Source organism: Pistacia vera, unplaced genomic scaffold (genome assembly GCF_008641045.1).
Source record: "Pistacia vera cultivar Batoury unplaced genomic scaffold, PisVer_v2 Contig1133, whole genome shotgun sequence".
NCBI lineage: Eukaryota > Viridiplantae > Streptophyta > Magnoliopsida > Sapindales > Anacardiaceae > Pistacia > Pistacia vera.
Genome location: NW_022195175.1, coordinates 398,525 through 470,613, shown reverse-complemented (window position 1 = coordinate 470,613; position 72,089 = coordinate 398,525). Strand labels below are relative to the sequence as shown.

The 72,089-nt window shown below is 35.7% G+C and overlaps 3 protein-coding genes and 1 pseudogene across 5 annotated transcripts; 2 read left to right on the top strand and 2 right to left on the bottom strand.

Annotated features, from left to right (window-relative positions):
• Positions 1-21,158: 21,158 nt before the first annotated feature.
• Positions 21,159-22,682, top strand: LOC116143677 (annotated as a pseudogene).
• Positions 22,683-24,129: 1,447 nt separating this feature from the next.
• Positions 24,130-26,177, bottom strand: LOC116144047 (lysM domain receptor-like kinase 4). Its single transcript, XM_031429507.1, has one exon. The coding sequence runs from the start codon at positions 26,109-26,111 to the stop codon at positions 24,243-24,245; it is 1,869 nt and encodes a 622-aa protein (XP_031285367.1). The 5' UTR covers positions 26,112-26,177; the 3' UTR covers positions 24,130-24,242.
• A 17,919-nt stretch (positions 26,178-44,096) lies between these two features.
• Positions 44,097-67,651, top strand: LOC116143876 (helicase protein MOM1). Of its 3 annotated transcripts, none has more exons than XM_031429329.1 (23): positions 44,097-44,236; positions 44,425-44,470; positions 44,727-44,810; positions 44,943-45,494; positions 45,763-46,471; positions 48,774-48,870; positions 49,744-49,889; positions 51,626-51,816; positions 51,979-52,109; positions 52,232-52,519; positions 53,963-54,103; positions 54,843-55,097; positions 55,314-55,454; positions 55,530-55,847; positions 57,435-57,608; positions 59,295-60,228; positions 60,349-60,524; positions 61,470-61,574; positions 62,243-64,087; positions 64,517-64,984; positions 65,415-65,936; positions 66,019-66,241; positions 66,622-67,651. In XM_031429329.1, the coding sequence occupies exons 4-23, from the start codon at positions 45,434-45,436 to the stop codon at positions 67,362-67,364; spliced, it is 7,668 nt and encodes a 2,555-aa protein (XP_031285189.1). In that variant the 5' UTR covers positions 44,097-44,236; positions 44,425-44,470; positions 44,727-44,810; positions 44,943-45,433; the 3' UTR covers positions 67,365-67,651. The 3 variants fall into 3 exon arrangements, with proteins under 3 accessions (XP_031285189.1, XP_031285187.1, XP_031285196.1); XM_031429327.1 differs by having other exon boundaries at positions 44,710-44,810; XM_031429336.1 differs by lacking the exon at positions 44,425-44,470 and having other exon boundaries at positions 44,105-44,236.
• A 168-nt stretch (positions 67,652-67,819) lies between these two features.
• LOC116143896 (phenylalanine ammonia-lyase-like) lies at positions 67,820-70,937 on the bottom strand. The gene is made up of 2 exons (XM_031429347.1): positions 70,333-70,937; positions 67,820-69,827 (listed from the first exon to the last, which is right to left on the bottom strand). Exons 1-2 carry the CDS (start codon positions 70,731-70,733, stop codon positions 68,078-68,080), a joined length of 2,151 nt encoding a protein of 716 aa, XP_031285207.1. The 5' UTR covers positions 70,734-70,937; the 3' UTR covers positions 67,820-68,077.
• Between the last annotated feature and the right edge of the window lie 1,152 nt (positions 70,938-72,089).

The following is a 72,089-nucleotide window of genomic DNA, read 5'->3' as shown; positions in this document are numbered from 1 at the left end:
GTATTTCTAAAATCCAATGAGCTGTCAATATTCTCTTATGAGATATTTGTGTGGTCCATAACACTTGTCAAATTCATATTCGATATGTTGGAAAGTTTTATCCTTTTTTATAGGTGGCATCTTGATAAAGGAATATAACTTTAATAAAGTTGAAATGCATAAAGTTATTGTTTGCCTGTCCCTTGCATTGGCTGATTTTGACTTATATAAACTCTTCTCCAGTGCACTTGTTTTTTTAAGCCTGATATTATCCCTGAAAAGTACACTGAAGTTCTCTAAATTTTTCCTTTGTTTTTGTCAGGTTTCTATGCTTAGGTAAAGCTTAAAAATACCTTCATTCAAGTACCTAGAATGCACCATTGCTCTCTACGTTTTGTTCATAGCTGATAAGTGAAGCTTGTTGAGCTTCTTCAACCGAAGTGCGTCTTCGTTTCTGTACCTTGAGAGGAGCTCAAGGCTAACCAGTTGGTTGGGTGTTTTTGTAGCTAGCTATGGTTGTACGTTGTTTAACCAAAGGGTAGAGATTGAAGTGTTGCAAAACAAGGGTGTTCTTACAACTGAGGCTTAATCTCTAACTTTGTAATTAAACTATAAAGTAAACCTAGTGGATTAGCTTCATTCTGGACTTGGTCCCATGGATGTAGGCATTTTACTTAACCATGTAAAAATCTGGTATTGTTTTACTTTGGCTTATTTTTATTGCTTTATGTTTATGTTCAAAGAACACTTAAAATTAACATAGCAACCATTTCCGCTTGGGATTAATTCACTTGGTAAAGGAATTAAATCTTTCATGAATGATATTAGTTAGTTTTAGTTTCTTATGGTTAGCTATAAACTAAACAGTTCTTCTTTAATTTGGTTTTTTTTTTAGACTGTTCCAGGGCATGATATTGTCGGTGTGGTGGTAAAGGTTGGCAATCAAGTGAAGGAATTTAAGGAGGAAGATGAGGTGTGTAGGTACATAAATGAGAAAGCATTGGAAGAGCCAAACAATTCATTGGATGAGTACACTGCAGTTGAAGAAAATTTATTGGCTTTGAAACCAAAAAATTTGGATTTTGCTCAGGCTGCTGGCATTCCCCTTGCTAATGAGACAGCCTACGAGGGTCTACAAAGAATAGGTTCTCTGCTGGTGATTTTTAACATTTAGTTTATTTTTTTCTTGCTTTTTGCCAAGGTCCCTATGATCCACTTTTGATCGAAGCCTGGGAACGTTGGGATGATCAACATGTTTATGAAAATGATCATCCGAAAGCATTTCCAGACAATCAGGTTGCTTTTGATATCATTCATCAAAAGAAAAGATTATGTTTCCTGTGCAGTTTACATTTTAAGCCCTTTATTATTATTATTAATATTGTTTTATTAACTCTATTTCATCACTTTGCATTCAGTGTCATGTTGTGTTTGTTTTACAACATGGGGGTAAGGATCTTGAAAGCTTTGTGCTCCTGAATTTTGACGAAGTATGGAGTCTATTAGTTCAGGTAAATAGAGATTCATTTTATTGGTATTTTTTGTTCATCTGTGAATCTTCAATCTGCTTCTTAACAGAGAGTCTATTATGTTTTAGAAAATGATACAGTCACTGAAAAATGATATTGAATTCATGCACCGATAGACGTGACACCATCATGACCGTTGATTAATTATGAATTTTGTTTTAAAAAAAAAACGGATGATGCCACGTCTGTTCAGTGCATGAATTTGGTATACTTTTTCGATAACTGTAGCATTGCTCTTATGTTTTATAGGTTACGGCAGCCCCAGCAATGGCTGAATCTGCATATGAGTTCATTTACTATTAAAATTTGATTAAAGTTCTGAGTAAAGTGTGATTAATTTTGTAAAACAGGATTTCAAATTCTTGACTGCAAAACCATAATGTACGGTTTAGGCATAATTCATCCGAATTAAGCTATAATGTAATGTTTTTCAACATTTTGTTCTTATTGTTATTATTCGTTTATTCCTGAGATAATAAAAGACGTTAATTAGTTTGTGGTAGAATTATATTTATGGGAATTTTTTTAACAACAATAATTAAAATAAAATTCTATAAACATAGCTGCGTAACGCACGGGCTTTAAACCAAGTTAATTAATATCCATGGTAGCAAGTCACCTGACATCATATTGAAATCTATTATGCTAAATGATGAATGAAGGATTTGCTACCATTTTCTAATACTTGCTTTTAATCTTTTTCAACTTTAAAAGAAATTTAAGAGCAATCTTGCATTGTACGCTGATATATAAGGGAGAGAAACACTAATGAGTCTAATGACATGAAATAGAGTTTTGGTTGTAATTAAGACAAAATGATATCCAAATTCATCAGTCAATATAAACGTAAGTGAGAAGAGCACCATGTCTAAGAATTCCCTTTATAGAATTTTACAAATTCACAAAGAAGCTCTAATCTAGCCTTCACGAGATTCAAAAGTTAATTAGAGTTGCATGTTCGAATGATTTGAAGAAAATTCAAACGGATAAGCAAATTAAACCCTAGAGATTCACCTATTACTTGTTATTATGTCCGTTCTTATCACTCTATCGTAGTGTTTGGTTCGGGATTATAAAAAATAACACCTGTAATCTATCTTTTGATCCGACAATTATCATGTTTGGGTGTCAAGTAATTATTCCAGTAATCAACCAATATCAATAGTGATTATTGTAGGTAATATAGGGATAATTCGATTACCATATAAAAGGGTGTTATTTTTTTATTATCGGGGTAATCCACTATTTATACCAATTTTATCCTTAATTAATAAACATTTTGGACACAAATGCTCTCATATGTCTACTGCCCAAATATGCAAAATGACTTCTATAACCTCATATATTAATTTTTTTGACAGAAATATCCTCACTATTTACATGAATAATACCTCTAACCACCCAAGACGATTGTCAGTCGTCAGCCACCACCGTCAACAATCGCTAGAACGGTGCATGACCGATTGGATTTGGCTGATCATGCATCGATCTGGCTATTTCCAGCCTAATCGAAGGTTGTAAATGGTCAAATGGCCGTGGATCTAACCGGAAATGATCAGAATTGATCTAGCCGTTTCCGACCAGATCGACGCACGGACGACTAGATCCGACCGGTTGTGCACATTTTTGGTGACTACCAGTGGCGGCTGGTGGTAGTGGCTAGCGGCCGGCAGTTGTCTTGGGTGGTTGGGGATATTATGTTAAATTTTAAACTTTTGTTGTTAAAGAGTTTTAGCTAAATTCTCAAGTATAGGATTAAAAGTAATACTCCAAATAATAATAATATTAAAAAGGGAGGGCAATTCAGTAAAAACCCTCCGATAATATTTTATTCCTCCCAGCCAAACATATTAATTACTTATACTCAACAATCTAACCAAACATCTTAATATAACATACCTCATTAATCTTCAAGGTAATCTATCTTAGTGATAATCTAATTTTTCAGTAATAAAAAATTCTTCGAACCAAACACTACGTATAAGTAATAAAATATTATTTCAAACAAAATTTTAGGATAAAACATTACAACCAAAGTTTTTAGTACGGTAAATCTATTGATATAATAGATGTAGCTACATATAAGTATGATTTCCCTTAATGGATTCAATATGTATGGTATGGTTTCTGATGATTATTAATTATGAACATTTGATATATATTCTATCAAAGGTAATACTACATTGACAAATATTCCCAAGGGAAATTATATTCAACTCCCACATTTGTCTATTCAAAATTGGTAAATCAGGCTGTTGGGCCAGCCAACTGTTCCCCTTTTCCAGGTTGATTTTGAGCCGAAACTTGGTTCCAAGATCTTCCTATAATATACATTGAACAAGTTTCTGTTAAATGTTGTTTATGAAATTTGTGTCCTGCCCTAAGAATGATATTATCCCTTTATTCAATATTCAACTCCAAATTGGTAAATCGTAGCCCTGTTCTTTTTCAGGTTGATCATGATCCGAACTTCGTTCCAAGCCCATGCTATAAAATATAAGTGGGGCCTGATAGAATATATTTCCATGCCAATATGACCAAAGATCGAATTGGTTTCTGGGCCCAAGAACTATAGTAATTTATGCATCTGCATGCATGTCAATATATATATATTGTATATTAGTCATATTATCTGGTAAAATTATAATTAAAATAACTTCAAGTTTCTAAATGAATTAAACTATATATGAAATAAACTTATTGATTGATAGATGATAATAATAAGTTAATAAAGATATTGCTTTCATAATTTAAGATCATGAGGTTATATTGCAATTACAATGATATTCGTAGATATGCAAGAGATAATGTATAGTTATTTATATAGCTTCTAATAGGTTAATTGGAATGGGTTAATGAAATTCACAAGACCACTTTACACAAATTATCAACTTAATGTTTCTTTTAAAAACCGACTTTAATTCTAAACTTTGTATATCATTGCAATTCGAATTCACTCTTTTTGTTATTCTTTTAATGAGAACATACTGCATCAAGGATCCAAGATCACACTATAGATATTTAGGAGCGTAAAATGGAATTAGTTCAAATCTTAGCTTTACTTTTCATTAGTTCTTAATTATAGTTCATGCTTCTGATATCATGCAGCCATGCATTAATTCATGCGTGATAGTCGTTGGTTTTTAATTGTAAAACAATACATAACATTGCATTATTAAATAACACTCACTAATATTATCATACAATAAGATATCTACAAGCTAATACATATGGTCTTGATTCTACATCCAAAAACACCTATTAAACATAAAGTAATATCATACCAGGCATGGTTATTCAAACCTCACAAACATATATTTAACGTACATAAAACTATATTATAACATAATATTTATAGGTTTTAGCCACTACCTCCCTATCCAGTGCTATTGCAATTTTCACCTCCACGTTGATTAAAAACCGGCCTAGGGCATTCGTGGTGGTTATTCACATCGTTGGGCGGATACTCAACTTTCACATTATTCTCATCCTCAATCAATCCTTGGTCGCCCTGTACTGCTTGTCGGTCAGCGTCATCCAATAAAACCCTTCTGTTTGCAGCCAAACAAGAGTTCACTGTCATCAGGATTAGAGCAACCACTAGAACCCTCATTCTTGCACTGATTTGATTATCTTTTCACACTGTGTTATTTCAAAACATACAAAATTCAAGTTTAATACAAATGAAATATAAAAGACTACAGAATATGTGTACTTTACATAATCAAAAGAACTAATATTTACTTACCCAAATAGAGATTAGAGTTTCTGTATAATTCGTGGGAGAGGATGGAGAAGAGTGTGGCATTTATATAGGAATGTTCTAGGGTTAGTGTTACAATTATATAAATCAATTTATATTTGGTGATGGGGTGTCCACCAAATGAGGCAACATGAAGTGGGAGGGCCCTATAATCCAATTATATTTGTTTTTAAAACAATTAAAATGATTGAGTTGAGAAAAAACTTTTTGTCCGTATTAGCACTATATTTAAATAGGACATGTCCACATTAGCTGATAAACCAAAAGTCAATGAAGCTCAATAGAGAAGTTGTTCTGTTGCATTGTGATGTCAAAGCATGGTTACCAGAAGATTTATCTAAAAATTAAGTTCTTAACAACACAACACTTGTGAATTGGTTTAATTTAATTTAAACATTTGGATATATATCCTTTTGGATTATTGATTAAACACTTGTTTCTAATCAAATGTTTAACTTCTGATCAAACACTAACAAATGCGAAACATCATCCCATCTATAATTCGATATATATAAGTATCTGCACCATGAAATTAATTAAATTCTGATAAATACATTTAGCTAATCAATTGCCTTAACATCTCCCCGACATATGGGTGACTTTTATATTGTTTTTATTTTTTTTTCTCCTCTAAACAGTAAGCGTAACTAAGAAGCGAAAGATCTTACTATTTCGTTATACAACTACCACTTTATGTATTGCGTCTCTCACATAAAATAATAGCCACTTGCTATTTATGTCATTCTCTTTGTAATCCGAAAACTTTGTGGGATAACTCAGAAGCCAAAAGCAGCCATAAGTCAAGCAACAGCAGTGTTCAAAGATATGAATCATGTCACTGAAAATTAAATATATGAAAGTCTGAAATGTAACAGGGAACTCAAAGTTGTAGATATGCTTTGTTTAAGGGGTATTTGATATATAAGATGTTAGGGGTCTAAATGTAAAGATCCAAATTTTTGAAGAAACGGTGCGTTTTAGTATAACTGGATACTATAAAACAGCCCCTCTGTAACAGTTTTCTGTTAAGTGAAAATTCTAGATTTCTTTACTCATATATTCGTCTCTCTTCTTTGTACCTTTATTTGTGTACTTTGCTGAGTTTATCTCATATACATAGAAAATCTTTTATGGTATCAAAGCTAAAGACAAACGTCAATGGCAAATCCAAATCCCGAGATCATGAATTTAAAGATTGGAATTGAGCAAACTGGGAGTGAAAATGCAGAAAGTTCAGCTCTTCAATCTTCTCTATCAAATATTTTTAAATAAAAATATTTTGTCAAACTCAAATCCTGTGGCATACAAAAATGTTTAATCATTTAATAATACTTTTTAGAATATCATACCTGAAATGGACACTAATTATTGTTTTGTTCCTACTCATGGGACACTTTCAATTGATAAAATGAAGCATGAGCAATTGAAAGCCGCAAATAAACTTTCATCAATCTTTCACATGCTTCTTTTCTTTTTATTAGAAACACAAAAATAAATATTAATTTATTGTTGTCTTACAAAACTTAATTAATTGATGAAGAGAAATTTTCTGTTTTTGCATTGAGAACAATTGTCCCACTGCTGTATTGTTAATGAATAAAATTTAATTAATTCAATCTCTAGTAATTGAAAGAGGAAAGCTTGACAAAATGATTGGTTCTAATTATACATCTAGGTCGTTGGTTTCATCACTTAAATGCTTAAACCAGTGGAGGGAAAATGCATGCCAACTAACTTCCAAATGACTTATTTTATGGTTCATTAATTCACCTAGGTAATTATGAATATTGATTATTTGTTGGTCTCTATCGCAATTATTATAGAAGCACTCACCAATAGAAAAAGAAGTAAATGGTTTACATTACATGATCGGAGTTTAGTCTATGAATCGATTGATGCCGAATAAAATGTTTTCTCTATACACATGTTTCTCACTTCTACTTCTAATCGCATCTCTATATATAATATGCAAAACGAAATCATAGCGAAAGCTTAAATCCTGATAGAATTTGAGGTGGGTCTGACTCCTCACCCAATAAGGTCTTGTTGAATGGGAGGATTACCCCCTCTTATAACCCAATAGGCTTGAGCGTGCCTAATCGATGTGGGACTCCAACACTCCCCCTCACGATCAAGCCCATATGTTGGGTCATGCCTATTGATGGAGGTAGTTGTTGGCTCTAACTCCTCACCCGTTAGTCAAGCGATCAGCTCAACTGAACCTAGGCTCTGATACCATGATAGAATTTGAGGTGGGTCTGACTCCTCACCCAATAAGGTCTTGTTGAATGGGAGGATTACCCCCTCTTATAACCCAATAGGCTTGAGCGTGCCTAATCGATGTGGGACTCCAACACTCCCCCTCACGATCAAGCCCATATGTTGGGTCATGCCTATTGATGGAGGTAGTTGTTGGCTCTAACTCCTCACCCGTTAGTCAAGCGATCAGCTCAACTGAACCTAGGCTCTGATACCATGATAGAATTTGAGGTGGGTCTGACTCCTCACCCAATAAGACCTTGTTGAATGGGAGGATTACCCCCTCTTATAACCCAATAGGCTTGAGCGTGCCTAGTCAGTGTGGGACTCCAACAAATCTCACCTCGCATTAACAGCCAACACAATTTTGCAACTATTAATTTCTTTTATATTTACCTAAAATAGAAAACGACTTTTTCCTACCCAAGGTTTGTCATAATGACACTTTCCCACACAAAAAGTTTCAAAATACATACCACTTTCCCACCCAACGTTTATATTCCATTAATACCAAAAATAAACTTCACTTTCTTAGCCGACATTAGACGAGTGACCAAAAGCCAGGGTAAGAGGATTTTGTAGAGTGGAAGCCAGTGGATCAAATGGTGGTGACCGATTAAATATCCGCTGCCAAAATCAGTCGAAAATCATCTAAGAGCAGAAAACCCTAACAATTGACAAGAAATTAGGTGCCGAAGTAAGAGGATTTTTGTAGAGAGAAGATCAAAGGTTGAAATGATGGTGACGAAGAGAATTTTTACAACCGGAATCGGCTTTGGGTAGTAACAAAATATTAAGTTTGGGTGAAATAGTGGCATTTTGAAACTTTTTGAGTGAAAAAGTGTCATTTAGGAAAACCTTGGGTGGGAAAAAGTCGTCTACTCATCTTATTAATATTATTATATCCTTTATGCCATATAGGGATTTTGCGGTTGTGGAATGTGGACTATCTTTGATCTTATTTATTCTCATTATGGTTTTTCAAGATCCTAAGATGGGCCACTTAAAGGATTAGATGATTAATTAGTATCATTTCACTTGTTATTTTGTATTCCTTCTTGTAATTATAGAGCCATTTTGCTACTTCTCGTGCTCATTAGAATCGGGTAGGATAACAACTTTCGGATCGATAAATTCCAGCACATAAAATTGAACTTAAAAAAATTAAGACAACAAAATCAAAGTATACAACTCAATAGCCCAAGCTATGAATTGATCTAAATCTGTTCAAAAGTCGAGCTCAAAAGGCAAATCCTCCAAATGCTGAGAAATTAGTATGTAAAATTAAGTTTAATTGTGGGGTTGGTGACACAATCGATCTACTTTTGCTTCAAAAAAAACTGAAAGCATGACTTTGTCATCATAATTATTACAATTACATTAGTAATTTGAAGACCTGGGCATGTGAACCATTTCTGCCAATGAATTCCTTTTTCTTTTTTTTTTAAATCATTGGGTGTTTGAACCTTCTCACACGTACCTCAATTAATTCTTTAGAATCCAAAAATTATTGGCTAAATAAGAGCCCCAATGACTCCCTTTTACTACTAATGTAAACGTTTTACTTCTACAAATCAGATTTATAAAAGAAAATAAAAAAGAAAACAACAAGAAACTCTTTAATATATATATATATATATAATCATAATAAATATTATTATTACACCTGATTTATGGGTACATACGTGCAATTATTCATAAATCACACATGATAATAATATTAAAAAAATTTACATTCATCTTTGTATCCTAACTATTTGAATATATAGTTTGTTCTGTACTTTACTATTTTTTTTTTTTTTTTTTTTATCATGTGGGTTGATCAGAAAAGTTTCAAAACATTTATTAAGTATAATTCAAAAGGTGGTCTTAATTTATGCCTAGTGTCACGACCCAACTATTTCCCTTTGGACTCGCGCAGCCTTAGGTGTCAATCTCCCGACGATTACCCTAAGTCAGCCTTGCTCACTCACACTTATGGCCTTGCAAATAAGAGAACACTCACACAAACTCACTCACAAGAGATGCTAGAAGAGAACTCTTTACTAATGAGAGAAAGCTTTACGATTCTTGGATGGTTTGGCCAAATGAAGCCCCCCCACCCCTTCACCCCTTCCCCCCTTTTTATAGTAGATGGAGCTTACAATGGACGATCTAGATCTTCCACAATCAACGGTGGAGATTAGCTAACTCCAAACTACCACCTACCAACTACAGTATTAATTACAAGATTCTAGCAAATACAAGAGTATTCTAAAAGGTTCTAGAGTGTCGGGGTGACGCACACCAAGTGTTTGATGAAATGCTTGAGAGGCATCACATTCTCCCCCACCAAATCCAGAGATGTCCTCGTCGACTCTTCGTGGAATTCTTGGACCTTTCTTTGAATTGCCACAATGCATATTCGGGTTCCCAACTAGCTTCACTCTTCGGTAGCCCTTTCCATTTGACAAAGTATTCCTGATTTGGAGGATGGCCCTTTCGTCGAATGACACGATCGGCTAACACACACTCCACCTTTTTGTCATAGAACTTGGTATTGCCAAATGGTGCCTGTTTTGATTCTTCTCTTCCCAGATCTTCTGCATCTTCATAGTACAGCTTCAAACAACTCACATGGAAGACCGGATGGAGTCTAAACCAAGAGGGCAATTCAAGCTTGTAGGATACATTACCGACCTTCTTAATTATGGGAAATGGCCCCTCATATCTTTGGACAAGGGCTTTGTGTAGTGGCCGGGTAGACTTGTGTTGTGATGGGAGGATTTTGACAATACTAGATCTCCCACGTTGTACTCCACATGCCTCCGCTTCATGTTTGCCCACTTCTTCATCTTCTTGGTTGCTTTGTCAAGATACGCTCATGTGATGTCGGCTTGTTCATGCCATGACTTAGCAACTTTGAATGATGCGGGGCTACTACCCTTATAACTTGTACCCAAGATGTACGGCATGAATGGTTGTTGACCCATCACCATCTCGAATAGGGTCTTGTTAGTGGCTTCACTCCTCTACAAATTGTATGAGAATTGGGCTACATCAATCAACTTTGCCTAATCAAGTTGGTTGGCGCTCACAAAGTGTTGTAGATATATCTCCAACAAGGCATTCACTCTCTCGGTTTGCCCATCGATTTGAGGGTGAAAGCTTGTGGAAAAGTGCAACACCGACCCCATAAGCTTGAACAACTCGGTCCAAAATCTCTTTGTGAACCAACTATCCCGATCACTGATGATAAACTTCGAAAAACCCCAATACTTTACCACATGCTTGAAGAAGAGCTTAGCCGTGTCTTCTGCTATACACTCCTTTAGTGCGGGGATGAAAATGGCATACTTCGACAACTTGTCCACCACAACAATAATGGTACTAAACCCCTCGGATTTCGGTAAGCATACTATGAAATCCATTGAGATGCTCTCCCATGGTCTACTTGGTGTGGGCAACTGACACGACCCGTCCCGAATTTCCTCATCTCGTAAGATCCGGGCGCTCCCATGAGACTCGGATATCCGAGACGTGCCATGTAAAAAAACTGAGAAAACTGTTAAAAGACCTACTTTTCCTGAATTGCATCATAGTATTTCCATTTCCAACATCTCAAAAAAAAAGACATGCATTATTCTTCATTTTACAAAAGAAAAGAGTTAGGGAAAATTGTGGTATCAGGTTTTCCACTTATACTATACATTCCAAAACATGAAACAAAAGGAAATACATGATGAGAAACATGAGTTCTTGAAACGAAAGTCCAAAATACAATGCGACATAAATATAAAACCCACATGAAAAGATGTCGACGCGTGGCACAGCCCTGAGTGGAGGCTCATTGCTCGGCACGATCTCCGAAAGGTCCTGGTGAGGGGGGGAAAACATTTAAAAAGGGGTGAGCTGAAATACTCAGTGAGTAGGGGAAAGGGAAGTTTGCAAAACATTCGTCAAATAAAAGTTATAGCGTGCAATGTTCCTTATGAAATACTGAAAACAACATGATTCTACGAACATGATATGGTGGTAGCTAATCATCCTGTATGCATGCATAACTCATTTCCAATCGTTCTAAGTAATATAATATGATCAATTAAACTGACAACAATTTCTGAATCCTAGCTCATCACTAAATATTGAAAACTCTATGAGAACTTAAAGAATAGTTGTAAATGCTCATGCTTCTAAAGACAGTGTTTTCTATAAATCATGCTACAAACATCAAATGTTTCATATAACTAATGCAAACTATCCATCATATACTGAAAACTGAAACTATTAACTGATACTGAAAACTGCAGGCTAGTATCTGAAAACTTTAAACGGATATCCTGTTTTGAAACAGTAAACTGATACTAAAGGTTCTCATGCATGTGATTCTGAAAATAACAACTCTACTAGTCATGATGTAAACATCCAAACCATCATTCAATGAACACTCATATTCACAAGACAAAATCTGGTAACTAAATTTATAACTATTGTGATGATATAAAATTGAAAACTGATTTTTTTTCTGAAACTATGCACTGATAACTGATTTTGGAATACTGTAAACTTTATGCTGATGACTGAACTTTAAATTGGATACTATAGCTTTTACTGTTACTGAAAACTATAAGCTAATATCTTATTTCGAAACTGGGGCTAATACTGAAGGCTCTATTAATATTCTGAAAACTCATATTGAGACTATCACTCATAACTGATACTCAAAACTGAATGTGATTTTGAACATTCTAAAACTGATTATGATATTAATAACAAAAAACCCTCACCGCAACTAGTATCCTGGGGGAAAAATCTCGATACCTGGTGGGCATCCCACACACAGGCAGAGCTGGGAAAAACATCTCAATACCCGGCAAGATCTATCATCGCGCGGGCAGAGCCTGAAGAAAACAATCTCAATACCTGGCAGACAAGCTCAACGCCCAGGCAGAGCACTAAATATCTCAATACCCAGCGGAATCCTGCATCGCGTGGGCAGAGCCTGAAAAAAAAACCATCTCAATACCTGGCGGACAAGTTCAACGCCCAGGCAGAGCACTAAATATCTCAATACGCATGCGCAGAGCCTGAAGACCAAATATCTCAATACCCAGCGGAATACTGCATCCCGTGGGCAGAGCCTGAAACTGGGGGATGGGTACTTCGTAGGGTGGTTTTAGCACCATAACAATCTCATGCATAATCTCAAGTAACATGTAAGTCAAGAGCATATTTCAACAATCTCATGCATAATCTCAAGTAACATGTATGTCAAGAGCATATTTCGTAAGTGCTTATAAATGATACATATATGACATAATATTCAAAATCACATATAGGGGTGAAACAGCAATTTTCTAAACATGTTTCAGAATCTGATGGTTTAACCCAGATTGAAAATTATTTCAACATCACAGGAGCTTAGCATATATCCAATACAAATCATAAGCAAAAATCAGTTTTAAAAGTCAAAACTCATATAACACATTATAATTATAATTAAACCCAAGAGCAATAATAATAATAATAATAATAATAATATTTTATATAAGGATAAATCATGTCAACGTATGAGATTTCCTAGAAAATAGGGGGTAAAATGCAAGTTTTTAAAATACACTTTCAAAACTGACGAAAAGCACCCCATTTCCCCTTTTTACCGATAAAATTATTACCAACCTCACAAATCTCAGTCCTTTCTTTAACGTTTTAACAGGCAAAATACCTTAACACCCAGCATTTAAAACACCATGGAAATCAATTTTCTCAAAGACAGTCCAACTAGAAGCATGCAAGTGTATTCAACTAACCAACTTTTAGTCCAAATACATAACTCAAGCACCTCTCAAAATGCAGTCCAGCCGAGTGCATGCAACCAAAATATGCAGCCACCATCACAGTTTATTGAAACAACCAAATGCATGCAAGTTCAATTAGCAAGCAAGTTCATTTCATTTTAAAAACTCAAAACAACCACTCTAGAATCTGTCCGAAAACATGCAAAGGAAAATAAACCAAGCAAGCTTCACATTTAGCTCAAACCTCATCAAAATACAAAAATGGCATACTAGAAATTAACATGCAAGCATAGATTTGAAATTTTAAGGAAAGTTTTCATTAAAACCACTCACCCTTCTAATCCTATAATTGACTGCCTATTACAGTGCTTGGATTTCGATCTCCACCGTTTAGAATGTAGAGTTGTGTTTCATGAACAACATATCCAAAAATCAGAACGATCAGACGGCAAACGAGTTCCAGATCACGATCTGATGATGCACTGTTCACAGACTCAAAAGCTAATATATCCTCTCCCTTTCTCTTTGTTCTTCCTTTTTCTTCTCTTCCTCTCTCACTCTAACTCTCGGCCGAACCCACTCTTTCTTCTCTCCTTCTTTCTTTTTTTTTTTTTTTTCTTTTTTTTCCTCATTTCTCTCCTCTCTTCTTTCTTTCTTCTGCTCTCGTTTTCTTCTTCTTCCTTTGGGCGAACTGCCCAGTTTTCTTCTTCTTTTAAACAAGACATTTTTCTGAAATTATAATATGCCCCTCAAAATTTCTAAATTTCAATCTAACCCCGCCACCTAAGCTTTTCTTTGCAAAAAAGTCCAAATTTTTTCCTCTTGATACATGCAAACCCATCATGATTTATTTCTTCGTTTTCACCCCTTAACGCAACTTTAAAAACTGATAAAAATACCCCTTCTTACAATAATACCATAAAATCAAATAGAAAGGGAATTAAATAACAAATTAAAATTCATGCTATTACTAAATTAGAAATGGGGTTTTATAGCAACAGTTCCAACAATCCTACGGGGCTTCAGTGTTCCACCTTATCTTGTTGGCACACAAGACAAGTTCTCACAAATTGCTTCACATCGTCCCACATTTGTGGCCAGTAATAAGTTGCCTCCAATAGTGCTCGAGTGCGCATTTGTTCATGATGTCCGACCCATTTGGTGTCATGACACTCCTTGATCAAGTTTCTCTACAAATTTCCCCACTTTGGAACATACACCCTCTCCCTTTAGTGTAAATGAGGTCATCTTCTACCCAAAAGCGCTTGGTCTTGCCATCTTGAGCTAAGGAGATGAGTTGCTTGGCCAATGTGTCATGCTCGAGACCTTCCCTTACGAGCTTGAGGAGATCTCCTTGTATGTTGCTTATGGCTACAAACTCGGCCTTCCGACTCAATGCATCTGCTACCAAATTGGCTTTTTCGGGCTTGTACTCCGACACATAGTCAAACTCGGCCAAGAAATCTTGCCATCTAGCTTGCTTGGGGCTGAGTTTCTTTTTACTCTGTAAGTAACTTGTTGTCACATTTTCGTCTTCACCAAGAACTTGGACCCAAGCAAATAGTGTCGTCAAGTGCGTAGACAATGCACCACGGCTGTCATCTCTTTTTCTTGCACCGTGTATCGCTGCTCCATATCATTAAGCTTTCGGCTTTCAAATGCTATGGGATGTTCATCCTGCATTAACACACCTCTAATAGCAAAGTCAGATGCATCAGTATGTACCTCAAATGGTTGAGCATGGTTGGGTAATGCTAACACCGGCTCCTCTATGATGGCCCTCTTCAAAGAGTCAAAGGCATGTTGGCGATCAACCGTCCACTCCCATTTTGTGGCCTTCTTGAGCAAATCCGTGAGTGGTGCAGCAATGGTGGAATAGCCTTTGATGAATCTTCGGTAATAGTTGACGAAGCCCAAAAAATAGTGTAACTCGATAACCTTTATTGGGGCTTTCCACTCCGCAATAGCCTTCACCTTGGCTTTATCCGTGATAAGCTTCCCGTTTGTGATCTTGTGGTCGAGAAACTCTACCTCCGACTTGGCAAATAAGCACTTCTCTCGTTTGACATATAACTCATTTTCTTGCAACACTCAAAAAACCGTCTGCAAGTGCTCAGCATGCTCTTCAAGAGTATTGTTGTACACCACAATGTCATCGAGATAGATCACCACGAACTGATCAAGGTACGGATGGAAAATGTGGTTCATGAGGGTGCAAAATGTGGCAGGGGCATTGGTGAGGTTGAATGGCATGACTTTGAACTCAAAGGCTCCATAACGCTTCACACATGCGGTCTTCGACTCATCCCGCTCTGCAATCCACACTTGGTAATACCCCAATCTCAAATCAAGCTTAGAGAATTACTTGGCCTGTCCAAGTTAATCAAACAAATCAACAATTAGTGGAATAGAATACTTGTTTTTTATGGTTACCTTGTTCAGTGCTCGGTAGTCGATGCAAAGATGAAGCAACCCATCATACTTCTTTTGAAAGAGAACCGGAGCTTTGTATGGTGCTTTCAAAGGCTTGATAAATTCGGCTTCTAAGAGTTCCTTGAGTTGTCTCCGCAACTCATCCAATTTCGGTGACGACATTTGGTATGGGGCTTTGGCGGGTGGTTTAGCTCCCGGCTCTAGCTCAATCTTGTGGTCCACCTCTCTCTTAGGTGGTAGGCATTTCGGCAACTCGGGTGGCATGACATCCTTGTACTCTTCAAGGACTCGGGATATTTCCTTCGGTACTGGCTCCATGGTATCCACACCTCCCTCATCTTCCAACTCATGTACCATGGCGAGAAAGGTTTCTTCTTTCTGCTTAAGTCCTTTCTCAATTTGCATTGCAGAAAGTTGGTTGTTTGGTGCGGCCTTGCTTACCGTTGGAACCATGCATGGAACTCTCTCAAGGATACACATAGAGTTGTATCGCGGTAGGGGCAGCGCATTGAATTGCCTGAGATACTCCATGCCAAAAACAAGGTTAAAGTCATCTAAGGTTGCAACTGAAAATGTTACCTTGCCGCTCCATGTGCCAAGATGTAGCTCAACATTCCAAGCCACGCCCCCTAGTGGTTTAGCTTTTGCATTCACCGTCTTGAGCTAGCTATCTTATTTCTCCACCTTGAGGCCTAACCATCTTGCCTCGCTATCTTTGATGAAGTTGTGGGAAGCACTCGTATCCAATAAGGCTTAAACTTTCTTCCCATTGATGGTGGCTTCGACATGCATGAGGGACTTATCTTGAACTTTGGGTGTGCGGGTTTTACCTTCAAGGCATTGAGAAGTTGGAGGCATCCCATGCTGGCGGTCTCAGATACGAGTGCTTCAGGTTGCTTCTCTTCAAACATGGCATTGAAGGCCTTGTGCTTGGGGAAATCCCGAATCCAATGATCCCCATCACAAAGATAACAGTTCTCCCGACACTTGTATTCCTTCTTGCCATCCTTCCGCCATTCCTTCTTATGAGGTAGCTTGTCTCCCTTTTCTCAGTGGTGTGATGATTTATCTCCCTTTCCTCCCCCACCTTTGTCGTAATTGGGCTTGCCATCTTTCTTCTGCTTGGATGTTTCGCCCTTGCAAGGATATCGACTTCGGTGAGGATCGTGAAGATGTTGGCAACTTGAAGCCGTTGGAGCTCCATTTATGCCCAAGGTGGAGCCCCTCCACAAAATTGAATAGCAAATCTTCCGAGTTCATATTATCAACTTGAAGCATTAGTTTAGAGAACTCATCCACATACCTAGAAATAGGCCCCGTGTACTTAAGCTCCCGCATATTCTTTCGTGCTTCATATGCCACGTTGCCCGGATAGAAGTGCTTTTTGATCTCTCAAGTGTTAATGATGCACGTACCTTGTACAATTTCAGCATGCTTTCGTTGCCACCACGCGATTATATGATCCTTAAGATACCCGATTGCAATGTTCATCCTCTCTTGCTCACTTTGGACACTAGTAGCTTCGAAGTACCTCTCCATGGACCATAGAAAGTTCTCTAGCTCTTGGGCATCCCGCTTTCCCCTATACTTCCACAGTCTTGGAACTTCGACCCTTGCGAGAGGTGCAACATTGGTGACGACCCCGTTTGCCACTGCCTTCTTGCAAAACGCCCAATCACCCTTGCTTTCCTCTAGACCCGATCAGAGCTCTTCCACTTGAGCTTGTAATGCCCTGAGAGAGTCCAACACCACCGATTGGAACTCCGCAAAAGCTTGATGCTTCTCGACAACATCTTGGCGAAACTCTCCCATGGTTTCGACCATAACTTCCACATCGTGCATCTTTTGATCGAGGACGTCGAGGTGTTCTTTCACTTCGGCAAAATTCACCTCATTGCGCATCACCCGTGCTTCCATGTCATCACGTCTATGGAGTTGTCCTTCCCTCCTCAAGAGTTCTTCTTGGAAGGATTGGGGTTAGGGTTGGCCTCCCTCCCACATTGCTCTTCATAGCAAACTTCGGACGACATCTCGAACCAAGAATCTTCCGCTCTTATACCAAATGTGACGACCCGACTATTTCCCTTCGGACTTGTGCTGCCTTAGGTGCCAATCTCCCGACGATTACCCTTAGTCAGCATTGCTCGCTCACACTTCTAGCCATGCAAATAAGTGAACACTCACACAAACTTACTCACAAGAGATGCTAAAAAAGAACTTTTTACTAATGAGAGAAAGCTTTACAATTCTTAGACGATTTGGCCAAATGAAAGTCTTCCCCTTTTATAGTAGATGGAGTTTACAATGGACGGTCTAGATCTTCTATAATCAACGGTGGAGATTAGCTAACTCTAAACTACCACCTACCAACTACCATCTATCCACTATCATATTAATTACAAGATACTAGCAAATACAAGAGTATTCTAGAAGGTTTTAGAGTGTTGGGATGACGCATACCAAATGTTTGATAAAATGCTTAAGAGGCGTCACACTAGGGATATGTTTATTAAGATTATTAAAATACAAATTTTTGATATATGAATAGATTAATAAAAAAGTGTATGACAGAGATAAATATTTTTGTTTGATAATATTGTCTTTAAGACATACATTACAGCATATTAATAATAAATTAAAGTAATAAAGGGCAGTAATATGACTCCATAAACGCAGTTGTAATTCCAATTTTAAATATTAATAACAACATATTTATTATGAAAAAAAATGATTTGTATGTTTTTTATTCACTAAGTTAAGCTGATAGTTTTCACTATTTCTAGGTGATTGAGTGGTTTTATAAAATTCTTAGGTATATTATTTAATATATTTTTTGTTCGAATTTCTCTTCAGTTTTTAATAGAGTAGTCTTGAAATTGTTATTTGACCAATAGTTCTAAAGTCTGAAAAATTAATTAGAATAACCCTAAATTGATCCCCCGATAATGAAGAAAAAAAAAAAAAACGTGAATTTTAAATGCAGAGTTTCCATTTCAATTTTATAATAGTTACATTGATGTCATTAAAGAAGTGCAACGTTGATATGGTTCACAAATTTTTAGAAAGGTGTGCCAAAGACTGGTTGTGGTCTCCAGGTAGCAATGGTGTTTGAAACGTGTGCCTAGGCTGGTGATAGTCTAACCGTCATTTCAATTCATACCATGACATATGTTGAATAAATGAATGAAACTCAGGAAGAAGAAAAGAAGCAAAATTAACCTTTTCCATGTTTAGTCTTTTTCCAATTACATCATATTGACGACATTTTAATTTGGAGCATTCATACAGGATTGCTACCCCATTCACTTATTCTAATACATCCCCAATTTCATCCTTCCCAAGTTTGAACAACTACAAGTTTATAATTATAATATAATTTCTTGTATCGTCTAATTATAGGAAATGACTTTGTAAAACTCAAGTCGGTCAGAGGCCGATGATGCTTCTCCCAACCCGGAAATAGTTAACCTTTAACACCTGGTAATAATAAATTTTCATTAGTTTTTTGTGTTTAAATTTCTAGTTAGTTTAGTAGTCGTCGACTAATCACAAATTTCTTGACTAATCATAATCAATTTTACATATCAAATCCTTTCTTCAATGCAATACGTCTTTGGCAGCCAAAATTGAAGATTGAGAATTACTGTATGTTGAATACAGTTAGTGTTCATAATGCAAACTAATTTGAACGCTAACTAATTAAGGTAAATGCACAATATTTGAAACATTTTATGAATTGTAACAGGCACGTGTAATCTTATTCACATTGAATCAAAATCCTATGTAAAAGTTGGTAGAATAGTTACAAATAATTAATCACAACTCGTGGCCTGAATTATACACATAAATTTCAATTTATTTCGTATGGCCTGTGGGTACCTATCAATTCTTCATTACATATATACAGATAAATATAGAACTATATAAGGTTTTTCATGGGTTTCATCTGCAAATAATTTAATAACATTTGCCCATCATATGTTAATTGTATGATGAAAATTCTAAGGGGCTGGTCGGTAGGTACATAACAAGAAATTTGTCCTTAGTGTTAGGAGACAAAACAATCCCATTTTTAAGAATAAAGAAGAATTATGAATCTATGATGAGCTTCCATGCATCTTTCTAAGGTGTGTGTCATGTGCTTATGTTCGCCCAAATCATGCTGGGGAGAACTTATTTCATGCACGAAAATGTACTTTATCATACAATTTTGGATTATACATGTCGCCAAATTTGACACTGTTCTGCTAAAAGATTGAGCATTCTAAGACGTCTCCAACAACAATAATCTGGTTGATGATCGTACGATGCAGACGAACCAAATAGAGATATGAGTTGAAAGTCTATCATTGACTGTTGGCTTCTCACTGCTTTATTTCTTGACTTCATAAGTTCAACCATTTTAAAAAATAGAATAGATCTTTGACTTTTAATATGATGCTTATGTTTATTTGCTAATGTTATGCTGAGGGATGCAATACCCATAACCCTTAAATTTATTGCTTTTGTACAGTACAAAATCGATGAATCAGACTGATTGATTTTCTTAATTGGCCCCTCACTAAGTTAATTAAATTACCAAGATGATGACACACCATTATGAATTGTATTTCCACCGATGATCTTACATGTCATACATCTTAATTTATTAATTTTTTCAATTAACCACCAACTCTTTTTATTATTCAACTGCTGCGAATGGAAGTAATCAGCTGCGAATGCATCCACCAGAAACAATTCCAACCTCAAGATTTCTTTATTCAAAACCAAACTGGATTCGTCATCATATTGGCTTTATTCAAAATGAAGCTCATATTAAATTTTGAAAAAGAGACGAAAGTACAACAAAATAATATACACAAGGATTATTTAATTTTCTTTCAAGTACATATGCTATTTTATATGCCTTTTATACAAGAACAGTTGGTTAGCACTTCCCATAGGTTTCTTGCGTTCAACTTGGTAGCAAAAATGTGTACCGTGGAAGAAATTTAGATTTGTGCATTCATACTAGCAACGAATTCTATATAAGCAGCATGATGCTTAGCTTTACGATGCATTCAGTTATCTGCATTTTCAAAGTGTAATTCTTGGAAAGCTAAAAGCCAAAATGGAGAAACTCTCAACCCACCTCTTGTATTGTTTCTTCTTCATTGTTCTTATTGTTTTTCATTCATCCCCGGCAACATCTCAAGAAGTTGGTAAGTAGTTATATTAGCATGTATCCATGAGATGGATACTGGAAGCTAATTCGTTCTTTTAATGTTAGAAATATGATTTAGCGTGTGTTTGTATAAATTCATATTTTAATTCTCTCCGTTAATATTGGTTTTATGGTGCAGAGGATGAACAGAGTTTAGTTATAGAGCAGAGGGTGAGAATGGGCCAGAACGATGGGAGAGCTTCACACGATGGAGTATGAGTGCTTGCGAAAATGGATCAATGCAGTCTCCAATCGATTTGTTGCATGAGAGAGTTGAAGTAGTGTCTCATTTAGGGAGACTTAAAGAAATTACAAGCCCTCTAATGCCACGCTAAGAAATAGAGCCATGACATGATGGTAATTAATTGAACAAGAGAAGAAAAAAAAAAAAAAAAAAAACCCTCAAATCTTTATATAATTGTAATAAAGGCAAATGAATATGATCTAATTGAATGCATAAGATCATCTAGTAAAATATGTGATTCCAATTCCATCCATTAAAATGCATCACATGATCTATATTTTCTATATGCAGGCATAGAAGATTAATATTTATCTCTTTTGCGTGCAGTTAAAGTGGGAAGAGGGTGCAACTCTTGAGATAAATGGAACTGAATATATCCTCAACCAGTCCACTGCATTCACCTCTGAGCACACTCTCAATGGAAGCGGTACTATAACTATTATCTTCAGCTATAATCACTATATTGCTTAAATTGGGAGATTTTACTTTCTCTTCTGATTACTTCTTTAAAATTTATAACTGCAGATTTGATCTAGAGGCTCACATGGTTCATGAGAGCACAGATGGGAAAGTTGCAGTAGTTGGGATCCTGTACAAAATCGGACGACCTGTTCTTTCTTGCATCGGTAATTAATTAATTACTAACCGAGAAGCTGCTAACATTTATATCTCTTATATCCATCTCCAAGTATTCCTTCAAATGATCATTCTTTTTTTTGTTAACAGATAAAGGATCATTTAGCAGCCATGGTGGCAGCACTGAAAGAGATAAAGTGTGGGTTGATGGATCCAAGGGGCATAAAGATAGGCAGTAGGAAGTATTACAGATATATTGGATCTCTTACTATTCCTCCTTGCACTGAAATGTTCTCTGGACAATTGTCAAAAAGGTTTGCTACCTACAATATTAACTTATTCACTTACCCAAAAACTTGTTCATTTTCGATCAAGTGATTATTTTTATTTTATATATCTTCTCATGAATTCTTAATGTGATTAGTGAGGACGGTGCCAAGGAGCAAGTGCAATCTCTCCGCGTAGCTGTACATGATGTGGATGTTGCACCAAATAATTTTAATGCGGCCCTTTATCTTTCCCACATAAATTTCAAAAGAACACTTGAAAATTTACCAGAATTATGGACATATAAGAATTTTTTCTTCATCTACTTGACTATGATAATACTTGATTAAATTCAAAAGCATCATTTTAGGTAGGAAGATATTCAAATGTATACATTTTTTTTCTAGAAATGATTAGGTGGTATCATAGAGTTTGAAAACTTTTTGGAAGAAATTTTTATTATACACTCTTCAATAATAGATAAGAATAATGAACGTTAAATATTAGAACAATCGTATATTTGTATGCGTGTACTTATGCTAAGAGTAATCTTTTGCAGGATTCGGATACAAATGCAAGACCATTACAGCCAATAAACTCGAGGTCGTTACATCTTTTCAGACCAAATGATGATTCGACAGAAAACCCATGATATATATATATAATAGCTCATTGCTATATGTGTATCATGCATCCACCATAGAACTCATCTCTTATGCAATAACCCAATTTCGCCATGCCCATGCTGCCATTGTTGCTGGAGAATATAGTGATCTACACTACCCTAGACGAGAGACACCTATATCTACAGATTTTTTTCTTGGGATTTTTGTTTGTTTTTTATTTTATTATTTTATTATCATCATTATATGTAGAGATCAATATATCATCAATAATACAATTTTTTTATAGTTAAATTCCTGTCTCGTCACTTTAATTTATAAATTGGTGTAACTTATTATATTTTTCCTAAAGAGAAATAACTATATATGAATGGTCTTAATGTATGGATTTCAATTCAATTATATATAAAAGACAAAAAAAAAAAAAAAAAAAAAAAAAAAAAAAAAAAAAAACAATTTTTTATGCATTAATTGGTAAAATATCTATGATAGACTGAAGAGTGTACGATATATGTTATCAATAGGTACTCTTTGGTGAAGTTATGTAGCAATTGATTGCCAGAATACTTCTGCCACATTATTTAATTGAATGTAAATCGTTTTTAATTAGCAATTAGATCAATGTAACAAGTAAAGTGTTTAATATTTATTTTATTAAAAAACTTTATTTTAATTTATTCATCTTCTCTTCTCTTCGTATCCTATCTGTTGACCTTTAGCTTAATAACGTGTGTTATTGCACAAGACAAAGAAACATTAACCTGAAGATTTGTTAACTTAAGCAAGCTAGCAAGGATACAATCTTGTAAAATTGAAAAAGTAACAACGTGAAAAGTCAGAGATGACCATGACAAATTGATTAACTGATTTTTATCACACATGAGGTTTCTTGATAATCTGGGCATAGATTCCTGAAGAACTCGTATCAGCCTTCAAGCCTGGAAACAACCAATATTTTCTGAAGAATAAATCAAGCGAAACATTCATATCGAAGCATTCAAATTGACTTAGCCAGCCCTCACCAACCACTATACCACTGTAGTAAATAGTAGTCATGAGAAGTTTGGATTTTTAACCGAAACATAGAGCCAAGAGGTGATGTTCCAATCACTGCAAAAAGTGCCATTATTATTACTATATAAGAAGCTCCAGCCAGTGCATTGTTATCTAACTCATCTTGTACTTGGATTTTAATCTAAAATTCTAATAACTTAGTGATATAAAAACTGTCCATTTAAGTTTCTATAATGCATTCTTATTAAATTTTATAATTAATTTAATTTTATAATTATACCCCTCTTAACCTATAAAAGGGTATAAATGGGGTAGGCCCACCTACCGACCTTAACCTAGCCCGCTAAAGAAACTACAGGTAAAGAGTTCATTTTTCTAGGCTCATTTCTTTATACCAATTCTTTACTCCTAGCTATCACTTATTACACAGAGATATCGTCTACCAATAATACATACACAAAGAAAATCAAATCTACCTCTATAATTGGTAATGAAAGATAACATGCACAAACCACAAAGCTGTTTTCCAAGAGATAAAATGGTCTTCAATATTTACTAATTATAACTTCTTACAGTCATACCATTCTGCCAAGAACTTTCATGATATCATCCATAGATGGCCTATGCAAAGGATCATCTTCCACACAAGCCTTGGCTAGAACAGCTAAACATAACGCTTCTGCAAGAGGGTAATCCTCCTTAAGACAAGGATCCATGAAACTCCTCAATTGTTCAAAACAACCACCTTCACTACCTCCCCCTCCCAAAAATCCAATGCACTCCTTGAATAATTTTCCATCCATGTCTTCTCTTCCTGAAATCAATTCAAGCAAAACTACCCCAAATGCAAAAAGGTCTACCTTTTCCGAAACTGAGCCATTCAATAGATATTCTGGTGCTATCCATCCTTTGGCACTTGCCGAAATATCATTTCCTTTTGAAGATCCAGCAGCATGGTTTGTTTCAATACTTGCGAGTTTCGCTCTCCAAGTTGATGTTATAAATATATTCCTAGTATTTACACTCATGTGTGCATAGGTTGGGAAAATACAATGATGCAGATAGTGCAGGCCTGTAGCAATATCAAAAGCTATCTGTGTTCGTTTTTGCCAATTAAGAAGACTAGATGAATTAGACAAGCAGCCCCTTAGGCAGCCAAGGGTAGGGAATTCAAACATAACATATGACCAAGAAAAATCACTATCTCCATAACAAACACCATGTAAACTCACTATATTTATGTGATTGATCTTCGAATTTACATCGATTACCTGTCGGGTATCTTCAAACCGCACCTGCTTGATCATCACTTCAACATTATCAATCTTCCCTTTAAAGGATTGGTCTCCAATTTTGGTATCTTCACCGAAATTTTTTGTTGCTCTTTTGAGATCCTCCATACTGTAACTTGACAAAGAGTACTTTATTCCTGCAAGGAGATCTGGAGATAAATATGAATTTGCAGAGCTGTGACCAGTTTGACCAGATCGAGGAGAGCTTCTCGCGGTTGAAAATGAAACTTGAGTTGAGCTTCTGGTATTGAATGATTGTATCCTCCCACCCTTCCATTTGCGCAAGGCCTTCACATACAATCCACAAGCAAGCAATGCTACAAGCAACAAAGTGAACCCAACAACTGATCCTACAATATACAAAGTCTTTAAGTTCACTTTATTCGTTTTCTTAATGGAAATTGTTGGAAGAAAACCAGGAGCAGGAGGTGGAGATAAATCAGTAATATCAAAAATTATATTCGGATCCGATTTCAGGGGAATCAGAAACGTTGTTGTTGGATAAACGGTAGGCTTAGGGGCTACAAGGTTTGCTGCACACAGATCTTCAAGGGAGATGCCGAATTTCTCGCACAATAAGCTTAGGTCATCTTTTTCAACAAAAGGGTATGTCAAAAGGTACTTCACTCCTTCACTAATAGAAATATTGTCAGGGCAGGCACATCTCAAGGGCACATTAAGCTCAGAACCAACCTTAACACCATTTTCTTGAGACAGGTTTTCTTCGGAAAGTGTGTGAGGTTTTAGGAAACCTTCAAAGACTCCACAAGCAATATCTGAATATGTTGTGTTTCCAGGGACTGTGTAACTGAAATTTGTCTGAAAAAACTGGCCTGAGCAGGAACAATTAATGGGAATAAGAACTTCTCTACCCGATTTGAGTATCTCTGAAGAGGATGTAAGCTTGTTCAAGTGAAGTACCTCATTGGACGCGTTGGAGTTAATCTGAAACAAAGCAGTGATATTTGAGAGAGTCTGAAATTGTGTGTTAGCTCTGTAAACTATGAATGTATTGCATGAATTTCTGAAGGAATTGCAAGTATATCTTGAGCCTGGCAAACTAGTATTTGCAGAGCACTCAGAGTAGTCATAATGCTGTTGAGCGTAGCTTAAATTGATGCATGCCCATGAGAGCAACCAGAGATAAATCATGGTTTCTGAAATCAGGTACTGTGCATTTGGTTAGATGATAAAGAAATATGAAAGTCTTTACAAAATTTTAAAATACAAACTTTCATAATAAAGAATGACCTATGATAATGCTTCTATATGATGAAAGGGAGATAGAAATCATTTCATTAGCTTCATGCAATTGGCTGCATAATCAATCTTTCAAAAGAATAATGGATTTATTATATTAGAATAAAGTCTTTGGCAAAAGACAAGTACTCTGTTTGGAAAGGAATCAACGGCCGGCCAGCCAATATACTTGTGTCCAGTAAGATACCATTTTGGATGTTTTCTACTTTGTTATTTTCCAATCATGAACCTTCCACAACATCATTGACATAACCCCTTTTTCATCTTTTGAAAGAAATTATATCAGAATTACGAGATTGATTACTTTACTATTCTCCATGATAAATAACTCGAAGTGTTGAATCCATGATAAAAGACAGATAATAGCTTTGAAATAATTAGCAACATTACATCACATTTAAACTAAATTAGTTCTTGATACGGTATGCAAGAAAGAAAAAGAAGTCCCAATAAATTAAAGAAAACAAAGTTTATTAACTGCTTGAAAATGTTCCTGCATGTGTATTCGTCTTTGATAGCTTTCACTATCAGAAGGCAGCGTAATCCAATTAATTAACCTAACCTATAATACTTACAAAAAATTTCACAGAAAGGCGTGAATAACTAGATGTACAATATGATTGTTTAATATTGATATGCTGGCCTTGTTCTTTGTAACAAACTCTGACTCAACGAGTTAACATAAAAATAAAAACAAGGCTAACACACGATTATGCATCTACGTTTGATAAACAAGTTTCAAACTTTCAATCACAAAAACTTAATTTATAAAGTTTGAAGAAAAATCTGAAAAATCATTATATATCTTCAAAGAAACGAATAATATATTTATATAAGGTAGTGATCAGTCAACCCTAATAAGACTCTCAATTAAACAAGGAAATAATATCCTAATTAAACACGAAAATTAATTAAAAGAAGAAATTCTTACTGTTGATTAATTATAAAATAAGAGATAACTCTAAATAAAATAGGAAAAACACGAAGACAACTAAAACGTCCCCAAAATATGTTGAAACAGTAGATTTTGCCCTCGAAACGAACCCCAACCAAGTCACCCGGTAGGTTAAGACGTCAAGCTCGAAACGAATTTTCCGTTGATATCTTACGGACCTTATAACTCCTCCCGAATCAAAAGTTATAATTGTTTTAAGTTGACATATCTATTTAAGATTTATGATATTTGGGCCGTGCGTTTGAGCTTCTAACGCTCAACCCTCTCCAAGAATTCATCTGTTAAACATTCTATGTAAAAACCCTTCAAAGAAATAACCGTAAATTGAATATCTCTTGTTATAACAACACTCCATACAAATAGAACAAGAACAAGTCTAGAGTTCCAAATTTCTTTTAAATGCACGATCTAGAAATGATATAATGTTAAAAGTTAAAACGTGATCGAAAAAACAAGAAAAATATGAAAAACAGGGAGTTGAAAGCCTAATGATTCAAGAGTAATACTACACATACATCATTTTCATACAATATTTCTCATACAACATTGTGTGGTAAGATATGATTGGCTAATTTAAAATTAAAATTAAACTTTCACCCAATCATATCTTGTCACATAATATTATATAAAAAATGTTGTATAAGAATGACGTATATATAGTATTATTCATGAATCAGAGGGCCGAATTTGAATTCTCCCCACCGCAAATTATAATTATTCCGCTTTGTTTACAGCTTCGGGTATTGAAATCTAAGTCAAAGATAGGTTTGAGGCTGTGGCACTGTGCAAGCTCAACGGCTGGCAATTATCAATTACCTCCCATTACGTTTATTGAAAACTTAATAGACCCCTTATTGTATTTGAAACAAACGATTTTTGAAATTCCCAACTACGTAGGGATGGCAATGGTCTCATCCCCAAAAGTAAAATGAAGCTAGCACACTTATGTGAGTTTACTAAACAATAGGGGTGATTTCTCATTATTTTTTTGATAACTGAGGTATCCGAACCAGTTTATGCGTACTTCAACTAAACTTTGGTATCTATTGAATACCTTATAAGCCCAAATGACCAGGTAAGCTACAATGTTATTGTAAGAGGTGGGTTCAAAACGCTCATTGAACACCCTCTAAGCTTAAAGAACTATATAAGTTACAATATTATTATAGTAGGTAGTCTCAAGGTTTGAACTGAGGAAATCAAAGAAGAGAATAAACCTCCTGAATTGTCAGACTAAGCCCTTAGGTTTATTTCTCATTATTAATGGCAACAAAATAAGTAGCCAGAAAAAATTAAAGCAGGTCCTTGGATTTTTAAAATGCATGTAGAGTCTAGTTGAGTTTCAATGAAACCTTAAATAGAGGTGGTGGGGTGGGCAATCACCTTAATTTTTATTGAGGTTTATAAACAATTCGGAACTTGGAATTAAAATCCACACAAGTTTGAATTAGAATTGATTCCAAATCAAAGGTGGCATTTGATACAGTTAAAAAACAAGTCTCCAGTTCTATGAGTTCAAGTTGCCAACCTGTTGCACTGCTTTCATTGTTCAAGAATATGCTTTTAGGAGGAGGAAGAAGGTTACCCCACTATTCTCAATAAATAGCCTCTGCAGAGTCTGGACCTTTTACCCATCAACACATCATCTGCAACACTTTAAACAATTGCAGCAATAAATATCTTGAAATAGGACCTTGCTGCTGTCAATAACTTTAATCACTTCTGTGCCTTAGCGCCAGCACATCTATAGCACATGATTCGCAAAATTAGCCGAAACTGAAATAACACCCTTTTCTTTTTTACACAAAGTTGTTACTTATTTAATTATGCCAAATTAAAGCACTGACCATTAACATCTATGCACCTTGAAAATGACATGTATTATACAATATCCATAATTCTAAATATTTTGATCTAATCATCTTAAATTAATTAGTGTAAAAAATGTTATATATATATATATATATATATATATGTATTAATGGATATAATTATAGAAATTCATACTTCTCTTTAATTCCTAGATCTATATTCACCGTTGAAAAATATATAATAAACGATCAATTAAGAGTGATAATTCCTTATTGGCTAGATGACCAATAAATTATATTATCTCTGTACATATTGATCTAACAACAAATAATAATTAATTATTGGACAACATTTTTCCACCTGATAATCACATTGTGATGCAGCGGAATTTAGATAGACACTAGATACACTCTAGTGTAGCAATTCGAGTCCACGATATGTTCGAATTCACAAACAATGAATCTCAAATTCACGAGAGAATATGGAATTCACGAGTCACAACGCAACAATTCACAAAGGAACCATCAAGAAATTTTATTAAATAGTCATTAACCATTGTTTGTAGAATAAGAAGTCTATTTACACTAAACTAATTATAATGCTACTAGAACAATAAGTAAGAAAATCCTAGGCTTCGTTTGGTTGCCAATTGGGAATACTACTTTTAGTATTCCCGAAAAAGTTAAACAATAAAATACTCAAAAACTCCCAATATTATTCAATATTATTCAACTTTTTTTAAACCCCTTAAATTTTTTAATTTAATTAAATACCTCTAAATATTTTTTAAAAAATTACAAAAACACCCCAACAATCCACGTTTACCAGATTTCGGCCACCACTGCCGGAAAATGGCTGGAATCTGGTAAGATGGCGCACTACCGGCTGAATCTAGTCGATAGTGTGCCGATCTAGCCTTTTCCGGCTAGATCCACAGTGGATCTGGCCGGAAAAGGTCAGATCTAAGGCCAAAGATCTGGCCGCTGACGGCCAGATCTTTGGCCGTAACCAGTCGATAACGACGGCCAACAAATGGTCGTCGTTGACCATCAACGACGATCGTTTGTTGGCCGTCGTTGAATAGCAAATACGGCCAGATCTGGCCATCAATGGCCAGATCTAGCCGTAGATCTGGCCTTTGTCGACCAAATCCACCGTGAATCTGGCCGGAAAAGGCCTTATCGGCGCACGATCGGCAAAATCCAGTCGGTCATGCGCCGATACGGCGACTCTAGCCACCCTCCGGCGGTAATGGCCGGCTGTCCGTATTTGAGGGTTGGTTGGGGGTGTTTTTATTAACTTTTAATGTTTTATTATAGGGGGTATTTTGTAAAAAAATAAACATAGGGGGTATTTTATAATTTATAAATCCTACGCCCAATTCAACTTTTTTCAAAAAACTTTTTCCAAAAACCCAAAATTTTGAACCAAACGGAGCCTAATATTACTAGAACAAGGAATTATAAAATAAGAAAGTAAAACATAACTAAATTAAAACTTCCTAAATAAACTAAATTCCAATTTAAAATAGAAAACTATTTAAATTTCTAATATAAAACCCTAAATAAATAAGAAAATCAAATAAAGAAAAACAAACAAAATCAAATCATAATTTAACAATATTTGTCCTACATCAAACTCCCCCTCTTAAAAATAAACTCATCCTCCAGTTTTGCAATCCGGCGGGCAACACTTGAAATTGAGTAGTAAATCATCTGGTGTAGTAAATAAAAATCCTTTGTCATCAATCTTCCTTGGAAAATTGTCATGCACCACAATTTTCAAGTCGATGTTGAATGTCATTGATGTTTCATCCTCTTGACCCTCAACTTGAATATGTTCTTCTTGCTCAATCTTCTCCTTTAGGACAATTTGCTTTTGCTCTTATTAAATCTTCTCTTCTTGGACAACTTGTTCAGCTTTAATATCGACTTCATTCTCAATCTCTTTTGATGTGTGATCTTAATTTGTACCATATCGTGATCTTTGTTGGCTTTAGGAATTTCTTTAGGAAGTGCTTTAGGCATCTTGTCTTTGTCCATAATTGGTGAGGCATGTATTTTCTGAAGACGACTTTTTTTTTTAATTCTTAGTTATGATTCTACATGAAAGGCTAATTTGAGAACATCAAACAATGTATGGTCAGGTTGTAAATCAATTTGAGCTCGTACGTATGCATTCAACCCATCAAAGAATCTCAAAGATATTGCAAAGTAACAACCTTGATATTCACCAATATATTCTCAGACAGATTTATTATCTTAACAACAACTCATGTATTGATAAAACAACTCTTGAACATGCTCACAAGAAAGAAATTGTTCCCTAAAAGCATGTTTCATCTCACACTATGATATTTGATATAGTTTATCAAACCTACATTTTGCAAATTTCCAATCATTCCACCATTCTAAGCATACCTTTTTAATAGATAACCAACAACATTGATATGTTTTCATGCCGAAATATCCATATCAATTAAGAAATCTTCAATAGCTTCAATCCAATCAAGAAAAGTTTCACCATGAGAATCCTCGTTGCAAGTTGGAAGGTGGCAACATGGTTGGTGTAGGTCGTTTGACATATTGAAGGGTTCTTGAAATCTCTTTTCTTTTCCTTTTTTTTCAAAAGTACAAACAAAAGGACCACACTGAAAAGAACTGAAACTTAGAAGGAATGAAGAGTAACAAAAAACTAGAAGAGGATTGTGGGTAGATGGCAGCACCTGGGGTGCACACTGTAATTTCCAGTGGCATACAAGTTGCGTGAGGCTGCAGAATTTTTGGGACCTTTTGTTTTTTTTTTGGATTTTTTTTTTTTAAAGAAGGGGTGGATGAAGTCAGTGGACCGAATGAAGGCTTTAATGCCACTTGACGCATAGGAATTTGGATGAAATTGTGAAGGTATGGTGTTTTAGGTCTAGGAAATATTGTATTGGGCATAGAGGTACGCTCTAATACCAATTAATGCAGCGGGATTTAGATAGGCATTAGATACACTCTAGCATAGCGGCTTGAATCAACAAACACCTTCAAATCCATGACGAGACAATTTGCAAAGGAACCATCAAGAAATTTTATTGAAAAGTCATTCAATGTTGTATGTAACAAGCCTGTTTATACTAAACTAATTCTAATGCTATTAGAGCAAGAAGTAAGAAAATCATAATATTATTATAACAAGGAATTATAAATAAGAAAGTAAAGCTTAATTAAATTAAAACTCCCTAAATAAACTAAATTCCAAATAAATAAATAAACTACTTAAATTCCTAATTAAAACCCTAAATAAATAAGAAAACTAATTAAAGAAAGGAAAACAAAATCAAATCATAATTTAACAATATTTATCCTACATCGCATTGCCACGCTTGAGGCTTGATGCAAAACACTTTCCCGCAATTTTTTAGAAACTAACATTGTCATCCTCGAATGACATCTTTGTCAATTAAATGTAACAAATGGTTGATAGTTTTGGCCAAATAGCTTAAAGTTTGGTCAAAAGGCTAGCCGTTTCAATATTGTTGAATTTCTCAAATGTAAAATTGGCTATCCATTTGGTCAAAACAACTTGTATATTCAAAATGTCTTTTCTATCCCTTACATTGTTACATTTAACTAACAAAACCTTTATTTGGGGTTGACAACATTTTCCAAAGTTGAAGATAAAAATGTTTTTACACCAAACCTCCATTTAATATGTAAATCTTGATCGTAAACTATTCTCTTTGATTATAATTGTTAGAGTATGTGTCCTAGAGCCAATCATAATTGACTCTTTGTATATCATGTTTATCTATTAATAAAGATATGTTTTATGTATCATGTAATTCATATTACTTATGTTATGATCTATGTTCTTAGAATGGTAGAATCGTGACAATAGTATCAAGTGTTTATAATCTTGATTGTGAAAACCCTATGAGCACATGGTGGCCATTTTAGAAATGTTCGCAACCTCGGTATTATTCTAACTAAGGGCACAGATAATACGATAAAAATATCATCGTGTTAAACGACCTTACCATAAGGTAGTAACATATCTCACATGTCAAGGTCATTTGGTGACAGCTTGGTGTGACACATAGGTGTTTATTGATTACAAGTTCACCAGACTAACCCACCAGAGGATTCCATGCAGATGGTAGCCCTAGTGTTTATGGAATAAATCTTTTAACGGATGTTGGTGCATGTGATCCTTAGACTTGAGATCACGGAGCGTCTTGTGTACATATTGGTGTAGTTTGACACTAGTCCAACATAGTTCTTGGGAGCGCTATCAGAACGGTAGTGATTGCTACATCAAGAAGTATATTAAAACTATGGTGAATCAATGTAGGATTTATCACTCTTGGAAATGGGAGTCGTTATCTCACCGTGTAGTTTGGTTAAATGGCAATGACTATAAATCTGTGGCCACAGTGGCATTGAGTTGTCGCTTAATCCATTTTAAGTTTGGTCGTTAGTCCAAAAACTGAACACCAATATATCAAGGATCAAATCTAAGGATGACACTATTTTTTTGCCTCAGCCTTAATGAGATAACATATTATGAAAAGATTTGATTGCACGGTAACTATACTATTAACAAGTTTTAGTTTTCACTAAATCTCTATCTATTAGGTGATCATGATGTCTTACTAGAGGTCAATCTTGATCTGTGGATAAAGAGATAATTAATTGGTTACCAATCACGATTCCATTCACTGCCAACATGATAGAGGGCCTACAGGTCACACACATAAGGAGGTTGAATACCAAAGGTTTGATGCTTTAAGATTTATGGAGTGAATTGCCATGTTCCTTGAATTATGTTGTTGCATAATTTAAGGAATTGGAGATGACAATTTAGATCTCTTTAAAAAACCGAGTCAAGAAGGCAGTTTAAGGTCAATTTAGGCATAAAGGGTATTTTAGTAATTTTGCTATGTAATTAAGTGAATGTAAAATTTGCTTAATTATGAGGTTGTCGTCTGCATTTATTCCTTTTGGGAATAAAATTAGCAAAATTACATATTAATGAATAAAATACCCACTAAACATATTCCAAAGTGGAATAAGGTTAAACTTATTCCTATGTGGATTAGGGTTAGGACAAGTGTGTATATAAAAGCACACTTGGCCCTAGAGTAATAAATGGGCAATTAATGAAATAATGAACAATGCCCTACCGCCCCTTTCTCCAAATCGTAGACTGCAATCTCATTCAATCTAACGATTGAATTTTTCTTGACTTTCTTTGGTTGCCTTCGTGTGGATACTGTGAGTTCAATTCTACTATTGAATCGGTTTGTAAAAACAATTGAATCAAAGAGAAGGAGCCACCAACGGAGGTATAAAGCTAAATTTTGTATGGTTTCTTTTAGATGTAAACACATATAATCAACTCCCTAATCGTGGGTTTTGGAGGAATTATCGGATATTTTTGTTTTTCCTTTTGCTGCGCATCTCTGATGATTCCCAACAATAATAGAGAGTAATACCTAATTATTACAATCAATACATTTTCTGGTTGGGATGATAAGATCTACAAGCAGTAATATTATTATCTCACAGATATGGAATTCATAACTTCTTATAGAGTAAAGAACACCACTTTGAGAGTTTACAAAATCTTGAATAGGAAAATCATAACTTTTGAGGGAGTAAAGAACACCAACTATAGAGTATAAGGCTTTGTTTGTTTAAATTTTTAAAATAGTATTCTATTATGAATAGGATTTATCAAATAGGATAAGATTCTGAGAATGTGTTTGGTACATTTTTTGAAAATATTATCTGAAAATATTTAGATTATTTTTTAACCCCCTACATTTGTTAATTTAACTAAAAACCCCTCACAATTAAAGTTTATAAATTAACAAAAACACCTCCACCCACCCAACTATTGCCGGCAGCCAGCCACCATCACCGAATGATGGCCAAAAGTCATAGGAATGGCGCAAAACCGATTGGATCTGGCTTGTCGTGCATTGATCTAGCCTTTTACAGCCAAATCCACCATGGATCTGGTTGGAAATGGCCAGATCCACAGCCAAAGGTCTGGCCATTGATGGTGGGATCTGTGGCCGTAGATCTGGCCGTTTTTTGTCAAATCCATAGTGGATCTAGCCAAAAATGGCCAGATCGGTGCATGACCAACTAGATCTAACCGATTGCGCACCATTCCAACGACTTACGGCCACCGTCCGACGGTGGTGGCTAGCTGCCGACAATAGTTGGGTGCGTGGGGGTGTTTTTGTTAATTTATAAACTTTTTTTTAGAAAGGTAATTATTAAATGTTTTGAATCGAACAAAATAGGATTGGATTTTGAATTGAATAGTCAATATTAAAACAAATATGTATTTCAATGGATTGGATATAATAGTAGGATAGAATAGAGTTTAAAAAGTGTACCAAAGGAGGATAAGATCTTGGATAATAAATTATGTATTTATGTTAAGATCATGACAAAGACTTTTATTTGAATCATAATTATAATGAAATCAGAACTCTAAAAATTATATCCAAACTATAATCCTAATGAGATTAGAACTTTAAAATTTTTAGTCAAACTCGAACTCTTCAATTTTGCGAAAATCTAGATCAAATCAAAATTCTTTAAATATACGAGTAAAAATAAAAGTTTTTGAGAAAATCCTAGAAATAGTTTGGATGAAACTTAAAAATAATACTACGCCTACAAAATATATATAAAAAATATTTATATGATATTATTTTTCTATAACTTGCCATTCAACCTAATTTATGATGCATTTAATAGAGTTGACTTATATATTAATTTATTCATTCATCTCATATCATATCACTTTGTTGAGAACATTTTGTATATAATTTTTGAATAGTATAATCTCTATAAATTAATAATCTTCAACTAAAAATTCATTATATTTTCTCAATCTAATCAATTGAATATGAATTAATTCACTAAATATATATTAAAGCATTAATTTAAATTTATTGTACTTATGTACTTAATTAAATAATATTCATTCTATATAATTGCATTAATATAATTAAATTTATTCAATAAAAAAATATACGTGCATAATTTAATTGAATTAAATGTATTTATTGTACTTGATATCTTTAATTGTATTAAATGTATTCAACGAATTAGATTAAAAAAAAAAATCTTTATATAAACAAATACAAAGTCTTATTATAATTCATAATTACAATGGCTTCCATCTAAAAAGTGTTAAAAAAATCAACCATGACATATGAGATGCATAAACATTTAAATTGGAGATGAGATCCAAGAAGATTTAAATTTCAAGAAAAAATATGTGACAATAAAATCATATTTTAATAAAATATCATAGTTAATCCCAAGGGGTTGGCCCGATGGTTAAGAATGTTTACTTTCTTGATTGACTTCTTGGGTTCAAACCACCTCGGAGCTACCTACCATATTTGTGACTTACCTAGTTTATTATATTTGTAGGGTGTTAAACCCTAAGATTAGTTGAGGTACGCGCAAGTAGGCATAGACACACTAGTTACAAAAAAAAAAAAAAAAAAAAAAAAAATTAGCAAATTATTTATTTATGATATAAATGGGACCATAGAGTTATGTAAGGTTTTTCAGAAAAGTATTATTTTATTAATTTATCGAAATTATTAATTTAACCTACTAGCCCAAGTTGGGACTGTAAAAAATTATTATATAATAGAGGTTATTAATTTGTCGACTATTAATTTTATAGATATTGTATTGTATTTGTAGCACTGTTCATAGTAAAATTCATTAAGAAATGTGCCAAGTTATTTTCTATGGATGACTTTACACACAACCTCTGTATGTGTAATATTATTTAAACTAAAATTCTTGAAATAATTTAATCTATGAAAATAATTACGAAGGCATTCAATACCTCCCTTGTGACTCATGTGTAGACCTGGTAAAAAGGTATCCGTACTCGTGGGTCAATGGGTATCCACATCAAACAAGCGGGTGCAAGTACCCCTAAAATTTACCCGTAAAAATTTTACCAGTACCTAGCCTGCTCGTGAAAAATATGGATGGACCGGCTAATGCCCACAGGTACCCATATTTTATTTAAAAAACATTAAAAAATTAAAACATTTTCCCAATCTCTCTCACCCACAGACACCGACACCACATTTCTGTCAATCAGTGAATCTCTCCCAAATCACACAATTTCTCCTTCTCTTCTCTCAATTTGAAGTTTTTCAGACTCTCACTCCTAGTTAACCTTCTAAACCTTTCTACATCTTCTGGGTTATTGTAAGAGACATCTGGGTTGTTAATAAAAACAATGTTTTCAATGATTTTGTAATGATTTCTGAACTGTGAATGGGGATGTAGTTGGGGAGGAAAAAGATCAGAAAACTGAGGATGAATGACGGGCAGGTTACGACCAGATATTGGGAGATTTCCCTTAAAAAATTGGTTCAACCAAGGTAATCTAACAGTAAGAGATTGATCTGCCTTCCTAAGTGCATAATAGTATATATGTTGTTCACAATCCAATATGACTAAACACACACATAAATAGATCAAACACAACACTAGAATCTACCGTGGTTCACTTATCCTTTTCGATAAGTTACATCCACGTTGAGCTCTGGAAATGGAGGAGCTTGCTGCACTACTATTATTTCAAGAAATCGTCAATTACAAACCCACAATGATAAGATCACAACAATACTTTTGATTCAAGATCAACCTGTAACTAATACTCTTAGAGAACCTCACCCTGGACCCTTTAAATAAAAGAACAAACTCCCTTAAAGAATGATTATAACCTAACCACTCAACCCTCCTAGTTACACAGATCTATCAAGAAAAAGCGGCAAAAATTACAAAGAAGTAGAATATCAGTCAAAGACTCTTGCTATCTCTCTTTTATTATGCAAAAGCTGTGTTTAAATATTGTTGACCAACCAGCCAATTTTCAGCCATTGGATTTGAGTGCTTCATGCTCCAAAACGACACCACATAAGTAAAACCAAAATAACAACGTTTTCAAGCTTCCACTTCAACAATCTCCACCTTGGAAGCATTGAAAACACCTTATTAGTGCAGCTTGCTCAATCCAACTCCCTCATAGCTCTAGGCCCTCCAGATTACTTTACTGATAAAAAATTCAAGCAGTGCTTGAACTTGGCTAGAGTTATGATTTTTGTGCCCATGTCAGCTGGATCGTCTTCCGTGGCAATCTTTTTTAAGTCAGTCACCCATTGTGTAACCAGCTCTCTCAAGAAGTGAAAACGAACATCCACATGCTTTGTTCTCTCGTGGTATATCGGATTTTTACTCAAATGAATAGTCCTCTGACTATCCGAGTAAATTGTGACCTTCCCATCTACTAGATGTGCTTCAATCATCAACCCTTGAAGCCAAACAGCCTCCTTAAACACATCGGATATTGCTATGTACTCTACTTCTGTTGAAGAGAGTGATATAATAGGCTGTAATTATGATTTCTAGCTGATGCAGTTTCCGCTAAGAGTAAAATAGTATGACGTTGTAGATTTTCTAGTGTCTTTATCACCTGCAAAATCCGAATCTACAAAGCCAACAAGATCAAGTGAAGCATTCCTTTTACAATATTCTAAGCCAACACATAATGAACTATTAATATATCTTAGAACCCATTTCAAGGCAATCCAATGCTCACTACCAGGGTTGGACATAAATCTACTTAGCATGGAGATGACAAATGACAATCAGGCCTAGTGCTTATCATAACATACATCATAGCACCAATTACATTCGCATATGGGATAAAACTCATCTTTATCATTTCACCCTCAGTTTTAGGACATTGAGATTTACTTAGTACAAAATGACTAGCAAGGGGCATAGAGACCAATTTAGACTCCGCCATTCCATATTTGGTTACCGATTTATTAAGATAAGAATGTTGATTAATTTTTAGCCCACTGTTTTCCCTATCTCTAGTGATAACCATCCCTAGGATCTTCTTAGCATTTTCTAGATCTTTCATGTCAAACTCAGAACTGAGTTTTTGCTTTAAATAATGTATTTTGGCATTAGATCTACTAATCAACAGCATATCATCAACATAAAGCAATAGATATGTAGGCAAATCATTATTAGAAGTAAAGTAGAAATAACTATCATATCTACTTCTTTTAAATCCCAAGCTAACAATAAAGGTATCAAATCTCTTGTACCATTGCCTAAGGGATTGTTTAAGTCCATATAATGATTTGTGTAACAAGCATACATGATTAGGCACCCTATAATCTACAAACCCAACAGGATGGCACATATAAATTTCCTCCTCTAGGTTGCCATGAAGGAATGCAGTGGTTACATCCAACTGCTCCATTTCTAAGTTATGGTGAGCAACAATGGAAAACATTAGCCTAATGGTTTTATATTTCACTACAAGAGAAAAGACTTCTTTGAAGTCTATTCCCTCCCTTTGGGTAAAGCTTTTGGCTACTAGCCTGACTTTATATCTAGGGGAATAAGAGGTTGTAATGTCATCTTTCAGTTTGAATAATCATTTACATTGCACTAATTTCTGGTCTTTTGGTTTGGGAACCAAAGACCAGGTTTTGTTTACCTCAAAGGAGTGCATTTCCTCTTCCATTGCAGCTTTCCACTTGGCTATATCCTTGCACTTCATGGCTTCTTCATATGTGTCAGTTTCTGATATTTGAACTTCTGTACCTGCAAGTAATGTAGTGTAAATTAGATTTGCATATGAAAATCTGGCTGGGGACTTTACCTCTCTCTTGGTCCTATCCCTTGCAAGTTGGTAATGTTGCAAATCTTCATGTTGAGATCCTGTGATTTCCTCTGCAGCTCCTTCTCCATGTTGTTCAGGGTTAGAAAAGTCTATTTTTGCTTCTCGTGGTGGTTCTGAGTCTGGTTATGGAGGTTCTAGTTGTTGCTTTATTTGCTCCACCTCAATTTGAGTATTATCCATTGAATTAGAGTTCATTTCAAAATTATTGGTGGGGCCAGGATCATTAAAGGTAGCTTTGCAGGGGAATACCCCTTCATTAAACACAACATCTCTGCTTATAATAATTTCACATCTAGAGACTCCCTATCCCACAATCTGTAACCTTTGGTACCTTCTTGGTAGCCAAGAAATATGCATTTGGTGGACCTAGGGTCTAGTTTCCTTCCCACAGTGTGTGCATAAGCAGCATAACCAAACACTCTTAGATGACTTAGGTCTGGTTTCCTACAAGACCACACTTCTTCAGGACATTTAAAATCAATGGCAGTTGATTGGCTTCTGTTTATTAAATAGGCTGTTGTTGCTAAGGCTTCTCCCCAGAAGGTGTTAGGTAAGCCTAATGTGAATAATAGGCATCTGACCTTTTCCAATAAGGTTCTATTCATGCGCTTAACAACCCCATTTTGCTGAGAGGTTTTAGTAATTGTCCTATGCCTTAGGATACCTTATTCACTGCCGAATTTGCCAAATTCAGCATTACAATGTTCTAACCTATTGTCTGTTCTTAATGCCTTAACCCTTTTGTCTAGTTAGTTCTCCACTAACAGTTTCCATTCTTTAAATTTGGCTAATGCTTGGTCCTTAGTTTTCAAGGGATAAACCCAAACTTTTCTACTATGATCATCAACTATAGACATAAAATAGCTATTTCCCCCATGGGACTTGACCCTTTTAAGTCCCCACAGGTCTGAATATAGGTATTCTAGGCAGTTTGTGGCAAGGTGAGTTCCCTATGTGAAACTCAACCTGTGTTGTTTCCCTAAGACACAGTTTTCACAAAATTTTAAGGTAGAGACATTATCTTTACCAAACATCCCCTGGTTCTCAAGAATATCCACACCCCTCTGACTCATATGACCTATCCTGAGATGCCATTTTTCTGTCACAACAAGATTAGTAGAAACCAATGCAGAATTAAAACAATTAGGGTAAAACTTTCCACACAAGATATAAAGACCATTTCTCTTTTCCCCTTTGAGGATTAAATTCTAGTTTCTATACGCATACAAGCAACCATTTTCAGCCTTATAGGAACATCCAGCCTCATCTAGGGTCCCTAAAGAGATAAGGTTCCTCTTTAAGTTCGGTACATACCTACCTTGGTCAATTTTATCAATTTCCCATCATTCAGTCTTAGGTTTATACTACTGGTGCCATTTACTCTACAAGCGTGATTGTTCCCCATGTATACAGTCTCATTTTCATGTGGTTCAAACTCTTGGAACCAGTTCCTAATTGGGCTCATATGGAATGAACAACCTGAGTCTAAGGCCCACTCCTTAGCATTGTCTGATGTAGACACTGTAAGGACTTCAGGATTTTCAATTTGGTTATTATTAGAGGCTAGATTGCTTTTTGTATTTCCATGTTTTTGTTTCTTGATCCATTCAAAGCAATTTTTCTTCAAGTGTCCTATTTTGTTACAGAAAAAACATTTTCTAGTCTTTGTTTTTGGTTTGTTACATCACTTCCCCATTTTCTTGTTCTTAGACCCTTGATTGTATTGGTTTCCCTTTCCTGATTGGCTATGCTCAGGCTTACTCTTTACAAACAGATTACTACCATTCCTTTTCAGGGTTTTCAGTTCTAGTTCTCTAGGTTTAAGACCTGCTATTATTAGATCCACACTTGGTACAGTACTTGAATATTGCAATGCATTCTTTACAACTAGATATTCATCAGTTAGGGAATTCAGTAAGATCATTGCTAAACTAATGTCACCTAGTTATTGGTCTGTCCCTTTCAAGATTAATGTCCTCTTTAAAAATTCATCTAGGTTATCCTCAATAGATCTAGTACTATCCATTTTCTAAGAAAATAGAGTACCCTTCAAGAATGCAAGATTTGGTACTGATTGTAATGCATATATGGTTTCGAGTTTACCCCATAGGGGTAGAGGAGTTTCTAGGCCATCCACCTTCCTCAGTATGTTGTCTAACAGGTTCATTATGATGAGGTTGTATGCCTCTTCATCGATCTCCTCCTTCTTCTTCAATTTTTCTTCTGGCCATTTTTTCGCATCTTGTTCCAATGCGATGGCCACCTTGTTATGAGAGTGAAGAGCTCTCATCTTCTTCTTCCAACTGCCGAAGTCTATCTTTCCGTCGTATTAAGTGATTTCCATTCGAGTGGTGGTCATATTGTTTGCAAGTGATGTTTAAGGATTGTCCTGATCTAAGCCCCCAAAAAATTTTACGAACAAATTTCTTCAAGAAAGGTTCGACCAACCCTAAATCTCTAAGATCTCTCTCAAATTGATGAGTTCGCACCTTGAATTGTCAATCTGATAACCTAGAATGCTAAGGAATGACCCAATTTAGGAAAACCCCAAAATTCTTGACGAACCCTAGATTTTAGAATTCCCTCAATTTGATCGGTGACAAACCAAATCCCTCAATCTTGATGCCTCTTGGCTTTGATACCACTGCTGTGCACAATCCAATATGACTAAACACACACATAAATAGATCAAAACACACAACACCAGAATCTACAGTGGTTCATTTATCCTTTTGGATAAGTTACATCCACGTTGAGCTCCGGAAATGGAGGAGCTCACTGCACTACTATTATTTCAAGAAATCGTCAATTACAAACCCACAATGATAAGATCACAACAATACCCTTGATTCAAGATCAACCTGTAACTAATACTCTTAGAGAACCTCACCCTGGACCTTCTAAACAAGAGAACAAACTCCCTTAAAGAATTATTATATCCTAACCACTCAACCTTCCTAGTTACACAGATCTATCAAGAAGAAGCAACAAAAATTATAGAGAAGTAGAATATCAGTCAAAGACTCTCGCTATCTCTCTTTTATTCTGCAAAAGTTGTGTTTAAATATTGTTGACCAACCAGCCAATTTTCAGCCATTGGATTTGAGTGCTTTTGAGATCAGGATCTTATTTAAACCATGCTCCAAAACGACATCGCATAAGTAAAACCAAAATAACAATGTTTTCAAGCTTCCACTTCAACAATATCCTTTCTACTTCTACAGCTTTCATGTGTGATCCAGCTAGTTGATCAAAAGTATATGGTGGAAGGCCCTTTAACATTCTTTGAAAAACTGAACTTTTGTGGTTCCCTTTTCAGATTAGGACCAAAATAGGTACTGAAAATGAAGTATAGGAGAAAACGTTGATCTTCATACGTTTTTATCAAATGAAAATGAAGTACAGGAATTTTTTTTATCAAATTAACCAAGTTTTGAAAGGCTAATAAAGGAATTTTATATTGAGTTTTCAAAGTAATACAATATACATTTTTAAGTTTGCAATTTGAATAACAAAAGTAGGGAAAAAATAAATAAATGCATAAAAGTTCAATTTATGCGGGTGACCCACAGGTCAACTTGTACTTGTATGGGTGGGTACGAGTCATGCATTTCCCCACCCGTTAAATTTTTTTTACCCATGGACCCATGCTCGTTTTACCCGTTACCCGTAGCTACTTGGCCCGTACCTGCCTGTTTGCCAGGTTTACTCATGTGATCCGATAAGTTAATTCAAATTTAGACCTTCAAAATCACTACTTTCATCTCTTAATGCCCATTCTCAAGTGTAAGTGTTACTAATTTTGGGTTTATTTAGATTGTTAGTTGTTTCCATGGTGTGTTTATTTTGATGAGTAAAACTATGCTTACAACTAAGTCGTACAATTGAGTCATACAACCAGATAAAAAACAAAGGATAAGTAGTTATTTTACATAAATTTTGTATAATTTTTGTCTGATTATATGACTCAGTTGTAAGCAAAACATTATTGTATTTTGATTATAAGATATTTCCAAACTTGGGAAAATTAATTTCATCTTCATAATACGCGCCAACGTACCACAATAGACAAAACGCAAAATTCATGTATTAGTCATTCAATAAAACTACACTTACAACATTTTCATACAACTTTTTTATACAACCCTGAGGTAGCAGTTTGCGATTGGTCAATTTATATTTGGGCAGACGGGATCCACGGTAAGCTAGTCAATTGTGAGTTGTCAAGCCTAAGGATAAAAGCGTAAATTTAGTAAAACTATAGTGGCATTTCCGTGACCGGGACAGTCATCGTATCTCACTGTTAGCGTTGTGTAAATTAAAACAAAAAACACAAAAAAGAAAAGAAAGAGAGAAGGGTCTGGTGTCCCATCCTTTTTCCCGCATTCTCTCAACAAATTTTGTGTGATTCACCATTTTATCGTGACAATTTAACAAGCAGCTTCTGACTCACTTTTACCATAAACTTTAATCTCCTTCATTTACATTTTACACGCAGGTTAGTCGATTTTGTTTTTCTCTCACAAACCCTTTTTTTTTTCGGAACTTTAATTTCTAATGTAACTTGAACTTTTTGTTGTTCTAACTGAATGTGGGTTTGCTTGGGATATATTTGGTTATATAAGTGGAATTTGATGTAATTTATGTCGAGTTTGTTTAACTAGTGTTGTTAATGGTGTGAATTAGGGTTTTGGAAGGTTCAAGGAGTGACATTGTTGTGACTGAGATCTAGGTGAGTAGGTTTTTTCGTTTTGGCTTGGGTCATGCATGAATGTTTTGGGTTTGAATCTGTCTCGTTTAGCAATTATTGTATTGGAGTAGAAAGAAACTTTTATTTTTTGTTTATGCACTAATTGATTATGATTATGCATTTTTGTTAGTGCGCATGCATGCTTCTGAGCGACTTTTGATTGAAATTTACAAAGCTAATGTAATTTATGAATTGAAGTTTTTTGTGCATAATTGGTCAAGAATTTTATTGCTATCAGAGGTCTGTTGAACTGAGCTTTGGTACCAGGGAGCGAAAACCTATTGTGAGCGTGTTGGATATTTATTAATCATAGCATGAACAGGTATTTTTTCGAATAAGAGTTCCAAAAATTCTGTAGTGGTTGGATGGTATTGTTTGTGTTGTCAAATTGGATTTGAAGTTGATGTCTTTTTCTTTTTAATATGTATACTTTGTGATTTCCATACATTTGAAGGGATGGCAACTGATACTCGGTCTAATCGCAAATCTAAGGATGATGAAAGCTGTAATTCAAAAGGGAAGCAAACAAGTGGGAAAGGATTGTCTAGCTCGGGCCTGGAATCTTCAGACGCATCTACTTTAAGGAGGTCAGCAAGGGAAACATCTTCATCAAAGAAAAATATGACTTCAAGCCCTTCAAGTACCCGGAAGTCTGAGCGTCTTGAAAAGCGTATCTCAACAACTCCTCCAGTTCAGGGGAAATCTGAGAAAGTTGAGAAGCATACTACAGCAGTCCCTTTGAGGAGGTCCGAGAGGGGTAAGAAGCCCTCCTCCTCCAGTTCTTCAGGTTCAAAGAAATCTGATAAAAGCTCGAGCTCATCAAAGATAAAATGGAAAAAAGAGAAAAAGGAGAAGAGTGTCAAACAGTTGAATATGGAAACCAAAGAAGTTAGCAACGAAAGTAAGAAACGGGATACTTGACCTCTTCTGGTGGAGAAAAAGAGAATGGATGCACGTATCTATAGGGCACTTTTCAAGCGACAACCTAAGAAGGTTAAAGTAGAAGGTAGCTGAAATCCTTTTGCTCCTTTCATCTAAACATTGTTCTAAAAGCATGTTCCTTTGGAGATTGAATGATTTTTAGGGTTGCTTCATAAGCAACATTACAGCTAGATGAACTACATTATACTTTAACCTTCTAAAATCAATAGTTATTTTGCTTGTTTGTGGTTTAAAAATAATTTTTAGCTGTTTAAATCTATATTTTTGCAAAACAAGCTTTTGTTTTTTTTCCTTTGAAGAGTTATGCATATGCTTCATTGCTTCGCTTATAGATCATAATAAGGAGCTGAAGATGAGGGACAAGTCTTCTCAGGGTTACGGCAGCGACCGCGAAGATGAGAGTCTCAAGAAAGTTAACAGCGACCTCAAAGATGGGAGTCGTAAGAAAGTTAACAGCGACCACCAAGATGAGAGCCTTGAGAAAGTTAAGAACGACCACAAATATGAGAGTCTTAAGAAAGTTAACAACAACATCAAAGATGAGGGTCCTAAGAAAGTTATCAGTGACATTGAAAGCAGTGAAAGAAGGCATGAGGAGTTGAGAGATAAAGAGGTTCCAAGTTTCTTTGAAATAGCTGGGGAGGAGCCCAATGCTGGTATAAATAGATCTGCACAAGGTGCATCAAGAGTTTGGGAGGCTAATGGCCCTGATGTTGGAGATTCTATTACTTTCTCTAAGAGTGGTGACACAACCATAGAGGCAATTGCTGATGCTGAGCAGGCAAAGGTGGCTTGTTTATCCAAAGAAAAATTTCCTTCACCTGAGTTGCTAGATTCTACGGTGGTGGGACGAACCTTAGATGGTGTTATTGGTACAGAGAGGTGTCATGAAGTCATGCCTTTGAAAAGAAAAAGGAAGGAAGTGAATGTGCATCCTGATACTTCTTCTGTGATTGCAAATAAAAGTTCAAGAAGTGGAGAAGTTATCACTCCACCAACAGAGTGTGTTGATACATGTGGCACTTGTTTTAAGAGGCAAAGGTACTGGATTGTTCAAATGCTCATTTATTTCACTTTTTGGTGTTTAGATGATTTATAAGTAATTATGTGGAGTTCTGATGCTTTTATCAACAACTGAAGCAAATAATTGCTAACACTTCCATGAGTGTATTGGCAAATATCACAGAACCTAATTGGTCTGAATTCCAATATCCTATGCCACACTATTCACATTTCATTGAGCATGATATGTTCTTTTATTGTATTGGACCTTGTACAAGTCAGCTCATCTGTTTTGTTTGATAGCTTATGTCAGTAGAGCATCTTCAATTCCATCTTTCTTGCATAGCTGATTGGAACTGTGGCTATTTTGGCTTTCTTACGTTTTCTTGTATTTTACGCATACAATACTGTTGTACTTAACGTTTTATTTGTGGAGTTTGGTGTTTGATGTGTAGCTACTTCTTTGCTTTGATCAGAAAGGATGATTTATTTCCTTTATTTATAGAATATGATGCCCTGTTCAATGAAATTAGATATATGAGCTTGCTGGCAGATGATTAGTGGCAATGAATTGGCTGAACTAGGTATTATACTCATGGTTGAATTGTATCCCTTAATGTGTGAATCAGGGAGAAGATTGTTGCCTTAATAGTCTAATCTGCCATGTGCTTCTAAATGATATGATGAAAATACTGTTGTCCCAGATGTCCCCTCAAGATTCTTCTAATCTCATGTTGGAACTATATCTTGCAATGCCCTAGGGATGGGCATACACTTTCTTAGAGTTGGAAGGTTTTATGTCAAGGATCAGAATGTTCAGTGAAGATGGATTTTAATGAGTGAGGGAAATTGTGAATTGGATGCCTAAGAATAGTTTTTCTTTTTATCTTTTTCCAGCTAGGAAGGGCAGGATGTAGTAGGTCTTCTGCAGGATTGTTGGGCAACTATGGAATTTGTGTTATGAACTTTTACTAGAGGACAACTAATGTAGTTATTGCCTTGCAGCTGAAAACAGTGTGTTTAAAATTGTAATTAAAGTAAAGAGAAGTGTGGGGTATGGGAAAGATAGTCACGTCTCTATAAGAAATTGGGTGTGGCTTCAACTAAAGATTGCATACAAGGAAGGGTCATTTGGAATGGTTTGTTCATGTATAACGAATATCTGTTGATGATCTGATATGCGGGGTCAGTTTGATTAATTACTGCCAAAACATTGTTATGATGATGACCAAAAAGCATATTGTCTGGCAATGGGAGATTAAATTATTATGAAGGATTTGGACCTAGGTGGAGTTGAATGGTGATATGGGATTTTAGTAGACCAAGGTAGTTGAGATAAACCTTTTATAAGAGGAGTTTATGATGAAGAGAAATTTTGAATTGAGGGAGTTTTAGTGGATTATGGTTTAAAGCAAATGTTAGCTAGTATCAAGGGAAATACATTTAGAGGGGTGCTTTAACAATCTCTTACTGAGTCTATCACTTTCCGCTTTACATGTGTACACAAAAGACAAAGGAAGTTGTAAGTTGGTGCTATCATATTGTACACATGTTTAGAAGAGTGTGTGAAATAAAAAAAGAGTGAGAAATAGTGTTCTGGTAGCATTTATAATACAGTAAAGGATAGCGAAGGGAAGAAGAAGAGAAAGATTAGAAGTAATAGTAGTTATTTTTGTAATTTTTCACACATGATACAATTTTTCTGTTCGTATCAACACATTCACTGACACATGCATGCATATAAGTAATTGTAGTTAAATTTGAGTCTTTGAATTATTTTTGGCTCATCTGAGAGTTGCATCTCGATTTCACTGTCAACCAAGTGCAGAAGGGGCAAATTATTCTCATTAATGAAATTTTCTTAAACTTTCCTTGTGTAGGCACCCTTGTGCCTAGTTTTAAAGCTATAACTGTAGCTAGTTTTGGATGTTTCTGGTAAAAGTGGGGTAAGACTTTGCCTGAATAACAATTGACAAAACTAATGCCTACCCACTTTGGTGCCAAAACAACCTATATATGGAAAATAAGTGAATATACTCTAATGCCTTTGATTTTTTTTATATTCTAATTTTAGTAATCTGCGGAGGAACTTAAACTGTATCCCACATTAATGTACCCTTTATAATGTGGAGCCCACCTGGGTTTCCTTCCAAAATTATTTTTTCATGAATTTGTTGCGGTTTCATAAAGCCTGAAATACATCTCTCTGAGTTTCCTGTTGGGTTCTGCTTCACTGCATTTTTGCTTCTTTTGTTATTAGTCATCTAATAACACTTAAGATTAATAACACTTAAGATTGTTGAAAGAAAACTTCTTTTAATTGTATGATCCAATTTTGCAGGGTTGATTATGATTCAACAAGGCAGGAATGTTGCTCTTGTCTCCTAAAACCAAAAGAAAAATTGGATGAGGGATTGTCTGATGCCTCTATTGCCAAGGTTTGTCAGATTCTTTTTCTTCCTTCTCTTTCGTTGTAGTTACAGTCTTCTGTACTAGTTAATCAAGTGTCGTAATTTTCCTTTAAAAAATGGAGTACTGATATTACTAACTTGATGTTGATTGGAGGGGGGAACAGAGTAAATCAGATTTTTTTCCCTTTTAGTAAAGTCTATACTTTTTTTTTGGTGCTTTTTTCTTGCCTACCTGCCACTACTGTGTACCTCTCATTGACAGATTGAGCTTCCCATCTTTTTGCCAAATTGGCAGCTGACATAACTTGTTAAATTACTCCTTTGTGCTTGGTAATTGATAGAGACACCCATCCTGATTTTTCCGCTGTAATTGTTACTGTGGAAACTGAAGAGGTTTTAAAAAGTGAGGAACAAAGCTTCTTTGTTTTATCTATATCTATATGGTTAGTCAATTTTGGATCTCCTGTAATATTGGTCACTTTTATGTCAAGTTTGGATGTCACCATAAGTAACTATATTGCCAAATTGGCCCTATATTTGTCAACCCATTTTTGAAAAGGGTATTGGAAATATTGATGTGAATTTTGGATTGCCTAATAAAGGTTTATGTTATTACTAATAGTTTACACTTTCTTTTTGTGTGTTTTAAATGATTAACTCTTTCATTTATCTCTTTTGGAACATTTGAATTCTTCCTCTCTCTTGTTAAATAATGATCCTAGTTGTCTTTAATATTTTTTTTTATTATTATTATTTTGGTATATCAAAGTGTCAATTAAATGGACCTTGCCACATTAATCAAACCAAAAAAAAAAAAAAACTATAAATTATTATTTTGCATTTATCGTGGATGAGTTATTGATTTTATTGTATCATCGTTTTTGTAATGAATTGCATTAGGATAGAGGGAAACCTGGAGCCGGTGTTACCACAGAACTTGTTGCAAATTGCGGAAACCATATGCAGCGAAATGGATCTTTTGTAGATATACCAGCTGATGGCTTCCAAAATACATGTCTTATCTGCAAGCTTGGTGGAAAGCTCTTGTGAGTTAAACTTCTTACAAACCTAATTATTGTTTCTTGTGAAACTCAGTGATTGATTAGTCTTGGAAGTTGTATAAGCATGTCTATGTATTAATTTCTGCTTTTGGATGTCTTTATTTGTAGATTATGATATTTTAAGGAGTTAAAGTTGATTTTTAGAATGTACTTCTGTAGTTTTATCCAGTGAATGACAATGTTTAGGTTGTCTCTTAAATATAACATATGTTTGCCAAAGAAGATGGTAACATCTTTTGGGCAATACTACATCTATTACTTCTTGTATTGGCTAACATGTGAATCACCAAGCTATATGAAACCAAGGTTATGCCATATAATGAGAAATATAATATGATCCAAAGGTCTGTAACTGGGTGATGCAGTAGCAGATATCGATCAGTTCACCACACCTTTTAGGCATGTAAAGCAGCCAAGTAAAACATGACTCCTTATCAGACTCCTAGCATACCAACTTGTGACATTCCTTTTTTTCCCTCCTTTTGATAGAAATCTCTTCATCTTTCCTATGACTTTACATAGTCCTGAACTCGGGATTATGGCTTGAACATACAACCTTGGTCATTAAGAAATTTTTTGATATGATTTCTAAAGTGTTGCCCTAAGGGGGTTTGAATAACTGCTCAACAAACCCTAAGGGTTGGGCTTGATGATAAAATCCCTTCGTTTCAACTAAGGGGTCAGGGTACAAATCATGTTGGGGCGACCTACATGAAATATTATATTCCACTAGTTTCTTGGCTACCAAGGTTGTAGCGCTTGGAATACCCTCAGTTTAGAACTCCATGAACATTCAGGGAAGTCTAGGAATTGCTGAGTGTCATAGCAAAAAGGCCTTTGAACCCAACCCTTGAGGTTCAATGGAAACTTTAGCGGGATTGACTTTAAAACGAACGCATCTTGCTTGGTCCCTTTTGATAAAGACAGTTTAGATATGACTCTAACGTGGATTGAAAAGAAGATACTTCAGTCTTGGTATCTTTCCACAAAGTTACCACAGTTTGTAGTTCATAGAAAATTTTAATGAGAAAACACTTCTCCCTCTTCCTAATCAATCAAAGATTAATATTTTGTTTACAACTGCAGCCTTTCATTGCACTTCTGCACTTTTGTCTTCATCCCCACAATCAGTGTGCCTTTAGTTTTCACCCTGTACCTAGTTTTTTACTCATTGACCAATTTTTGTGGGGACATTACCTATGTTACCATGTGATTTGTTGGTAAAATATCTATGATAGACTGAAAAGTGTATGATATATGTTATGAATAGGTTCTTTGGTGAAGTTATGTAGCAATTGATTTCCATAATACATCTGCCACGTTAAATTTCATACTTTCAGTATTCTTGTTGGAAAATAATACAGTTACCGAAGGATGCGCACCAAATTCGTGCACCGAATGACGTGGCGCAATCCTGACCGTCGATTAATTATGAATTAATATTAGTCGACGGTCAGGATTTCGCTACGTCATTCAGTGCACGAATTCGGTGCGCATCCTTCGGTAACTGTAACATTACTCATTCTTGTTTCATTGTTAAACATATTATCTCAGAGCTGGTGACTGTGTGTTTGTGCATAGTTTATCTCGAATTCTAGTTTTCAGAGGACATTTAAATTGTGTACTATTTAGATTGTTGATTTATGTGTTTTTATTCTTTTTCTCAAGTCTCACTGCTTCCAGGACGTTGTTTTTCTTATATACTTCATGTCCAATTTCAGGTTCTGTGATGGAATAGGGTGTAAAAGAAGTTACCATCTATCTTGTCTAGATCCTCCTATGGAGAATGTTGCACTTGGAGCTTGGTATTGTATTCCATGTGCTAGGAAGAAAATAGAATCAGGTGTACATTCATTGTCAAAAGGAATAGAGTCGATTTGGGATGTTGGAGAGGAGGTATCAGATGCTGATGGTACGTATGAAATATACATAATTTTTTTATTTCAATTTATGGTGCTACCTTTAATGAATTATTTGCACTTTTTCAACTGTAATCTGCTTTTTTGTTATGATTATGGGAATGGTTATACAGGTTTTTGCTATAATTTATGGGAATTATGATGTTTGATTCTAGGATCGAGAAAGCAGAAGAAATACTTTGTAAAATACAAAGGTCTTGCCCATGTTCATAATTGTTGGGTTCCAGAAAGTCAACTACTTTGTGAAGCTCCATCTCTTGTTTCTAAATTCAACCGGAAAAACCAGGTTCACTATTTCTTTAATTGATTCCTCCAATAATTATCATTGACTGGAAAAAAGTGATAATATATTGCTGTGTATTATAAATTAAACAAGTGTTTCAAATTGTTAAGGTTACCTATTTTCAGGTTGCAAGGTGGAAGGTGGAATGGACTTTGCCTCATCGTTTGCTACAAAAAAGATCCTTAGTATCTCTTAGGCAGTATGATGAGTATTTTAGTGAGCATGATGGTGGTGGTCTAGATTGCCACTATGAGTGGCTTGTGAAATGGCATGGTCTTGATTATGAGCACTCTACATGGGAATTAGAGACTGCACCTTTTATCATTTCTCCGGAAGGCCAGAGTCTTATAAGAGACTATGAAAATCGTCACCATAAGGCAAAGATAGCTTCTTATTTATCTAGCGTTGAAAAGGTGCCCCTAGACACATGAATAAATTTAAAATTTATATTTTGGAAGAATGATTTCATTAATTTTTCTCCAGTTTTTGTTCACTATTTGCAGTAATTGATACTATCTCTCAAGGCTAATGTTTTTAAATTGATCTGATGACAATTTCTGTGCTTATTTTGATGGCTGTCAAACTAGAGTAGGAATTTTTGTATAGCTTCTTTTATATTTGTTTGAAAATTATATGTTTTGTTGATAGTTGTTGAGCTAAGGCAACTGTCATTTATATTGATTTAGTTGTTTGTGCATTTAGAAAGATTGTTTACAGTGAATTCCCTGGCCTAGCAGGTTTGAGGGAATTGTCATATGAGATCGCACCTTATTTGGTTGCCAGATTAACTTGTTAGATATGCTTGGTTTAAGTTAGGATTTCATTTAACTGTTAGGTTTGCTTAGTCTGCTGATTTTTCCAGCTTTTGGAGGGTGTTACTCCTAATGAAATGAAGGTAGATTATCATAGGGTGTAGCTTCTAGGGAAGTCAATAATTTTTTCTGTAAAATCTTATTGGCATACCCTTCTTGATTCTTCTAATGTCTCTATTTTTGAGCTCTCAAGTGTGATTTGGAAAGCTAAAGTTCCAAGTAAAATAAAATTTTTAGCATGGAAAATAGCTAACACAATTGAAATGATTCATAGAAGAAGACCTTTTATGCATTTATCCCCAAATTGGTGCATCTTATGCTAGAATGGTTTTGAAACCGTTGACTATCTTTTTCTACACTACCCCTCTGCCAGTTGCCTGTGGAACAACTTGGCTAATGAATTCATTTTATCCTGGGTAGCACCTTTTACCTGTAGCTTGGTTCTTGTGGAAAGGCATGTAGTATCAAGGGCAACAAGAAAGCTGGTGTATTGTGGGGTTGTATGGTTATGGCTATTTTTTTAGTTTTTATGGCTGGAAAGGAACCAGACAACTTTCTAAGATGTAGATGGAGAAGAGGTGTCGTCTTTGTGGAACAAGGTAGAATTTTGGGGTTCTCTTGGGCACCTATTTCCTTAGAATTTAAGGAAGTATCATTCTTCTTTATTCTTCAAAGTTGGGAAGCTTCAATAGCCTAATTAGAAAGGGTCTTCTTGATTTCGAGGCTAAGGTTTCATTTGTTATATATTTGAGCTGAGTTTTCTTTGTATAGTTTCTAAGATTTTTTGGGTTTTAGGACAGCTTGTCCTTTTTTTGTTGGTCATCTTGTCCATTATTTTATATCTTCTTTTTTCTTAAGACAAATTTTGTCTGCTAGCAAAATATAAAAGAAATATATATTAAACTCTTTATGCTAATACTCTTTAACTTTCTAAGTAGCTCAGGATAGTGGTTAATGTTCTGGTCATAGGGTGATAATTTATGCTAGTTTGTTTTTCTTTTCCATGATTTGACCTTTCCTTTTGGTTTATAATGTACTTTGCAGAAAACGGAGAAAGTTTTCCCCGTCAAATTGGATCATTTGTTGACTGGAGGTTCATCTGTGTCCAAGAATAATCTAGACTTTGTTAACAAGCTTCGTGAATATTGGCACAAGGGCCAGAATGCTGTTGTTTTTGATGATCAGGTGAGTGTGATCAAATCATACTGCTTTAGGCCTGTAAATGAGCCTGGTGCTTCTAAATTTCAAGATTCAGTGACCAAAAACTGGTCCTATACTAATTATCACAGAAATCTGATTGATTTGGTAGCTAACAAATTTTATTTAGGTGCAACTTGAAGCAATATTTCAAATGTATGTCATACCTGAAGGATCATATACCATCGTGATTGCTCTCTTCTTTTTCATATATTTTATAAGATACCAAAACTTAACGGCTTCAGTAATATTCACAAAGTGTAGGGTTGATATTCAATCATTGTAGCCTTAATGTTTTCAAAGAGATCAATCTCAATTAGGACAAGAGTAACCAAAAAGTCATGTAAATAATGCTTCATATTGTTCTGTATGATATGTGGATGTTGAAAAAATCATTTATGGATAGTTATATATTTGTTTTTTTTCCTTGCTTGTGATTAGCTTTTTACCTCAGCAGAATTTTGATAATGTTGATTTTTTTTTTCATCTTTGCAATCTTCCTGTTCCTGTTTTTCAGTGATTGTAAATGTATCTTAGCAGTTTGTATTATAAAGGTTATTTTTGTGTTTACTGTTCTATTTAATATTAATGTGTTTAAGTCACTGTCTTTATTTATTTACTTACAAATGACTTGTTTTACATTACACCATCATATCATATATGTTGCTGAAACGATACTCGTTTATGTTTCATATTCAATATTTGTGATGAAAGTATATGTTTGCAGGAAAGAATTGTGAAGGTGATTTTATTCATAAAATCATTGTTATCGGATGTCTCTCAGCCTTTTCTTATCATCTCAACTTCTCCTTCGCTTCATTCTTGGGAAGATGAATTTTCACGTTTGGCACCATCAGCTGATGTTGTAGTTTACAGTGGAAGCAAAGAAATACGAACAAGTCTGAGGACATTAGAATTTTATGAGGAAGGAGGGTGCATAATGTTTCAAGCACTTATAACCTCACCAGAAGTTGTTATTGAGGTATAAAAATGTTGCTTGAATGATTGTTTAGCTTATTGATATGATAATGATCATTCTAAATTTTCAGAATATATGCTATGTCTACTGTGAAGCAGTGTAATTCATTTGCTCGAATTAGGTATAGAAATGAAGAGAAAATTGCTGTTATTACATACCATTTTGTTTATGTTTAGTCACTGTAGGCATGTCTGATTGATTTTCACGTGATTTTGGCAGGATCTAAATGTATTTGAGAGCATAGGATGGGAGGCGATAATAGTTGATGAGTGTCAACGTTCCAAAATTTCTTCTCATTTAGAACAAATTAAGATGCTAATTACTAAAATGAGGCTTCTACTTGTCAGCGGTCAACTAAAGGTTTGGTTTTTTTGTGCTTTGCTGTAGGGAGTACTTTCCACTGATTTGCTTACACAATGATACTGGATTTTGCAGGATACAATAGCTGAATACCTTAATATGCTTTCTGCCCTGGATTATCAACCTGACAGAGGTTCACTTAGTAATGAGGGCTTCATAACAGATTCAATTGATAATATTGGTACTCTGAAAGAAAAGCTGTCAAAGTATGTTGCATATGGTGGCAAGTTGGATTCTTCTAAGTTTGTGGAGTATTGGGTCCCTGTACAGATTTCCAATGTGCAGCTTGAGCAGTATTGTGCTACTTTGCTGTCGAACTCTTCGTCACTTTGCTCAACTTTGAAGAATGATCCTGTTGGAGCCCTCCGTGATATTCTTATTTCTACGCGGAAGGTTGGGTTTATTATACTTTCTGGCATTGATCATATGATTGTACAAGCTTGTATGATGTTTCTGCTGCTTTTGTCAGTTTTCGGTTTTTTGTGTCCTAATTCTATTGAAATAAGATTGAAATATGATGATGTGCCTTTTGTGTTCAACTTTAATTTTAGAAATTTATAGATAGACCTGCAAAGGGAGCGGGCCGAGTGTGTATGGGCCGGGTCAAATGGGTATGGGTCCAAAATGGATTGGTTCTAAATGGGTAATAAAAATTAAATCATACCCTACCCTATGCGGGTATGGGTGGACCGGTGGGTACCCCGTTTACTGTACAATTAATAAATACATAAATTTCTCTTTTCTTCTCTTCTACCGTAAATTCTCTCTTTTTTTTTTTCTCTCATTCGCTCTTTTCTCTCCTTCTCTCATTCTCTTTCCATTTTCTTTATTCTCTCGTCAACCATGGCTAAAGCCTACAAGTGCCGCCATGAGAGCGTTGCTGCTGGCCAAATCTAGTTGGCTCTTGAGGCCCTTGCGTTAGCCAAAGGCGCAGCGCAAGAGCCACATGCTGACTTGATCTGTCCGGCCAAGAAGCTTCATTTACTGGCCAAAGGACCAGCACAAGTACAACTTGCCGGCCAGCTGGGTGGAGTTTCATTCCGTTGCCACTAGCCGGCCAAAGGCGCAGCATAAGCACCACTCGCCGGCGACATGGCTTTTTGATTTTGTTGTTGCCATTTCAAGTTTTGCTGCCATTTTTGTGGGTTTAATATTATTTGGGTTTTTGTTTGTTTTGTTTAGGGTTTGGTTTGAATCCAGTTTTGCTTATGCATTTGTGTTGGGTGATTTGACTTTTGTGTTGGGTTTGATTTGTGTTTGTAATCTCCTCTTTGGAAACATAGAAATTGGATTCTTGTTTTGTTTGGTTTGATTTGAATTTTGCTGGCTATTTGAGTTTGTGTGGGTGAACTGTTAGGGCAAAATTTTTTTTTTTTTAATTTTTTACAGGTACCCTCGGGTATACCCGGTCCACCCGGAAAAAAAAAAAAAAGGCCGGGTCGGGTACAGGTCCAATTTTCACGTGTCTCTAAGAGTGGACTCGTACCCCATATATATTTGATGGGTACGGGTCCACCCGTGGGTATAAACCTATTTTGCAAGGTCTATTTACAGATAATCTAATATAATTTATTGAATAATATGCTATTGAATATCACTTTTTGTGTCCCTGGATATGGACTGTGTGATATCTTTTGGATTTTGTAATTCTTATTTCTCTGTATGTATTTCTTAACGTTGGGAATTGGGGATGTAATGCCCATCACTCTTCCACTCTTTATACTTGGGCTTTTAAATTTCAATCTCATTTATGCATGAATTGTGGTGAATATTTTAATTTCAAGTTGTCTGGATAAATTTAGTGTAAAGTGGAATTCCAACAAGACATACATTTTTTAACTAGTGCTGATATTAATTTTTGTTAATTCAATTGTTGGATTGTTTATTACTTTATTAACAATGGCTAATGGGTAAAAATAGCTATTGCAGCTGAATTACTTCCTGTTCTCTACATCATGCGTTTATTGTTCCTCTTGACAGTGCTGTGATCATCCCTATATTTTGGATTCATTCCTGCGAAGAGCTCTCCTTGATGGCCTTCAGGTGACTGAGCATCTAGATGTTGAAATAAAAGCAAGTGGCAAGCTACAACTTCTTGACACAATGCTTACAGAGATGAAGAATCAAGCTTTAAGAGTCCTTATTCTTTTCCAGGTACATGCTTTTGTTGATATATTTTTTAACTTCTATCTTAATATTTGTTTTAGCACTTATGCATTGTGTACTAGTTGAATAGTGTGTCAAGAGAAACCTGAGAGAGAGATGACTACAAGATGATGCAACTCTTATGGAGATTGTAAAGGGTGCTAATACTGATAAGATGAAAGAAAATAGAAGTGTGGAATTTGAGTTGTTGCAAATCTTATTTTGGTTGACTTATTGATAATTTATCTTTGGGAGAATCCAAAGCCTGTCGTATAATTTGGAAGGCGCTAACCCCTCCTAAAATCCAAGTCTTTCTTTGGGCTACGGCTCAAGGAAAATTAAGTGCTGAGTGCATGATTTAGAAAAGGTGTACGTCCATGTGTCTTTTTCCACCATGGTGTGTGATGTGTAAAACAGATAAAGAGAACTCTAATAATCCTTTCATCCATTATGAAGTGGCTACAAATTAATGGCACAGATTGAGTAAAGCACTCAAACTGTTTAGGGCCATCCAAGTTCTTGTGATTCTTTACTTATGGAGAATTAGTTGTGTTTGGGAGACAGATCAGAGTGAAAATGCTATGGAAGTTTGCAGTCTGCCCTCTTTGGGGTGACATGGCTGGAAAGGAACAAGCAGACTCTTAGTAAAGGGAAGAAAAATTTATGGTCTATGGGATTGCGGCTTTGGCCTTACTTTTGGGCCTCGTTCTCCCAGAGATTTCAGTATTACTTGTTTATTTATTTATTTATTTTCCAACTCAATTAAGAGGTTTTGGAAGGTTAATTATATAGTCTAGGTTTTGGTTGTATAGGAAAGAGATTTTTTTATTGGAATTATAGCAAAGTCTTTTCAATGCTACTGGCTGCTTTGGTATGGTCTTTGCTCACTTTGTGGAACTCTGGTCCACTTTATACATATATTTTTTTTATAAGTTTAATAACATATATTCTCAGTTTATTATTAAATAAGTAAATAAATTCTAAATAACCCCATTTTCTTGCAGAAGTCATAACTTTACATTTTTATGACTGACAACCTGTTGTTTATAAGCAACATTTATTTACAAGATTATGTATGTGGTTTTCTGGGACATCTGACCAATAGATATTTGGCTTTGATACTAGAGGAAAAAATGTGAACCTCATGAAATTCCTATGGATTCCTCTCGAAATGATGAGTAGCAATCTGGTATTTATTTTTTAATTTTTATTTGATGATTATGCCAAATTTTATTGTATAAAAAGCAGTCAATAGAGGTCGATGTAGACGGGGAGGGGTCATTCCTAGGTCTTCCCTTGGATGCATCAGCTTGTAATTTCATGTTGTGATTTTTTTTGGACAACATATCTCAAAGGAACTGATGGTATTTGTGATCAATAATCATGTGGTATTCTAGGATGGAACATTTTAATCCAATCTGCCCTCTTAAGGTCACAGTCCCAATTTGATCGGGTTGGAGAGATTTTAATCGGAAATAAATTGTTTTTGGCTGATTATATTAAATTATTTTCTTAGTGTTATTTTCGTACTGTGCTTCCTCCTCTTCTCTCATAGTTAGGTTTGTTCTTCTATAAGATCTAATTTGCCTGCTCTCTCTCTCTCTCTCTTGGCCTGAGTGTGTGTCTGTGTTTATTGGCACTATGCATTTACTACTTAGTGGTTGTAATCTTCTCTTCCGAACATGTTGTTGACAGTCAAGGGGTGGTGCTGGGAAGAATTCCGCCTCACTTGGAAATATTTTGGAGGACTATGTACAGCAAAGATTTGGTCCTCATTCGTATGAACATGTTGATGGGAATGTCATCCCTTCAAAAAAGCAGGCTTCTATGAATAACTTTAATAAGAAGAGTGAGAGATTTGTGTTCTTATTAGAAACCCGTGCTTGTCTTCCCAGCATCAAACTGTCTTCAGTTGATACGGTCATCATATTTAACAGCGACTGCAGTCCAGTGAATGACTTACGAGCCTTGCAAAAGATAACGCTTGAATCGCAGTTTGAACAAATAAAAGTATTTCGTTTATATTCATCTTTTACAGTGGAAGAAAAAGCTCTGATCCTGGCAAAGCAAGATAGACCTCCTGATGGCTATTTGCAAAATATGAGCCGGGTTTCTAGTCATGTGCTGCTTATGTGGGGAGCTTCATATCTATTCAATAGATTGGTTGAATATCATGTTAATGATTCACTAGCATCCGGTTCAAGTGACATCTTTGAGAAATCTCTTTTGAAGAATGTGACCCAGGAGTTCTTAACCATACTAACTAAAACTGGTGAGGATAATGATAGGAGCAAATTGAATGTAATTCTGAAAGTCAAACAAGATAGGGGAACTTACAGTGCAACTTTTCCATTGTTTGGTGAATCAAAAATAGAAGTAATAGATGAAGGGGCACCCCACGTGTTTTGGATGAAACTATTGGAAGGTAAAACTCCATGCTGGAAATATTCTTTTGTTTCATCTCAGAGGAGCCGGAAAAGGGTTCGTTATCTTGATGATGTAAAAAATAAACCAGAGGGTGAGAATGGTGAGGTTGTGAAGAAGCACAAGAAGGTGGCTAACAATACTGTTAATCCATCCTCTATGAAACATGGACTAGGAAGAAAAAAAGCTTCTAGGAATAATGAAGGTAAATGAACTGTACCAATGTTAATTCACCTTGTTGCAATCACCCTTTATTCTCACAGGTCGCTGGTTTTCTTGGAGCTCTTTTTTTCTGCTCTCTTAAAATAATCTGTTATTTCTGCAGGAACTTCAAGAATTCCAGCACAGAGTGAAACAATCTCTTTGAAGCATGCTTCTCCCTCACCTTGTTTGGTCAACAATATCTCAGGAATTCAAAGAGAATTGTATTACTCACAGAAGAATCTTCATCTTCTTTTGAAGGCAGAGATATCAAAACTTTGTGAAGTTCTACAACTCAGAGTATGTAGATTTTTTCCATTCTAATGAAATTAATGTGTAACATATATTTTTATATGCTGCTGTGGTTCTTTATCTTGATTACAGATAAGCTCCATCTTGTTTCCTAGAATGATATCATAGTATCGCTATTGCTCCATTTTATACCTGTTTTGCCGTACTTGGTGTGGGAATTGATCAAATCATATAGAAAATATGCCTGTAAAAGCAGAACTGCACTTCATTATCTAGTGTCATTTTTTTTATTCTCCTACAGCATGAATTATGAAGCATATGTTAATGTTTGAGCCTGTAAAAAAGGTTCATCTGAACAAGACCAGACAGTTCCCTGTCCTGTAATCTATTTTATTTCCCTAAACTCACTTTTTTGGCCACAACTTAAATTCCCCTATCTTCTTTATTTTTTCTTTTTCTTTTTCTTTTACAAATTTAAGCTAATATTATTTTTGGCCATTAAACTTTGTTATGTTATTATTTTGTAAGGGTGTTATTAGACTTCTATTATCAGACTAAAGAAATCCTTTCTCTTCCTTTGAAATTATCTTTCTTTGAAAGTTAAAGTTCCTATCTCATATCTTCATTGTTTAAGAGATTTTATTTAAGATATAGTTATCTCATGATATCATAAATTCACACTATTTGCGTCAATGAATGATTTCATCATGATGATTAACTACGCATGAATATTTTCATATTATTTCTGTAGTAATTCATTTCCTTGCCTTTATTTTTTTTTTTTTTTTTCTGTGTTTTCTTGGTCATGTCCTATATTTTTGTATTACTTTTAAACTGCTGTAGATTTTCTGCATATGTAATGCTTTTTTTTTTTTTCTGTGTTTTCTTGGTCATGTCCTATATTTTTGTATTACTTTTAAACTGCTGTAGATTTTCTGCATATGTAATGCTTTATTTCAATGATAGATTTGATATGTGTTACTGTTGTTGCAGGAGGATGTCAAGGATATGGTTGAAAAGTTTCTTGAATATTTTATGATTAACCATCCTGTCAGTAGAGAACCAGAAACCATATTACAGGCTTTTCAGATATCTGTGGTGAGAACCTTTCTTTCTTTAGGCATGTCTTGCTCATCATATTCTTGTTTCTGATAATATTTCTCATATTCTGAATGAAATTTGTTGCATTGCTGATACTTGATTTGATGAAGAGAAAAGTGTAAAATGAATTAATAATTTCAGGATAAGAGGGAAACCCATTAAAATTAGAGAGAAATTCCACTGTTACTATTGTATAGAAAAATAAGATGTTTGTGATTTAAAGCTTTCTTTTTTCATTAACCATAGTGGCTAATGCTGTCAGCAATTTTTACAAGCTTTGGTTAAAATATAATTTAGTTTTGTAATATTCAGAGTGAGGAAGTTTTGATTTTTCTCTATGCAATTCTGGAGAGTATGGGTATCAGTAGAATGTTCCATCTATTGCATGGATATCGGAGACTCTTATTTTAGCTCTCCTGGACTTTATACTGGAAAGAACCAGAGTATGGGTATCAGTAGAATGTTCCATCTATTGCATGGATATCGGAGACTCTTATTTTAGCTCTCCTGGACTTTATACTGGAAAGAACCAGAATTGCTCCATACTTTTAAGATGTCAGAGTTCAACTCTGCTAGTGGAACAAGCTTGTCTGAGCATTCATGTATTTGTAACTCATTTAATATTCCTAACAGCATGTTTTATTGGTTTGCTGTACAAATTTCAGTGTTGGACTGCAGCTTCTTTGCAGAAGCAGAAAATTGGTCACAAAGAATCCTTTGCTCTTGCAAAACAGCATCTAAATGTTGGCTGCAAGAAAGAAGATGCGGATTTATTTTATTTAAAGTTACAGTGTCTGAAGAAAGTGTTCTTATGCCAACTGGAGAAGTTGAAGTTGGCAGACTGTCCTAAAGCATCTGAAATTTCCATTAAAGATATTGGTGGTGATCATTTGCATACAAGTCTGTCACAAACGGAAACCCCTAACTTGCAGAAGGTTAAAGTAGAGGTTGAGGACTGGTCAACAGCTCAAGAATGCTCTGACAAACTGGACCTTTCCAAGGTGGCCCAGAAAGATATCTTAAAATGCATCAACAAAATTCAGAAGAAATTCCAAAAGCAGATGGCAAAGCTTTTTCAGAAGCACCAGAAAGAAACAGAGCACATTCACCAACAGTACGAGGAAGAAAAAGCAAATTTGGAAAATAAGAAAAGAACAGAAGCGGCTATTATTTCTCATTTACATAGTCATGGTAATAGTTCAATGAAGATAGATAGGCTTAAGATATTGGACAATGAATACGCAAAAGAATTTGAAGAACTTAGAAGCGAGAGAGATGCAAAACTCAAAAATCTTGAGGAAATGAAAATCTCTGCCATGAAAATGGTTCAAGAGAAGGAAGCTATTTGGGTGGAAGAAGTGAAGTCCTGGGTAGAAGTTGAATTTTCAAATAAGCCACCTTCTAATGAATTTGGGCATGATGTGCAAAATATGCTGACTAGCGAACAAATAAATGCTCATGATAGTCTGGAGAATATTTTCCCTGTTTCTGGTCATCTTTCAGAAGAGCGGAGTCCTAACAATCTTGTGCCCATCACACTTGTGGGTGGGGTGGAATCATCTGGAGTTCATCAAACTGTGCCCAATGAAGCTGCAGTTTGTAGCCACCCTATTGAGACTGTCGGTCCAGTTGGGCCCAGTAGGGTACTAAGTGACAAATTTGATACCATAGCTTCTGAGAGAGCGTCAGTTTCTGGTTTCCAGGAACACATGCATGCCGGCAATTTGGGTGACAATCAGGGAAAAGTGGTGTCTATGAATTCTTATTCCAATCAAAAGGTTCCTGATGGAGCCATGTTAAGCATGCCAGGTGGACAGGTTCAATTGGAAGTTACTGAAACTGTCAGTTCCAGTGACAATCCAGAGGATGGCCATCTGGCATTTCATTTATCTGCAGAACAGATTTGTGATAGGGTTCCTTTAAATCCTGATGGGGAGCTTCTGATGGGGGTAACCAAGACTGCTTCCAGTAATAATCTTGAGAATGTTGTCTCAATGAATGCACCATCGTTAGATGAACAAATTCATGATGGAGCCACAGCTAGCATCACCGACACTGAGGTTTTATTGAGAGTCCCTGAGGCAGAGGCTCATTCATCTGAAGAACAGATTCCTTGTACGGCTGCATTAACCATACCTGAGGCAGAGGCTCCAGTGGTAGTGCCTGAAAATGTCAGTTCCAGTGATGGTCTAGAGACTGTTGCCTCGGTCAATTTGTCTTCATCTAGAGTAGAAATTCCTGATGCCAGTTTATCCATGCCTGATGTAGAGGTTCAATTGGGGGTTCCTGAAAGTTCTCCTGATGAAGTGGTGGAAGTTAGTAATACCAATGAAGAGAATGATGGATTGCCTGCAATGTCCTTGGATAATGCTACTGAAGTCGTACAAACTGATGGAGTGAGTTGTAATGTCAATGTGAATTTGCATCTGCAGGATCTTTCTTCTGTTAACTCACCTTCAGTGCAAACTCCAACTACCACAGCTCAAGATGGTCCAATACCACCAAATCGGGTATGGTACTCACCTTAGGAATATTGTTGGTTATTGTATATATATTTTTATTTCTCTAGATACCCTTTTTGGCTTATATTGTTTATGTAGTCTAGTATGATGGAATTACAGTGAAGTTATTGAATAATTATGTCTTTTGTTGTCTAGTGTGAGAAATTAAAAGAGTTATGAACTATTACGTGTTTGAATTAGTTTTGGAGATCCAAAACAATTGTTCCTGAACCTGTTTATAGGTGCAGGTTTAACAAAATTTTTGGTGGGATATCTTGTGTTTTCTTAAGACTTTCCCCTCCATGTGGTCAGCACATTGTTGCAAATACAACTTTTGTGGTTTACTATGCAATAATTTCAGCAGAAACTTTCAAGAGAATCTAATTTATCATGACATACTTCCTATGATCGTATCCTAATGAATCCTTTTGTGGTCAGGCTATATGTTCTGAAGTCATCACATCAACTATAATACAAAATGGAGATGCAGCAGCTGGTGAAATGCAGATTTCTTCCCAACAGTCTGTACCTTCTCAATCCCATCCGGTTGATAATGTAACGTCTGATCCATCTAATCATGTGGTAGCTGCTGAAATACAGATTCCTTCCCAACAATTGGGGGTTCCTGAAATTCCTGATGCCAGTTTATCCATGCCTGATGTAGAGGTTCAATTGGGGGTTCCTGAAAGTTCTCCTGATGAACTGTTGGAAGTTAGTAATACCAATGAAGAGAATGATGGATTGCCTGCTATGTCCTTGGATAATGCTACTGAAGTCGTACAAGCTGATGGAGTGAGTTGTAATGTAAATGTGAATTTGCATCTGCAGGATCTTTCTTCTGTTAACTCACCTTCAGTGCAAACTCCAACTACCACAACTCAAGATGGTCCAATACCACCAAATCGGGTATGGTACTCACGTTAGGAATATTGTTGGTCATTGTATATATATTTTTAGTTCTCTAGGTACCCTTTTTGGCTTATATTGTTTATGTAGTCTAGTATGATGGAATTAAAGTGAAGTTATTGAATAATTATGTCTTTTGTTGTCTAGTGTGAGAAATTACAAGAGTTATGAATTATTACATGTTTGAATTAGTTTTGGAGATCCAAAGCAATTGTTCCTGAACCTGTTTATAGTTGCAAGTTTAACAAAATTGTTGGTGGGATATCTTGTGTTTTCTTAGGAGTTTCCCCTCCATGTTGGTCAGCACATTGTTTCAAATACAACTTTTGTGGTTTACTACGCAATAATTTCAGCAGAAACTTTAAAGAGAAGCTAATTCATCATGACATACTTCCTATGATCCTATTCTAATGAATCCTTTTGTGGTCAGGCTATATGTTCTGAAGTCATCACATCAACTATAATACAAAATGGAGATGCAGCAGCTGGTGAAATGCAGATTCCTTCTCAATCCCTTCCAGTTGATAATGTAGCATCTGATCCATCTAGTCATGAAGCACCAGCCTCTGAGCCTGTAGCACAAATGCAGGTATTGCCATCCATAGATGTACTATCTGGCCATAATCCCCCTGATTTTCCTTCAGCTAGCAGAGTAGGAGCTCATCCAAGCAGTGACCACTGCATCACCAATCAAAGTGCTCAGGCACAGAACGATGTCGAGCTTCCGAATCAAGCTGTTTTGCAGCCCAGTGCTGGTTTTGCACCAAGTCCTACTGATGGATTGGGAACTAATGAATGTGACACAAACACAGCATCAGTTCCTTCTGGACATAGTAATCGTACTGTACCAAATGCAGCCCCAGTAACATACTTGTATCATGATCCTCTTCAGAAGGAATTGGAAAGAATATGCAGAGATAAAGACAAAACCGTGAAGACTCATGAAGAAACTGTTAGTTCCCTGTTTACTTTATTTGTTTCTATAGTGAAAATAACCCTTCTTTCTGCTTATAACTGACTTTTCTTCTGAGCAGAAGCTTCGGCTGAAATCTGATTGTGAGCGAGAGATAGAGGAGGCTGTCACTCAAATTCGTAGGAAGTTTGAGATTAAGCTCAAGGAAACTGAGACAGAATTTCAGAGTAAAAAGAGGGAGCTGGATGCTTATCACAATCAAGTTCTGCTGAATAAGATCTTGGCTGAGGCTTTCAAAGCCAAGTGTATGGACTTGAAAGCATCCAGTGCTGGAATGCAACAAGGTATGTTATCTTTTATTGTCAATAACTTTGTCTCAAAAATGAATTCATTTAGAGCTTATGAATAATCTACTTTAACAATAATCTCTCAGTATATGTGGAGTCATTGTATGTGGGTGTAGTATCTCCACCATCCTTTTCTTTTTTTGGTCAACAACACAAAGGTAATGCAGTGCCTAAGACCAACCAGATGTTTATGTGGCTTCTTGAATGAATAGATTGTTAGCTCAAGTATACTGCTATTATCATACTTGATATTCTACAAAGTTAAAACGTTTAACATGGTGATTTGTTCAAATATTTATTTGCATTTACCAACTTGTGGATGCATCTAGAGTCAACGGTTTATCGCCAGTGACCATCAACCATTTTTTTCTTGGCAGAGTTAACTTCCAGTTTCATTCAGCGTCTTGCACAGCAATCATCACAGCAATCTGCTGCTCAAAGGCCTTCTGTTTTGGCTGGGTCTTCTTTATCTGGCTCCTTGGCAACTACTTCAGCATCTACTAGTACAACTCCATCCACCCTGCTGACGACATCTCTTCCTCCTGCAGCTAGTCCACACGCTGCAGTTCCACCGTTACAGGCTGTTCACCATTCATCAGCACTTTTTTCAAGTGGTGCAACGAGACCACCTCACATCAGTTCCGTAAACTCTCCTGCTGGAAACCACCAAGTTGGTACTGGAATTCGTGCTCCTGCCCCACATTTACAACCTTTTAGACCTTCATTGCCCATCTCTTCAACCAGTCTTCCATCTTCTAGTGTGTTACCAAGTCAGCAGATGCCAAGTAACCCTCCTGCAACTTCTCTCTCACTTTCCCAGTATCCTTCTCGACCACCACCACCCCCCACATTCCATCCCAGTGCTTACAATAGGGCACACCAACCTGAAACTGTCGTAGGTATTCCATCTCTTCCCAACACTTCTCTCCCAGCCCTAGAGCTACTTAGGGATTTTGATGCTAGATCTGGGGCAAATCCAATTCCACCTAGCAGTTTGCCCCCACTACCAGATCTGGGTTCAGCTGTCCTGCCTGAATCTGCCCTGCAGAGTAGTATGCGGGCTAGCACGGGACAGGTGAGTGGAGCAGCTGATGTTGTTTGTTTATCAGACGATGAATGACTGGCCATTCAATATTACAAGGTTTTTTGAATTATTTAACATAGGTCCACCATGCTGATCCCCTGAAATTGTAATAGTGATCTCCTTGCTAGGAATTTTGCGAATGTATATATTTGAATACTTTGTATGTAATCTAAAAAAAAAAAAAAAAAGGATGAGGCCATTTTTTCACAGTACTTTCTTTTGCCTGTTTTGTATCCAATCAATTGTCAAATGGAGCTGAGCCTGAGAACGCTTGACGTTAAATTAAAGCTCTGAATATTAACACCAACCACCAAAATTTTGTTACCCAGAAGATTATGTTTTCGGAAGACCACCATAAGATATTTCAATGATTGTAGTTGCAACAGCCCCGTGGTTGCTTTCTTATATGCGTTGCCAGGCTGTTCTACTTCTACCCCGTTGAGCACCAGGAGGACTTACAAATGACAGCAAACATGAAAATTAAAAGGGGTGGCTGGAAATATATGATTTAAAAAGAGGACAGGTGACAGAGCTTGTCATTGATTAACAAAGCCTTTATGAGTTCCATTTGTACAAAACCAACAAAATATAAGCTGAGAGAAAAAATAAACAGGAATAATAAAGAAAAAGAGGCGTGGGAGATACAAACAACAGTTTTGTGTTTCAGCACACACAGTACAAGGCTTGTCTACGTTTACGTTTAATAATACAAAACAATGAATTGTTTATGTTCCTCCAGATAACAGCTCTTAACATATTGGAAGAGGGGTGCCGTCCCATTCTTTAAGACATTGAAAGAGTGGATCAATTATTTTGCCCTCACAAATGGCTGTGAAAACCTTATCACACTCCTCCCCTGGTGAAGTAACCTTCTCTCCTGTCAACAACTGAGTCCCCAACTCTTCCCTCACAAACTTATACAATGGATACGACCTGCACTCTTTAATCCTGTTAAAGATAGCCGGATTCCCACTCTCCAAACCATCTCTTGCACTCTCAACTTCTTTCGGTAAAAGGGTCATCAGTTCCTCCTCGAAACTGCTAATCTTCAAGAAGATTGATGCCTTTTCGTTCTTCAAATCTTCATTGTTCATCAATGCATGCTCAACAAGGACTTGCCTTAGTTTCTGCATCAGTGGGTACGTTGCGCTACATGGATCATCAATGTACGCGAAAACGTACTCCCGATCAACCATTTTAAGCAAGTCTTTCTCGCAGAATCTTGATGGATGGAGCTGTCCATTGACCCCCATGGTTAGCACCTTTTTCGCCACTTGGCTAACTGTGTTCTTAACCGTGTTCTTCAAATTTTCCTCCAAGTGTCTTAAATCAATAGCCTGACAAAGTGCAATTAAGTAAGTGGAAGACATGAGCTTTAGTATATCCACTGCTTCAGCTGTTTTTCTTGCAGAGATCAGTCCCAAAGAGTTGACATCTTGGTTGTGTTGCTCCGCACTTTGCACATGATTTGTCACAGGATTGGCTAGAAATTGGAGCTCCGAACAATAGGCTGCCATTGCTATTTCAGCCCCTTTGAAACCATAATCCAAGCTTGGATTTCTACCACCTGAAAGATTTGAAGGCAACCCATTATTGTAGAAATCATTAACCAGCTCTGAGAATTGCGCAAACATGAGTTTTCCAATTGAAGCTATTGCCAATCTTGTGTTATCCATAGATACTCCAATTGGGGTACCCTGAAAATTGCCACCATGTAAAGCCTTGTTCCTTGCAACATCAATCAACGGATTATCATTCACAGAGTTAATCTCCCTCTCAATGGACTTGGTTGATGATCGAATCACTTCAACTAGAGGGCCTAACCATTGTGGTGAAGTACGAAGCGCGTATCGATCTTGCTTAGGCTTCTGTAGAGGGTCCATTTCATGTAACCTTTTTGCTTCTTTAACATAAGCACTGCCATCCAAAATATGTTCCATTATGGCTGCAGCCTCAATTTGTCCAGGGTGATGCTTCAATTTATGTGTCAAATGATCAGTAAACTCTGGTTTTCCTTGCATAACTTCCGCAAAAATCCCGCACATAACTTCCGCTAAAATGGTCAAAATGTTAGCCTCAAAAAGCACTATAGAAGCCAATCCAGACCCAACTCCTGTTCCATTAACCAACGCAAGACCCTCTTTAGGCTGCAACTCAAAGAAGCCTCCATCTATTCCAGCAAGCTTAAAAGATTCAGCAGCATTCAGGGACTCCCCTGATGGCCCGACTGCTTTCGAATTCGGACGGCCGGTCAAGAGGCCGGCAAGGTAGGAAAAAGGGACTAAATCACCAGAGGCAGTAATGGTACCACGAAGAGGCAAGCAAGGAGTAATGTTGTGGTTAAGAAATTTAGTGATGGCTTCCAGGATCTCAAATCTGATGCCTGAATAGCCCTGGAGGAGCGTGTTGATCCTCACTAACATTGCAGCTCTTGTTCCTGTGTGTGGTAAAATGTGGTTTGATTCTGTCCCATTTCCAAATATACCAGCATTCAAGAATCTGCAACCAAAAATATTCTTCCTAGTATCACTCAAATTTGCACAAAAATATGAAAGAAATAGTAAAAATTCAATAATTTTCAACATGTGAATGAAATGAGATAAATTTATAACACTTCATAAATATATCAATAAAATAAACAAAACAAAATAAAATTCAACAAGCTGTCAATTCCAGTTGTTTATTTAATAAATAATATTAATTTCTTAATTATTTGTTTTGTTTTAAATGGGAGGTATTCAATGTTGTGTCTTCACCTTCAGGAATCAGGATATTCCACAAGACGATATCAATACAGGGACCCACTAAAACAAATATTAAATTAGTTTATTTTTTATTAAATAATGAGATAATGAAGACATCTCTGTGACATGCCACACCTTATAAATAAACGTAACCATTAAATTCATCAAAAATTAAATAAAACCAATTAATTACCATAATACTAATTAACTCTCCGTTTAATTAATTACAGAATTAAAACCAAAGCCACATATTAGTTTACCTAATGAGCTCCTTTTGTAAAGCTCCTCCTTGCTTCGTTCTCCTGTGAGAAGTTGCACCGAACCCAGTGGTGACTCCATAACTATCCTTTCCTTTCTCCATGCTCTCCATCACCCACTCACTGCTGGCTTCGACGCCGCCTCTGGCCGCCTCGCTCAGCTCTACCGTCATTCCCTTGTCGCGGCTGGCAACCGCCGCCACCTGACCTATAGTCAGACTCTCTCCCCCCAGTCGAACCACCGCCTTCCGACAGTCGCTCACCATTCTCTTCACTTCCTCTAAATGGCTGCCCTTTAAGGACTCCGCAGCCCATCCCCAGTTCAACGGATCGTGATGACGATTATCTTCACACAACTTTCCGATTAACACACCGCCATTCGTGGTCTCGTGTGACACATCCATTTGTGGATACTTTAATAGGTCCAAAACGTATATATTGTGACCAAAAGGTTGAATATATGAAATCTCACGGCTCAAAAAACTATGAGCCTTCGAACGTGGAGAGCTGGGGAAGATTTTTGTTTGGTTAGTGGGAAAATGAAGGGAAAATGTGGAGGAAGAAGATAAATTTAAAGAATTGAAAGGATGGGGGTGGGTTTACCAGCTTAAAATGAGTTGGTTTAAATAGAAAAAATTATACGTATAAAAAGTGCTGGTGAGAAACTGGGGGTGTTAGTTGAAGAAATTTAGGAGCCGTTTGATGTTCATGTAATTAGAGGGTTGTGATTGAGACACGTGGACTATCAATGAGACATGCATGATGGCTGTTTTTACCCGTCAAATTGGAGCAGGTTGGTGTGGCTTATGGTGTACAGTCACCAGTGTTTAAGTTTTCTTTTTTTTTTTTTTTGGGACCAGAAATTCGGCCTACTGAGTTTACCATTTACTCCCTGCCATAATTCTTTTATTACTTATTACCCGCACCTACTTAAAATAAAATTATTTATAAAAAAAAAAAACTTAAAAAATGTTTTCACAATGTTGACTTTCTCTTTAAAAAAAATAACTTGTAAAATAAATTTAGGATATATTGATTTATTATTTTCTTAATTTCTTGATAAACTCATTTGGAATAGGATTATAATATGGTGGGTGGAGCTTGGGGTTTAAGCATGTACATTTTTAGAATAATGATAAATTTTTTGACTTTTTTTTTTTATATTGGGGTATTCGGACCAATTTATACGTATTTCAATTCATCTTTCGATACTAATCGAGTAAGTTTTCAGTAAGTATCCCTTATTAATAATCGTGGAGAATTATTGCAATCAAATATCATGTTTGCTTTTTAAAATAATAATTATAATAATAAAATAAATAATTATAGTGCCATGTGGATCATTAACAAACTAAATATTGGAAATTGGCCGGCAAATGATTAAATTTCAGAAAATAATATAATGATGATGTAAATATCATTTGAATTTCGATTAATTGATTTAACGTGCTACCCATGAAGAAATAAGGTCTCTCATAGCTTGTGTATTTGTTCCCCAAATCTAGACTTTTGTAACCAATCAATTTTATTTATAAGCCATGCTATGATTAACCTCATTTGATTTGAGTGTTGATCCAACCCCATTTTACAAATAAATAATAAAGCTATGAGATTTCTCCACTTTTATTTTTTTTTTTTTTTTTTTTTTTAATGATGATCGAGGTATTTAGACCAATTTGTGCGCACCTTGACCAATCTTTAAGACTCATTGAACACTCTATAAGTCTAAAATTTTAAGTTAAAGAAAATGAATGAATAGG

Coding starts and splice junctions, on each gene's coding strand:
- LOC116144047 (XM_031429507.1), bottom strand. CDS start 26,111: ATGATTTATCTCTGGTTGCTCTCATGGGCATGCATCAATTTAAGCTAC.
- LOC116143876 (XM_031429329.1), top strand. CDS start 45,434: ATGGATGCACGTATCTATAGGGCACTTTTCAAGCGACAACCTAAGAAG. Junction 55,098..55,313: donor CACCAGAAGTTGTTATTGAG/GTATAAAAATGT, acceptor TGATTTTGGCAG/GATCTAAATGTATTTGAGAG. Junction 60,525..61,469: donor GTGAAGTTCTACAACTCAGA/GTATGTAGATTT, acceptor CTGTTGTTGCAG/GAGGATGTCAAGGATATGGT.
- LOC116143896 (XM_031429347.1), bottom strand. CDS start 70,733: ATGGATGTGTCACACGAGACCACGAATGGCGGTGTGTTAATCGGAAAG. Junction 69,828..70,332: donor TTACAAAAGGAGCTCATTAG/GTAAACTAATAT, acceptor TTTTGGTTGCAG/ATTCTTGAATGCTGGTATAT.